Source organism: Dermacentor variabilis, chromosome 11 (assembly GCF_050947875.1).
Source record: "Dermacentor variabilis isolate Ectoservices chromosome 11, ASM5094787v1, whole genome shotgun sequence".
Taxonomy (NCBI): Eukaryota; Metazoa; Arthropoda; class Arachnida; order Ixodida; family Ixodidae; genus Dermacentor; species Dermacentor variabilis.
The window spans coordinates 43558054-43619280 of NC_134578.1; the positions used below are offsets into that span (position 1 = coordinate 43558054).

Sequence of the window (61227 nt, forward strand, 5' to 3'; positions counted from 1 at the left end):
AAAATATCATTTTTCCGACGAAAAATAAAGCACCTCGAGGGCGCTGGTTCTCGGCATGTATGAGTCCCAGGGCATGCGCATTCGCGGTTTAACGCGATAAATAAACGATTAGGCAAAGAATAATTTTTCCCCAAAAATCGAAAAAACACTAAGCCTATAGCCCATGAAAATATCATTTTTCCGACGAAAAATAAAGCGCCTCGAGGGCGCTGGTTCTCGGCATGTATGAGTCCCAGGGCATGCGCAGACGCGGTTTAACGCGATAAATAAACGATTAGGCAAAGAATAATTTTTCCCAAGAAATCGAAAAAACACTAAGCCTATAGCCCATGAAAATATCATTTTTCCGACTAAAAATAAAGCGCCTCGAGGGCGCTGGTTCTCAGCATGTATGAGTCCCAGGGCATGCGCAGACGCCGTTTAACTCGATAAATAAACGATTAGGCAAAGAATAATTTTTCCCCAAAAATCGAAAAAACAGTAAGCCTATAGCCCATGAAAATATTTTTCCGGCGAAAAATAAAGCGCCTCGAGGGCGCTGGTTCTCGGCATGTATGAGTCCCAGGGCATGCGCAGACGCGGTTTAACGCGATAAATAAACGATTAGGCAAAGAATAATTTTTCCCAAAAAATCGAAAAAACACTAAGCCTATAGCCCATGAAAATATCATTTTTCCGACGAAAAATAAAGCGCCTCGAGGGCGCTGGTTCTCGGCATGTATGAGTCCCAGGGCATGCGCAGACGCGGTTTAACGCGATAAATAAACGATTAGGCAAAGAATAATTTTTCCCCAAAAATCGAAAAAACACTAAGCCTATAGCCCATGAAAATATCATTTTTCCGACGAAAAGTAAAGCGCCTCGAGGGCGCTGGTTCTCGGCATGTATGAGTCCCAGGGCATGCGCAGACGCGGTTTAACGCAATAAATAAACGATTAGGCAAAGAATAATTTTTCCCAAAAAATCGAAAAAACACTAAGCCTATAGCCCATGAAAATATCATTTTTCCGACTAAAAATAAAGCGCTTCGAGGGCGCTGGTTCTCGGCATGTATGAGTCCCAGGGCATGCGCAGACGCGGTTTAACGCGATAAATAAACGATTAGGCAAAGAATAATTTTTCCCAAAAAATCGAAAAAACACTAAGCCTATAGCCCATGAAAATATCATTTTTCCGACGAAAAATAAAGCGCCTCGAGGGCGCTGGTTCTCGGCATGTATGAGTCCCAGGGCATGCGCAGACGCGGTTTAACGCGATAAATAAACGATTAGGCGAAGAATAATTTTTCCCCAAAAATCGAAAAAACACTAAGCCTATAGCCCATGAAAATATCATTTTTCCGACGAAAAATAAAGCGCCTCGAGGGCGCTGGTTCTCGGCATGTATGAGTCCAAGGGCATGCGCAGACGCCGTTTAACTCGATAAATAAGCGATTAGGCAAAGAATAATTTTTCCCCAAAAATCGAAAAAAACACTAAGCCTATAGCCCATGAAAATATCATTTTTCCGACGAAAAGTAAAGCGCCTCGAGGGCGCTGGTTCTCGGCATGTATGAGTCCCAGGGCATGCGCAGACGCGGTTTAACGCGATAAATAAACGATTAGGCAAAGAATAACTTTTCCCCGAAAATCGAAAAAACAGTAAGCCTATAGCCCATGAAAATAACATTTTTCCGTCGAAAAATAAAGTGCCTCGACGGCGCTGGTTCTCGGCTTGTATCAGTCCCAGGCCATGCGTAGACGCGGTTTAACGCGTTAAATAAACGATTAGGCAAAGAATAATTTTTCCCCAAAAATTGCAAAAACAGTAAGCCTATAGCCCATGAAAATATCATTTTTCCGACGAAAAAATAAAGTGCCTCGAGGGCGCTGGTTCTCGGCATGTATCAGCCCCCGGCCATGCGCAGACGCGGTTTAACGCGATAAATAAACGATTAGGAAAAGAATATTTTTTCCCCAAAAATCAAAAAAACACTAAGCCTATAGCCCATGAAAATATCATTTTTCCGACTAAAAATAAAGCGCCTCGAGGGCGCTGGTTCTCAGCATGTATGAGTCCCAGGGGATGCGCAGACGCCGTTTAACTCGATAAATAAACGATTAGGCAAAGAATAATTTTTCCCCAAAAATGGAAAAAACAGTAAGCCTATAGCCAATGAAAATATCATTTTTCCGACGAAAAATAAAGCGCCTCGAGGGCGCTGGTTCTCAGCATGTATGAGTCCCAGGGGATGCGCAGACGCCGTTTAACTCGATAAATAAACGATTAGGCAAAGAATAATTTTTCCCCAAAAATGGAAAAAACAGTAAGCCTATAGCCCATGAAAATATCATTTTTCCGACTAAAAATAAAGCGCCTCGAGGGCGCTGGTTCTCGGCACGTATGAGTCCCAGGGCATGCGCAGACGCGGTTTAATGCGATAAATAAACGATTAGGCAAAGAATAATTTTTACCCAAAAATCGAAAAAAACACTAAGCCTATAGCCCATGAAAATATCATTTTTCCGACTAAAAATAAAGCGCCTCGAGGGCGCTGGTTCTCGGCATGTATGAGTCCCAGGGCATGCGCATTCGCGGTTTAACGCGATAAATAAACGATTAGGCAAAGAATAATTTTTCCCCAAAAATCGAAAAAACACTAAGCCTATAGCCCATGAAAATATCATTTTTCCGACTAAAAATAAAGCGCCTCGAGGGCGCTGGTTCTCGGCATGTATGAGTCCCAGGGCATGCGCGTTCGCGGTTTAACGCGATAAATAAACGATTAGGCAAAGAATAATTTTTCCCCAAAAATCGAAAAAACACTAAGCCTATAGCCCATGAAAATATCATTTTTCCGACTAAAAATAAAGCGCCTCGAGGGCGCTGGTTCTCGGCACGTATGAGTCCCAGGGCATGCGCAGACGCGGTTTAACGCGATAAATAAACGATTAGGCAAAGAATAATTTTTCCCCAAAAATCGAAAAAACAGTAAGCCTATAGCCCATGAAAATATCATTTCTACGACGAAAAATAAAGCGCCTCGAGGGCGCTGGTTCTCGGCATGTATGAGTCCCAGGGCATGCGCAGACGCGGTTTAACGCGATAAATAAACGATTAGGCGAAGAATAATTTTTCCCCAAAAATCGAAAAAACACTAAGCCTATAGCCCATGAAAATATCATTTTTCCGACTAAAAATAAAGCGCCTCGAGGGCGCTGGTTCTCGGCACGTATGAGTCCCAGGGCATGCGCAGACGCGGTTTAACGCGATAAATAAACGATTAGGCAAAGAATAATTTTTCCCCAAAAATCGAAAAAACACTAAGCCTATAGCCCATGAAAATATCATTTTTCCGACGAAAAATAAAGCGCCTCGAGGGCGCTGGTTCTCGGCATGTATGAGTCCCAGGGCATGCGCATTCGTGGTTTAACGCGATAAATAAACGATTAGGCAAAGAATAATTTTTCCCCACAAATCGAAAAAACACTAAGCCTATAGCCCATGAAAATATCATTTTTCCGACGAAAAATAAAGCGCCTCGAGGGCGCTGGTTCTCGGCGTGTATGAGTCCCAGGGCATGCGCATTCGTGGTTTAACGCGATAAATAAACGATTAGGCAAAGAATAATTTTTCCCCACAAATCGAAAAAACACTAAGCCTATAGCCCATGAAAATATCATTTTTCCGACGAAAAATAAAGCGCCTCGAGGGCGCTGGTTCTCGGCATGTATGAGTCCCAGGGCATGCGCATTCGCGGTTTAACGCGATAAATAAACGATTAGGCAAAGAATAATTTTTCCCCACAAATCGAAAAAACACTAAGCCTATAGCCCATGAAAATATCATTTTTCCGACGAAAAATAAAGCGCCTCGAGGGCGCTGGTTCTCGGCATGTATGAGTCCCAGGGCATGCGCAGACGCGGTTTAACGCGATAAATAAACGATTAGGCAAAGAATAATTTTTCCCCAAAAATCGAAAAAACACTAAGCCTATAGCCCATGAAAATATCATTTTTCCGACGAAAAATAAAGCTCCTCGAGGGCGCTGGTTCTCGGCATGTATGAGTCCCAGGGCATGCGCAGACGCGGTTTAACGCGATAAATAAACGATTAGGCAAAGAATAATTTTTCCCCAAAAATCGAAAAAACACTAAGCCTATAGCCCATGAAAATATCATTTTTCCGACGAAAAATAAAGCGCCTCGAGGGCGCTGGTTCTCGGCATGTATGAGTCCCAGGACATGCGCAGACCCCGTTTAACTCGATAAATAAACGATTAGGCAAAGAATAATTTTTCCCCAAAAATCGAAAAAAACACTAAGCCTATAGCCCATGAAAATATCATTTTTCCGACGAAAAGTAAAGCGCCTCGAGGGCGCTGGTTCTCGGCATGTATGAGTCCCAGGGCATGCGCAGACGCGGTTTAACGCGATAAATAAACGATTAGGCAAAGAATAACTTTTCCCAAAAAATCGAAAAAACACTAAGCCTATAGCCCATGAAAATATCATTTTTCCGACGAAAAATAAAGCTCCTCGAGGGCGCTGGTTCTCGGCATGTATGAGTCCCAGGGCATGCGCAGACGCGGTTTAACGGGATAAATAAACGATTAGGCAAAGAATAATTTTTCCCAAAAAATCGAAAAAACACTAAGCCTATAGCCCATGAAAATATCATTTTTCCGACGAAAAATAAAGCGCCTCGAGGGCGCTGGTTCTCGGCATGTATGAGTACCAGGGCATGCACAGACGCGGTTTAACGCGATAAATAAACGATTAGGCGAAGAATAATTTTTCCCCAAAAATCGAAAAAACACTAAGCCTATAGCCCATGAAAATATCATTTTTCCGACGAAAAATAAAGCGCCTCGAGGGCGCTGGTTCTCGGCATGTATGAGTCCCAGGGCATGCGCAGACGTCGTTTAACTCGATAAATAAGCGATTAGGCAAAGAATTATTTTTCCCCAAAAATCGAAAAAACACTAAGCCTATAGCCCATGAAAATATCATTTTTCCGACGAAAAGTAAAGCGCCTCGAGGGCGCTGGTTCTCGGCATGTATGAGTCCCAGGGCATGCGCAGACGCGGTTTAACGCGATAAATAAACGATTAGGCAAAGAATAACTTTTCCCCGAAAATCGAAAAAACAGTAAGCCTAAGCCATGAAAATAACATTTTTCCGACGAAAAATAAAGTGCCTCGACGGCGCTGGTTTTCGGCTTGTATCAGTCCCAGGCCATGCGTAGACGCCGTTTAACGTGTTAAATAAACGATTAGGCAAAGAATAATTTTTCCCCAAAAATTGCTAAAACAGTAAGCCAATGAAAATATCATTTTTCCGACGAAAAATAAAGCTCCTCGAGGGCGCTGGTTCTCGGCATGTATGAGTCCCAGGGCATGCGCAGACGCGGTTTAACGCGATAAATAAACGATTAGCCAAAGAATAATTTTTCCCCGAAAATCGAAAAAACACTAAGCCTATAGCCCATGAAAATATCGTTTTTCCGACTAAAAATTAAGCGCCTCGAGGGCGCTGGTTCTCGGCATGTATGAGTCCCAGGGCATGCGCAGACGCGGTTTAACGCGATAAATAAACGATTAGGGAAATAATATTTTTTCCCCAAAAATCAAAAAAACACTAAGCCTATAGCCCATGAAAATATCATTTTTCCGACTAAAAATAAAGCGCCTCGAGGGCGCTGGTTCTCAGCATGTATGAGTCCCAGGAGATGCGCAGACGCCGTTTAACTCGATAAATAAACGATTAGGCAAAGAATAATTTTTCCCCAAAAATCGAAAAAACAGTAAGCCTATAGCCCATGAAAATATCATTTTTCCGACGAAAAATAAAGCGCCTCGAGGGCGCTGGTTCTCGGCATGTATGAGTCCCAGGGCATGCGCAGACGCGGTTTAACGCGATAAATAAACGATTAGGCAAAGAATAATTTTTCCCCAGAAATCGAAAAACACTGAGCCTATAATAGCCCATGAAAATATCATTTTTCCGACTAAAAATAAAGCGCCTCGACGGCGCTGGTTCTCGGCACGTATGAGTCCCAGGGCATGCGCAGACGCGGTTTAATGCGATAAATAAACGATTAGGCAAAGAATAATTTTTCCCCAATAATCGAAAAAACACTAAGCCTATAGCCCATGAAAATATCATTTTTCCAACGAAAAATAAAGCGCCTCGAGGGCGCTGGTTCTCGGCATGTATGAGTCCCAGGGCATGCGAATTCGCGGTTTAACGCGATAAATAAACGATTAGGCAAAGAATAATTTTTCCCCAAAAATCGAAAAAACACTAAGCCTATAGCCCATGAAAATATCATTTTTCCGACTAAAAATAAAGCGCCTCGAGGGCGCTTGTTCTCGGCATGTATGAGTCCCAGGGCATGCGCGTTCGCGGTTTAACGCGATAAATAAACGATTAGGCAAAGAATAATTTTTCCCCAAAAATCGAAAAAACACTAAGCCTATAGCCCATGAAAATATCATTTTTCCGACGAAAAATAAAGCGCCTCGAGGGCGCTGGTTCTCAGCATGTATGAGTCCCAGGGGATGCGCAGACGCCGTTTAACTCGATAAATAAACGATTAGGCAAAGAATAATTTTTCCCCAAAAATCGAAAAAACAGTAAGCCTATAGCCCATGAAAATATCATTTTTCCGACGAAAAATAAAGCGCCTCGAGGGCGCTGGTTCTCGGCATGTATGAGTCCCAGGGCATGCGCAGACGCGGTTTAACGCGATAAATAAACGATTAGGCAAAGAATAATTTTTCCCCAAAAATCGAAAAAACACTGAGCCTATAATAGCCCATGAAAATATCATTTTTCCGACTAAAAATAAAGCGCCTCGAGGGCGCTGGTTCTCGGCACGTATGAGTCCCAGGGCATGCGCAGACGCGGTTTAACGCGATAAATAAACGATTAGGCAAAGAATAATTTTTCCCCAAAAATCGAAAAAAACACTAAGCCTATAGCCCATGAAAATATCATTTTTCCGACGAAAAATAAAGCTCCTCGAGGGCGCTTGTTCTCGGCATGTATGAGTCCCAGGGCATGCGCGTTCGCGGTTTAATGCGATAAATAAACGATTAGGCAAAGAATAATTTTTCCCCAAAAATCGAAAAAACACTAAGCCTATAGCCCATGAAAATATCATTTTTCCGACTAAAAATAAAGCGCCTCGAGGGCGCTTGTTCTCGGCATATATGAGTCCCAGGGCATGCGCGTTCGCGGTTTAATGCGATAAATAAACGATTAGGCAAAGAATAATTTTTCCCCAAAAATCGAAAAAACACTAAGCCTATAGCCCATGAAACTATCATTTTTCCGACGAAAAATAAAGCGCCTCGAGGGCGCTGGTTCTCGGCATGTATGAGTGCCAGGGCATGCGAATTCGCGGTTTAACGCGATAAATAAACGATTAGGCAAAGAATAATTTTTCCCCAAAAATCGAAAAAACACTAAACCTATAGCCCATGAAAATATCATTTTTCCGACTAAAAATAAAGCGCCTCGAGGGCGCTTGTTCTCGGCATGTATGAGTCCCGGGGCATGCGCGTTCGCGGTTTAACGCGATAAATAAACGATTAGGCAAAGAATAATTTTTCCCCAAAAATCGAAAAAACACTAAGCCTATAGCCCATGAAAATATCATTTTTCCGACTAAAAATAAAGCGCCTCGAGGGCGCTGGTTCTCGGCACGTATGAGTCCCAGGGCATGCGCATTCGCGGTTTAACGCGATAAATAAACGATTAGGCAAAGAATAATTTTTCCCCAAAAATCGAAAAAACACTAAGCCTATAGCCCATGAAAATATCATTTTTCCGACGAAAAATAAAGCGCCTCGAGGGCGCTGGTTCTCGGCATGTATGAGTCCCAGGGCATGCGCAGACGCCGTTTAACTCGATAAATAAACGATTAGGCAAAGAATAATTTTTCCCCAAAAATCGAAAAAAAACACTAAGCCTATAGCCCATGAAAATATCATTTTTCCGACGAAAAATAAAGCTCCTCGAGGGCGCTGGTTCTCGGCATGTATGAGTCCCAGGGCATGCGCAGACGCGGTTTAACGCGATAAATAAACGATTAGGCAAAGAATAATTTTTCCCAAAAAATCGAAAAAACACTAAGTATATAGCCCATGAAAATATCATTTTTCCGACGAAAAATAAAGCTCCTCGAGGGCGCTGGTTCTCGGCATGTATGAGTCCCAGGGCATGCGCAGACGCGGTTTAACGCGATAAATAAACGATTAGGCAAAGAATAATTTTTCCCAAAAAATCGAAAAAACACTAAGCCTATAGCCCATGAAAATATCATTTTTCCGACTAAAAATAAAGCGCCTCGAGGGCGCTGGTTCTCAGCATGTATGAGTCCCAGGGCATGCGCAGACGCCGTTTAACTCGATAAATAAACGATTAGGCAAAGAATACTTTTCCCCCAAAAATCGAAAAAACAGTAAGCCTATAGCCCATGAAAATATCATTTTTCCGGCGAAAAATAAAGCGCCTCGAGGGCGCTGGTTCTCGGCATGCATGAGTCCCAGGGCATGCGCAGACGCGGTTTAACGCGATAAATAAACGATTAGGCAAAGAATAATTTTTCCCCAAAAATCGAAAAAACACTAAGCCTATAGCCCATGAAAATATCATTTTTCCGACTAAAAATAAAGCGCCTCGAGGGCGCTGGTTCTCAGCATGTATGAGTCCCAGGGCATGCGCAGACGCCGTTTAACTCGATAAATAAACGATTAGGCAAAGAATACTTTTCCCCCAAAAATCGAAAAAACACTAAGCCTATAGCCCATGAAAATATCATTTTTCCGGCGAAAAATAAAGCGCCTCGAGGGCGCTGGTTCTCGGCATGTATGAGTCCCAGGGCATGCGCAGACGCGGTTTAACGCGATAAATAAACGATTAGGCAAAGAATAATTTTTCCCCAAAAATCGAAAAAACACTAAGCCTATAGCCCATGAAAATATCATTTTTCCGACTAAAAATAAAGCGCCTCGAGGGCGCTGGTTCTCAGCATGTATGAGTCCCAGGGCATGCGCAGACGCCGTTTAACTCGATAAATAAACCATTTGGCAAAGAATAATTTTTCCCCCAAAATCGAAAAAACAGTAAGCCTATAGCCCATGAAAATATCATTTTTCCGGCGAAAAATAAAGCGCCTCGAGGGCGCTGGTTCTCGGCATGTATGAGTCCCAGGGCATGCGCAGACGCGGTTTAACGCGATAAATAAACGATTAGGCAAAGAATAATTTTTCCCCAAAAATCGAAAAAACACTAAGCCTATAGCCCATGAAAATATCATTTTTCCGACGAAAAATAAAGCGCCTCGAGGGCGCTGGTTCTCGGCATGTATGAGTCCCTGGGCATGCGCACACGCCGTTTAACTCGATAAATAAACGATTAGGCAAAGAATAATTTTTCCCCAAAAATCGAAAAAAACACTAAGCCTATAGCCCATGAAAATATCATTTTTCCGACTAAAAATAAAGCGCCTCGAGGGCGCTGGTTCTCAGCATGTATGAGTCCCAGGGCATGCGCAGACGCCGTTTAACTCGATAAATAAACGATTAGGCAAAGAATACTTTTCCCCCAAAAATCGAAAAAACAGTAAGCCTATAGCCCATGAAAATATCATTTTTCCGGCGAAAAATAAAGCGCCTCGAGGGCGCTGGTTCTCGGCATGCATGAGTCCCAGGGCATGCGCAGACGCGGTTTAACGCGATAAATAAACGATTAGGCAAAGAATAATTTTTCCCCAAAAATCGAAAAAACACTAAGCCTATAGCCCATGAAAATATCATTTTTCCGACTAAAAATAAAGCGCCTCGAGGGCGCTTGTTCTCGGCATGTATGAGTCCCAGGGCATGCGCGTTCGCGGTTTAATGCGATAAATAAACGATTAGGCAAAGAATAATTTTTCCCCAAAAATCGGAAAAACACTAAGCCTATAGCCCATGAAACTATCATTTTTCCGACGAAAAATAAAGCGCCTCGAGGGCGCTGGTTCTCGGCATGTATGAGTGCCAGGGCATGCGAATTCGCGGTTTAACGCGATAAATAAACGATTAGGCAAAGAATAATTTTTCCCCAAAAATCGAAAAAACACTAAGCCTATAGCCCATGAAAATATCATTTTTCCGACTAAAAATAAAGCGCCTCGAGGGCGCTTGTTCTCGGCATGTATGAGTCCCGGGGCATGCGCGTTCGCGGTTTAACGCGATAAATAAACGATTAGGCAAAGAATAATTTTTCCCCAAAAATCGAAAAAACACTAAGCCTATAGCCCATGAAAATATCATTTTTCCGACTAAAAATAAAGCGCCTCGAGGGCGCTGGTTCTCGGCACGTATGAGTCCCAGGGCATGCGCATTCGCGGTTTAACGCGATAAATAAACGATTAGGCAAAGAATAATTTTTCCCCAAAAATCGAAAAAACACTAAGCCTATAGCCCATGAAAATATCATTTTTCCGGCGAAAAATAAAGCGCCTCGAGGGCGCTGGTTCTCGGCATGTATGAGTCCCAGGGCATGCGCAGACGCGGTTTAACGCGATAAATAAACGATTAGGCAAAGAATAATTTTTCCCCAAAAATCGAAAAAACACTAAGCCTATAGCCCATGAAAATATCATTTTTCCGACGAAAAATAAAGCGCCTCGAGGGCGCTGGTTCTCGGCATGTATGAGTCCCAGGGCATGCGCAGACGCGGTTTAACGCGATAAATAAACGATTAGGCAAAGAATAATTTTTCCCCAAAAATCGAAAAAACACTAAGCCTATAGCCCATGAAAATATCATTTTTCCGACGAAAAGTAAAGCGCCTCGAGGGCGCTGGTTCTCGGCATGTATGAGTCCCAGGGCATGCGCAGACGCGGTTTACCGCGATAAATAAACGATTAGGCAAAGAATAACTTTTCCCCGAAAATCGAAAAAACAGTAAGCCTATAGCCCATGAAAATAACATTTTTCCGACGAAAAATAAAGTGCCTCGAGGGCGCTGGTTCTCGGCATGTATCAGCCCCCGGCCATGCGCAGACGCCGTTTAACGCGATAAATAAACGATTAGGCAAAGAATAATTTTTCCCCGAAAATCGAAAAAACAGTAAGCCTATAGCCCATGAAAATATCATTTTTCCGACGAAAAAATAAGGTGCCTCGAGGGCGCTGGTTCTCGGCATGTATCAGCCCCCGGCCATGCGCAGACGCAAAGATTAGGCAAAGAATAATTTTTCCCCAGAAAATGAAAAAACAGTAAGCCTATAAGCCCATGAAAATATCATTTTCCCGACGAAAAATAAAGCGCTTCGAGGGCGCTGGTTCTCGGCATGTATTAGTCCCAGAGCATGCGGAGACGCCGTTTAACTAGATAAATAAACGATTAGGCAAATAATAATTTTTCCCCAGAAATCGAAAAAACAGTAAGCCTATAGCCCATGAAAATATCATTTTTCCTACGAAAAATAAAGTGCCTCGATGGCGCTGGTTCTCGGCATGTATGAGTCCCGGGGCATGCGCAGACGCGGTTTAACGCGATAAATAAACGATTAGGCAAAGAATAATTTTTCCCCAAAAATCGAAAAAACACTAAGCCTATAGCCCATGAAAATATCATTTTTCCGACGAAAAATAAAGCGCCTCGAGGGCGCTGGTTCTCGGCATGTATGAGTCCCAGGGCATGCGCAGACGCCGTTTAACTCGATAAATAAACGATTAGGCAAAGAATAATTTTTCCCCAAAAATCGAAAAAAACACTAAGCCTATAGCCCATGAAAATATCATTTTTCCGACGAAAAATAAAGCTCCTCGAGGGCGCTGGTTCTCGGCATGTATGAGTCCCAGGGCATGCGCAGACGCGGTTTAACGCGATAAATAAACGATTAGGCAAAGAATAATTTTTCCCAAAAAATCGAAAAAACACTAAGCCTATAGCCCATGAAAATATCATTTTTCCGACGAAAAATAAAGCTCCTCGAGGGCGCTGGTTCTCGGCATGTATGAGTCCCAGGGCATGCGCAGACGCGGTTTAACGCGATAAATAAACGATTAGGCAAAGAATAATTTTTCCCAAAAAATCGAAAAAACACTAAGCCTATAGCCCATGAAAATATCATTTTTCCGACTAAAAATAAAGCGCCTCGAGGGCGCTGGTTCTCAGCATGTATGAGTCCCAGGGCATGCGCAGACGCCGTTTAACTCGATAAATAAACGATTAGGCAAAGAATACTTTTCCCCCAAAAATCGAAAAAACAGTAAGCCTATAGCCCATGAAAATATCATTTTTCCGGCGAAAAATAAAGCGCCTCGAGGGCGCTGGTTCTCTGCATGTATGAGTCCCAGGGCATGCGCAGACGCGGTTTAACGCGATAAATAAACGATTAGGCAAAGAATAATTTTTCCCCAAAAATCGAAAAAACACTAAGCCTATAGCCCATGAAAATATCATTTTTCCGACGAAAAATAAAGCGCCTCGAGGGCGCTGGTTCTCGGCATGTATGAGTCCCAGGGCATGCGCAGACGCGGTTTAACGCGATAAATAAACGATTAGGCAAAGAATAATTTTTCCCCAAAAATCGAAAAAACACTAAGCCTATAGCCCATGAAAATATCATTTTTCCGACGAAAAGTAAAGCGCCTCGAGGGCGCTGGTTCTCGGCATGTATGAGTCCCAGGGCATGCGCAGACGCGGTTTAACGCGATAAATAAACGATTAGGCAAAGAATAACTTTTCCCCGAAAATCGAAAAAACAGTAAGCCTATAGCCCATGAAAATAACATTTTTCCGACGAAAAATAAAGTGCCTCGAGGGCGCTGGTTCTCGGCATGTATCAGCCCCCGGCCATGCGCAGACGCCGTTTAACGCGATAAATAAACGATTAGGCAAAGAATAATTTTTCCCCGAAAATCGAAAAAACAGTAAGCCTATAGCCCATGAAAATATCATTTTTCCGACGAAAAAATAAGGTGCCTCGAGGGCGCTGGTTCTCGGCATTTATCAGCCCCCGGCCATGCGCAGACGCAAAGATTAGGCAAAGAATAATTTTTCCCCAGAAAATGAAAAAACAGTAAGGCTATAAGCCCATGAAAATATCATTTTCCCGACGAAAAATAAAGCGCTTCGAGGGCGCTGGTTCTCGGCATGTATTAGTCCCAGAGCATGCGGAGACGCCGTTTAACGCTTTAAATAAACGATTAGGCAAAGAATAATTTTTCCCCAGAAATCGAAAAAACACTAAGCCTATAGCCCATGAAAATATCATTTTTCCGACGAAAAATAAAGCGCCTCGAGGGCGCTGGTTCTCGGCATGTATGAGTCTCAGGGCATGCGCAGACGCGGTTTAACGCGATAAATAAACGATTAGGCAAAGAATAATTTTTCCCCAAAAATCGAAAAAACACTAAGCCTATAGCCCATGAAAATATCATTTTTCCGACGAAAAATAAAGCTCCTCGAGGGCGCTGGTTCTCGGCATGTATGAGTCCCAGGGCATGCGCAGACGCGGTTTAACGCGATAAATAAACGATTAGGCAAAGAATAATTTTTCCCAAAAAATCGAAAAAACACTAAGTCTATAGCCCATGAAAATATCATTTTTCCGACTAAAAATAAAGCGCCTCGAGGGCGCTGGTTCTCAGCATGTATGAGTCCCAGGGCATGCGCAGACGCCGTTTAACTCGATAAATAAACGATTTGGCAAAGAATAATTTTTCCCCCAAAATCGAAAAAACAGTAAGCCTATAGCCCATGAAAATATCATTTTTCCGGCGAAAAATAAAGCGCCTCGAGGGCGCTGGTTCTCGGCATGTATGAGTCCCAGGGCATGCGCAGACGCGGTTTAACGCGATAAATAAACGATTAGGCAAAGAATAATTTTTCCCCAAAAATCGAAAAAACACTAAGCCTATAGCCCATGAAAATATCATTTTTCCGACGAAAAATAAAGCGCCTCGAGGGCGCTGGTTCTCGGCATGTATGAGTCCCTGGGCATGCGCACACGCCGTTTAACTCGATAAATAAACGATTAGGCAAAGAATAATTTTTCCCCAAAAATCGAAAAAAACACTAAGCCTATAGCCCATGAAAATATCATTTTTCCGACTAAAAATAAAGCGCCTCGAGGGCGCTGGTTCTCAGCATGTATGAGTCCCAGGGCATGCGCAGACGCCGTTTAACTCGATAAATAAACGATTAGGCAAAGAATAATTTTTCCCCAAAAATCGAAAAAACAGTAAGCCTATAGCCCATGAAAATATCATTTTTCCGGCGAAAAATAAAGCGCCTCGAGGGCGCTGGTTCTCGGCATGTATGAGTCCCAGGGCATGCGCAGACGCGGTTTAACGCGATAAATAAACGATTAGGCAAAGAATAATTTTTCCCCAAAAATCGAAAAAACACTAAGCCTATAGCCCATGAAAATATCATTTTTCCGACGAAAAATAAAGCGCCTCGAGGGCGCTGGTTCTCGGCATGTATGAGTCCCAGGGCATGCGCAGACGCGGTTTAACGCGATAAATAAACGATTAGGCAAAGAATAATTTTTCCCCAAAAATCGAAAAAACACTAAGCCTATAGCCCATGAAAATATCATTTTTCCTACGAAAAATAAAGTGCCTCGATGGCGCTGGTTCTCGGCATGTATGAGTCCCGGGGCATGCGCAGACGCCGTTTAACGCTTTAAATAAACGATTAGGCAAAGAATAATTTTTCCCCAGAAATCGAAAAAACACTAAGCCTATAGCCCATGAAAATATCATTTTTCCGACGAAAAATAAAGCGCCTCGAGGGCGCTGGTTCTCGGCATGTATGAGTCTCAGGGCATGCGCAGACGCGGTTTAACGCGATAAATAAACGATTAGGCAAAGAATAATTTTTCCCCAAAAATCGAAAAAACACTAAGCCTATAGCCCATGAAAATATCATTTTTCCTACGAAAAATAAAGCGCCTCGAGGGCGCTGGTTCTCGGCATGTATGAGTCCCAGGGCATGCGCAGACGCGGTTTAACGCGATAAATAAACGATTAGGCAAAGAATAACTTTTCCCCGAAAATCGAAAAAACAGTAAGCCTATAGCCCATGAAAATAACATTTTTCCGACGAAAAATAAAGTGCCTCGAGGGCGCTGGTTCTCGGCATGTATCAGCCCCCGGCCATGCGCAGACGCCGTTTAACGCGATAAATAAACGATTAGGCAAAGAATAATTTTTCCCCGAAAATCGAAAAAACAGTAAGCCTATAGCCCATGAAAATATCATTTTTCCGACGAAAAAATAAGGTGCCTCGAGGGCGCTGGTTCTCGGCATGTATCAGCCCCCGGCCATGCGCAGACGCAAAGATTAGGCAAAGAATAATTTTTCCCCAGAAGATGAAAAAACAGTAAGGCTATAAGCCCATGAAAATATCATTTTCCCGACGAAAAATAAAGCGCTTCGAGGGCGCTGGTTCTCGGCATGTATTAGTCCCAGAGCATGCGGAGACGCCGTTTAACTAGATAAATAAACGATTAGGCAAATAATAATTTTTCCCCAGAAATCGAAAAAACAGTAAGCCTATAGCCCATGAAAATATCATTTTTCCTACGAAAAATAAAGTGCCTCGATGGCGCTGGTTCTCGGCATGTATGAGTCCCGGGGCATGCGCAGACGCGGTTTAACGCGATAAATAAACGATTAGGCAAAGAATAATCTTTCCCCAAAAATCGAAAAAACACTAAGCCTATAGCCCATGAAAATATCATTTTTCCGACGAAAAATAAAGCTCCTCGAGGGCGCTGGTTCTCGGCATGTATGAGTCCCAGGGCATGCGCAGACGCGGTTTAACGCGATAAATAAACGATTAGGCAAAGAATAATTTTTCCCAAAAAATCGAAAAAACACTAAGTCTATAGCCCATGAAAATATCATTTTTCCGACTAAAAATAAAGCGCCTCGAGGGCGCTGGTTCTCAGCATGTATGAGTCCCAGGGCATGCGCAGACGCCGTTTAACTCGATAAATAAACGATTTGGCAAAGAATAATTTTTCCCCCAAAATCGAAAAAACAGTAAGCCTATAGCCCATGAAAATATCATTTTTCCGGCGAAAAATAAAGCGCCTCGAGGGCGCTGGTTCTCGGCATGTATGAGTCCCAGGGCATGCGCAGACGCGGTTTAACGCGATAAATAAACGATTAGGCAAAGAATAATTTTTCCCCAAAAATCGAAAAAACACTAAGCCTATAGCCCATGAAAATATCATTTTTCCGACGAAAAATAAAGCGCCTCGAGGGCGCTGGTTCTCGGCATGTATGAGTCCCTGGGCATGCGCAGACGCCGTTTAACTCGATAAATAAACGATTAGGCAAAGAATAATTTTTCCCCAAAAATCGAAAAAAACACTAAGCCTATAGCCCATGAAAATATCATTTTTCCGACTAAAAATAAAGCGCCTCGAGGGCGCTGGTTCTCAGCATGTATGAGTCCCAGGGCATGCGCAGACGCCGTTTAACTCGATAAATAAACGATTAGGCAAAGAATAATTTTTCCCCAAAAATCGAAAAAACAGTAAGCCTATAGCCCATGAAAATATCATTTTTCCGGCGAAAAATAAAGCGCCTCGAGGGCGCTGGTTCTCGGCATGTATGAGTCCCAGGGCATGCGCAGACGCGGTTTAACGCGATAAATAAACGATTAGGCAAAGAATAATTTTTCCCCAAAAATCGAAAAAACACTAAGCCTATAGCCCATGAAAATATCATTTTTCCGACGAAAAATAAAGCGCCTCGAGGGCGCTGGTTCTCGGCATGTATGAGTCCCAGGGCATGCGCAGACGCGGTTTAACGCGATAAATAAACGATTAGGCAAAGAATAATTTTTCCCCAAAAATCGAAAAAACACTAAGCCTATAGCCCATGAAAATATCATTTTTCCTACGAAAAATAAAGTGCCTCGATGGCGCTGGTTCTCGGCATGTATGAGTCCCGGGGCATGCGCAGACGCCGTTTAACGCTTTAAATAAACGATTAGGCAAAGAATAATTTTTCCCCAGAAATCGAAAAAACAGTAAGCCTTATAGCCCATGAAAATATCATTTTTCCGACGAAAAATAAAGTGCTTCGAGGGCGCTGGTTCTCCGCATGTATCAGTCCCAGGCCATGCGCGGACGCCGTTTAACGCGTTAAATAAACGATTAGGCAAAGAATAATTTTTCCCCGAAAATCGAAAAAACAGTAAGCATAGTCCATGAAAATATCATTTTTCCGACAAAAAATAAAGTGCCTCGACGGCGCTGGTTCTCGTCATGTATCAGTCCCAGGCCATGCGCGGACGCCGTTTAACACGTTAAATAAACGATTAGGCAAAGAATAATTTTTCCCCGAAAATCGAAAAAACAGTAAGCCCATGAAATAGCCCATGAAAATATCATTTTTCCGACGAAAAATAAAGTGCCTCGACGGCGCTGATTCTCTGTATGTATCAGTCCCAGGCCATGCGTGGACGGCGTTTAAAGCGTTAAATAAACGATTAGGCAAAGAATAATTTTTCCCCGAAAATCGAAAAAACAGTAAGCCTATAGCCCATGAAAATATCATTTTTTCGACGAAAAATAAAGTGCCTCGACGGCACTGGTTCTCGGCATGTATCAGTCCCAGGGCATGCGCAGACGCCGTTTAACGCGATAAATAAGCGATTAGCCAAAGAATAATTTTTCTCTCATTATCGAAAAAACAGTAGCCTAAGCCCATAAGAATATCGTCTGAGCCAAGAAAAATAAATTCTCTACAAAGCAACGCTTCATCGCGTACATCACTCCCCACGAATGCGAAGACGCCAATTTACGCGATATATGAACGAATAGGAACAGCTTAATTTTCTCGGAAATATAAGAAAACGGGAAGGCTATAGCCCAAGGAAATGTCGTCCCGTTCACGAAAAATAAATTTTCTAGAAAGTGGGTTCGTACAGTCAAAAGAAAGAACAATTGTCTAAAGTGGGATTCGAACCGTCGCCCACAATACCTGACTGCGACCTCAACGCAGCGCCCTGCACCGCTCGGCCAACCTGTCAGGACGTATCAAGAGCGGAAGATGGAACAGAGCGAACCGTATTTTAGCGATGTGTTTTCAATAAAGAGGAAAATGAAAGACATCATGCGCCACCTACTGTTTTCTATTAACATGAGACGAGAGGTAAAGAAACGAACAATTGTCAAAAGTGGTATTCGAACCATCGCCCTGAATACCAGACTGCGACCTGAACGCAGCGACCTAGACCACTCGGCCGCCCTGACAGGACGTATGAAGAGCGGAAGATGGAACAGAGCCAACCGTATTTGAGCGTTGTGATTTCAAGAAAAGGGGGAAATCAAAGACATGAAGCGCCACCTACTCTTTTCTATTACCATGAGACGAGAAGTAAAGAAGGAACAATTGTCGGAAGGTGGATTCGAACCCACACCCGGAAGACCGCAACTGCGACCTGAATGAGGCACCCCTGGACCGCGCGGCCATCCTGAAGGCACGTATCAGGCGAGGAAAATAGGACAGAGCCGACTGTATTTTATGGTTGTTTTCAATAATAATAATAATTATATTTGGGGTTTTACGTGCCAAAACCACTTTCTGATTATGAGGCACGCCGTAGTGGAGGACTCCGGAAATTTTGACCACCTGGGGTTCTTTAACGTGCACCTAAATCTAAGCACACGGGTGTTTTCGCATTTCGCCACCATCGAAATGCGGCCGCCGTGTTGTTTTCAAGAAAAGAGGGAAAGGAAAGACATGAAACGCCACCTACTCTTTTCTATTAACATGAGACGAGAGGTGAAAAAAAAAGAACAATTGTCATATGTGGGATTCGAACCCAAGCCCGGAAGACCATACTGCGACCTGAATGCAGCTCCCAGGACCGCTCGGCCATCCTGAAGGGACGTATCAAGAGAGGAAGATAGAACAGAGCCAACCGTATTTTAGCGTCATATTTTTAAGAAAAGAGGGAAATGAAAGACATGAAGCGCCACCTACTGTTTTCTGTTAACATGAGAAGAGAGGCGAAAAAAAATTATCATAAGTGGGATTCGAACCCAAGCCCGGAAGACCATACTGCGAGCTGCACGCAGCGCCTTGGACCGCTCGGCCATCCTGACGGTACGCATGAAGCGCGGAAGATGGAACAGAGCCAACCGTATTTTAGCGTTGTGATTTCAAGACAAGTAGAAAATGAAAGACATGAAGCGCCACCTACTCTTTTCTATTACCATGAGACGAGAGGTAAAGAGAGAACAATTGTCGGAAGTGGGATTCGAACCCACACCCGGAAGACCAAACTGCGACCTGAATACAGCGGCCTGGACCGCTTCGCCATCCGGAAAGGGCGTATCAAGAGAGGAAGATAGAACAGAGCCAACCGTATTTTAGCGTTACGTTTTCAAGAAAAGAGGAAAATTAAAGACATGAAGCGCCACTTACTGTTTTCTATTAACATGAGAAGAAAGGGGAAAAAACAAAAATTGTCATAAGTGGGATTCGAAGCCAAGTCCGGAAGACCATACTGCTAGCTGTACGCAGCGCCTTCGACCGCTCGGCCATCCTGACGGGACACATGAAGAGCGGAAGATGGAACAGAGCCAACCGTATTTTAGCGTTGTGCTGTCAAGAAAACAGGAAAATGAAAGACATGAAGCGCCACCTACTCTTTTTTATTAACATGAGACGAGAGGTAAAAAAAAGAACAATTGTCAGAAGTGGCATTCGAACCCACGCCCCAAAAGACCCGACTACGGCCTGAACGCAGCGCCTTGGACCGCTCGGCCAAGCTGACGGGACGCATCAAGAGCGGAAGGAGCAGAAGAGCAACCCATACTTTAGCATTTAGTTTTCAAGAAAAGAGCAAACGGAAAGACATGAAGCGCCACCTACTCGTTTCTATTTACATGAGACGAGAGGTGAGTGAGCGAAACAACTTTATTTGGTCCACTATAGACGTAAGAAAATTCAACGTCACCTGGCTAGGCCCACTCGGGGACCATCAGGTGAAACCTGACGGCCCTCTCGCGAGCACTGTGGACTGCCAGGAATTCAGAGGTCTGATCCTTGGCCATAATTACCTTCATCATTTCCTCTTCGGTGAAATGAGGACCGGCAGAGGCGCAGCCCCACAGGACATGTTCGAAGTCTGCATTATCACCACACACAGGGCCCTCCGGGCTTGGGAATCGTTCGGGGTGCACTGTGTGCAGCGCCGCGGGGCTCGGGTAAGTGCTTCTTTGCAGAAGTCTGAGAGTGACTGCCTGGGCCCTGCAAAGCGAGGGGTGCGGCAAAGGCAGGAGCCTTCTTGACAGATAATTATGTTTGCAAATTTCGTTTTGCGAGCATGAAACGACAGGTAAAAAAAAGAAGAATTTTCAGAAGTGGGATTCGAACCCACGCCCGGAAGACCGGAATGCGACCTGAAGGCAGTGCCTTGGACCGCTCGGCCATGCTGATTTTTTTATTTGTTGCCGACTTCGACGTTCCAAATCGAAGTTTACAAAGGGTAAAACGTGTGAGCCACACTTTGGCCAACACGGTACTAAAAGCTTTTGAACAACGCTAATTCACCAAATATAGAAATCCATTGCTGTGGATCAGGCAGCGATTTCAAAGCGTCTCTCACACACACGACACTCTCAATGAAATTTTCCCGAACCGGTCGAACAACAATGTCTCTGTTTTGGAATTGCAGTCCAGTTTTCCACATTGCGTGGAGGCTCAGGACCATAATAAGGTCATACGGCACATCCTCGGTGTTATCAATCGGTAAGAAGCGTATTCCATATGGGGGTATGGGTAAGTGTTTTTTCAATGTTCTCTGCAGAACATCCCAGTGAAAGATGGCGTCCCAGCAGTCTAGGAATGCATGTTCTATTGTTTCCGGTTTTTTAAATAATAAGAAGTCGGTGCTCCAGGGGATGAATATACCCTTTTCATGAAGCCAGGCCTTAACGGGAAGTGTGTTTGTGTGTAATTTGAAGAACAAAGATTTAGCTGAAGGCCGTATTGGCAATTTTTTCACTCTCTTTAGAACATCTTGTCCTGGGCCTCCACGGTGTGGAAGACGCTACAAAGGTGCAGGGAACATTGTGTCCACAAGATCGCTGTATAGTTTTTTCTTTGTAACGGTGGACAGCTATTGCTGTGAGAAACGTACATTCAACATGCTATATGAACATACCCCTTCACGCAGGTATCCAGTCACGGCTCCTGGCATATTGTGAACCATGGAAACAATGATTACTGGAATTTGTCTACATAGCCGTACCTGTATCACCGTTCGGGAAGAGGATCGTTTCGATTCCGTAAAACACAAAACGTGACACGACTTGTCGCAGAAACAAATGAGCTAGACCAAGCCCACCTTTCTTGACGGGGAGGAACAAGTTCGTACGACTCATCCTCTCCCAGGTAGAGGCCCAAAAGAAAATAGCGAAAACTCGGTGAACTTTTTGTACGCTTACCCTCGCAGCACACAACACATTCATAAAGTACCATATGTTAGAAACTAAAAAAAGATTGCAAACAGTGGCTCTGGAAAACATTGATAATTGCTTTCTTCTCCACCCTTCAGCCTTTTCCTTTGCTTTCGAAACTTGATCGAGCCAGTTCGATTCAGGTTCACGGTAACTTCCCAGAGGCTCACCCAAGTACTGCGTTGGTAACGACAACCACTTCGTTCGATAAAGGGTCTCCGGCGTGTCCTTCCAGCTACCATTCCAGAAGCCGTAACGCTTATCCCAATTTATGTGGGCTCCAATTGAATAACAAATCACAATCACACGACAGTCGTGGCCTCCTGAATGCTCGCTTTGTTTGTGCAGAAAATCGCGTTATCGTCGGCATATGCCAAAATTTTAAAGTGCGCTGCCTGCCGATAGCCCGCTATGCGCTCGTTATTTTCAATCGCCAAACAGAATGGTTCCAGATACGTAGCAAATAGAAGGGGCGACAGCGGGTATTCTTGCCGCACTGATGAGAGCACGCGAAAGCTATCGATGAGCTCCCCATTAACAATGATGCGCGTTAAGCATTCTCTGTACGCCATCATGACGCGTTCCGTTATGACGTTGCCAACGGTCGCATGTCTTAGTATGCAGAACAAAGCCTTGTGCAAGACGAGTTCGAAGGCTTTTGCCAAATCGATCTGCGTCATCGCGACGTGTTCGCCAATAGCATCGCAACACTCAAGCACACTTCGAGCCACGCGTACCTTTGTTGTGATACTGCGGCCTTTAATTACATAAGTCTGGTGCGGCGCTACCAATGTTTTAATTACACTTTGGAGTCGTTTGGCCAAAACTTTCGTGAATATTTTATCGTCGACGTTGGCTAGAGTTATCGGGCGATATGACCCTGGCAACAAAAGTTTTTCCTCGTCACCACTCTTCGAAATTAGCACGACATACGAAGTTGTGAAAGACAAGGGCAAATTGTTGCGCTCATACGCTTCGCTGATAAATTCGTGAAGAACACGAGCCAATGCAGACTTGAAGGTTTTATAGAAAGTGGCTCCCAAGCCATCAGGCCCTGGTGCTTTACCGATGGACAACTCGTCTATTGCGCACTCTATCTCACTCAGGCTTTTTGGTAATTCCAGCCGTGTCCAAACTTCTTCATCGAGCTTTGGCATCAATGAGAGAAATTATTTTTGTAGCTATCTTTAAGGTACCGCGGATGACCTAAAATTGCTTTAAAGTGATCGGCGATCCCTTGCTTGATGTTATTTTTGTCGGACGTAATGTGACTGCCTTTAGCTAGCTGGCGGATTTTCATCCGACATGCGTACCTTTTCTCGTCTGATAAGGCTCGTTTCGTTGGAATTTCTCCCGCCCACAACTTCTCAGACCTCGATCTCACAAGTGCTGCTTTGTATTTTTCTGTGTCCATCCTTACCACTTCAGTTTTCACTTTCTTTAATTCGCTAACGTACACACCAGGCTTGACACTTTCCATGCTATTAAAAATTTCCAGTTGCTTGCGAAGATTTGTTTCTGCTTGTTTAAGCTTTTGTCTAATGTCACTACTTCTTTCAACGGCCAATGTTTTGACTTTGTTGAAGTTCTTCCCATTGAACGGCTAAGCTTATTGGCTTGGCTGAAGTCTGGTTTTCTAGTTCCTTCCCTACAGCATCGACAAAAACATCGTCATGCAACAACTGCGCATTCATTTTCCAAAGATCCCTGTTAAAGGTCTGTTTACTTTGTCTTTTTTCGAACGTGGCAGTTACCAAGCAGTGATCGCTGCATGCTACAGCTTGCACATCATATTCACAACATAACGGCACTAATTCGGCTGACACGTATAATCTATCTCATCGAGCGTGGCTATCACACTGGAAGTGGGTAAATCGCGGGCGAGACCCACTGGCAAAAACACTGCCCACACATTCCAGGTCGTAATTGTGCACCACACCGTTCAGATAGTCAGCACTCTTATCGCGAACGCGTGAACATTTTGCTAGATCTTCAGCTTTGCATACACACTTAAAATCCCCCAGCAGTATTACCATCTTGGAACAGTTTACGTAGACTTCAAGACGCTCAAAAAAAGATCGCCGGTCCGTTTCAATATTCGGCGCATAGATACAAATAGCACGGTAATCCACATCACGAAAACAAAAGTCAGCCACTAGGAGACGCCCAGTTTCACACGAAAACACTGACTGCACACAAATGCCAAAATTATTTTGTAGGAACATAGCGGAGCCACCTGATCCACCAACCACGTGACAAACGCACACGTCAAAGTGAGTATGAAAATTGGACACCATTATGTCGGTCAGCTCATGGCTCTCAATTTTCGCTTCTTGGATTCCTACTATATGTAAGTCATTACCCATGAAGAGACGACTTAGCTGACATTGCCGCCTTCTTGCACTGAGCCCTCGTACATTTAATGTAGCTACACGTAGCGCTCCTTTGATATTAACCACCATGGTAGAGTCGTGCTCATCACAGTTACACAAGGATGAGCGCTCATAAAGGTGTGCCGATTACCACGTTGAATGCCTATAAAGGAGACGCAGCTAGACCTTCCGGAAAGGGCACTCAAGTGGAACTTCGGCCCCGCTTCCTGGCAAGGTTCTAAGAAATTATCGCTCAGGATGACGGCCGTTGCATTCACCAATCCCCAACACCACTCAAGCTAGACAGTACGGAATTACGGAGGCGGTTTACCCGCCTGCCGTGTATCGATCGTAATGTTCAGCCGCGGCTTCAAGGTCGACCTTCTTATACCTGACGCTTTAGGCGGTGGCTCGTCTCCGCCGCTGCCGTACCGTCTCGCCATCCGGCTAACGGTCTGGTTGTGGGGCCGTTTCCCCATCGGTTGGCTAGTTGGGCCTGTTAGGATGTCCATGCCTTCAGGTTCAACGAGGCAGGAGTTCGCCTCCGTCTCAGGTGGGGTTTTCACTTCACCATTCGGCATGGCCGCAATGCCCTCTGCAGTCGCTTATAGGTGTCCTTTGGCGACAGCCTGAGCGATTTGTTTCTCCTCCTGTTCAAGCCATACCGCCGACTTTGCCACGACGTCAGCTGTTTCACTCTCCGCGGACGGCGTGTCTTCTATGTCCGCCTCGTCCATGAGTAGGGCAGAGTTGTCCTCGTTGCCCAAGGGTGCGGTCAGGCTAGCGTACGTCCGCTCGCACTGACTGTCGTCATGACCGAAGCGTCGGCAGACACCACACCGTGAAATACGGCACTCGCGACGAATGTGGCCCGTGCCGCGGCAGCGTAGGCAGAGAGGAGCCCTGCCCAGCACAACCACAAGAGCCAGTTCCCCGGCGACGCTAACCTGATGCGGCAGGTCATCGAGCTTTACGCCAGGCTTAAACTTCAGCGTAACTGGCCTTGTTGTTGAGTCCTTATCAGCCACGCTGTGAACCCGCAAGCGCTCGCGGACGACGTCCGTGACATTTCCAAATGGCGCGAAGGCAAGACGTACGTCCTCGTCAGGAACGCTGGGCAGCAGCCAATGCACTTTCAGGCGTACGTCCTGGTTGGCGGGGTCAATGACGAGACACCGGCCCTTTTTGACCTGCAGCTCTCCAACGCTGACGATCTTTTTCACCGCGTCGCTGTCCTTGAAGGTCACGGCCCACACATGGCTCATACGGTAGGCCCCGAGAGCAGCCACTTCCGGTAGGAGCGATAGCTGAACGAGCGCATCGCGAAAATCTTCCACCCGGCATGGTCGGGCCCTGATATCACAGTGTAGGAAAACCGTATTGAAATCAAAACGCACTGTTGGCATACTAGGCAAAACAACTTGATACTCGTTGTCCGAGGCAGAAATCCCGTTACCGCGGCCCATCTGGGCCGCTGAAGCCGCTCCTACGGAGCCCATGAAATACACATCCGTCACGCTGGGTGGCCGGAAGTGGAATCCTCGGCCATCCTGACTGGACGCATCAAGAGCGGAAGGTGCAACTGAGCCACCTGTACTTTAGCATTCCGTTTTCAAGAAAATAGGAAAAGGAAAGACATGAAGCCATACCTCCTCTTTTCTATTAAAGTGAGACAAGAGGTAAAAAAAAGAATTGTCAGAAGTGGGATTCGCACCTACGCCCAGAAGACCGGACTGCGACCTGAACAAAAGCCCTGTTGGCAGACTAGGCAAAACCACTTGATACTCGTGGTCCGAGGCAGAAATCCTGTTACCTGTTTATGTGTTCCCGGCCTAGGACCGCTCGGCCATCCTGACCTTTTTCTTTATTGCCTGTTTGCAGCAAACACCATGAACACATTCAAATGCTAAAAGATGTCAACCACACTTTGGCTAACATTATATATTAAAATCGCTTCAGCTTGATCAGATCACCGAGAATAGCCACCCACTCCGGAGGCTCACTTTGGGCACGATATATTTCCGGAATATACGCGACACTTTCGGTGGGGTTTAGTCTTGCCGGACAGGTATCGACATCCGGGTGTCGCACTGCCATTCTCGTTTTCCACAGACTGTGGAGGCCAAGGAGCACGAACATATCGTACGGAACTCCTCCTCCTTATCGGTTGGCAAATATCGAAAACCAAGAGGTGTTATCGGTAATTATTTTTTAAGTGTACGTTGTAAGACATCCCAATTAAATACTGGATTCCAGCAATCGATTAAAACCTGTTTGATGGTGTCTGGCTTTTTACAAAGTAAGCAGTTTACTGTCCATGGCACATATATTCATTTTTCGTCTAATCATGTTTTTACGGGTAGCGTGTTTGTGTGTAGCTTAAAAAAACGTTATTTGAGATGGTCTACTTGGCATTTTTTCACCTGTTTCAGTACATCATCTCTTGGCCTCCCCAGTTTAGAGACCTGTACAATGGTATTGGCCACATTGTGTCAACTAACTCTTTATAGAATGTTTTTCTGGTCACAGAGAACAGATATTCCATGGAAAACCGCGCACGCAACATATGAAGTGACTCAACCACTTCGCGCAAAATTCCCCTAATACTTCCTCCCTTCACATCACTGGTCGTTGCAACATATTGCTGTAGTGCGTTTCCCAAACGGACTTGAATTACTGTGCGCAAAAAATCATTTGTCTGATCACGAAAAAAAGAAAACGCGACACAATTTCTCTGATAAACAAATGCGACAGGCCTAGCCGAGCACTGCGGGCTGAACGAAACAAGTTCGTGCTGCCTACCCTCTCCCAACTATAAGCCCATATGAATACGGCAAGAACATGATGCATTTCTTGCACGATGAACGTCACATTGATGAGACTTGCCTAATATACCACACTTTCACTACTAAATAAAAGGATGCACAGACAAGCGCGTACAAACATTGACAAATCTCGGCCAAGCGAAGCCTATGGTTTTTCACTCATTTTATCAGCTTCTTCGGACTAATACTCTGCGGTATCATTATAGTGCTCGAGCGGTACACCCAAGTACTTAGTTGGCGTTGTTGACCACCGGATGTTTGCAAAGCGGGCTGGTATAATGTCCCAATGACCGTGCGATATACCGATGTTCTTTTCCCAATTGATCTAGGATCCAGATGGTTCACAGTATTTCTTTACAAGACGTACACCTTCAAGAACGCTCACACGATCCTCGCAGAAGATTGCGATGTGATCAGCGCTTGCCAGTACCTTGACTTCAGAAAGGTGTAGCTGAAATCCTCGGACGTTGTCATTGCGTATCACTGCTAAACAGAAAGGCTCGAGGTACAATGCAAAAAGCAATGTATACTTAGTGGACACCCTTGTCTAAGGGAAGAACTTAGTGAAAGCTTTTCGCTGAAGGTCTGATTAATTATAATCTGTGTCGTGCTTTGGTCGTAGGCCATTTTGATGCCATCTAAAATTACTTTCTCTACGTTAACATATTCCAAAACAAGAAGAGCATCGTGGGACACACGGACGAAGGCTTTCGCCAGATCGAGTGCCAACAATGCAATGGGTCTAGCGAAAACGTTGCATCACTCTAGAACGCTTCGCGCTACGTGGCTGTTTGTAGTAACAGTGCAGCCTTTTATGCCGCGAGTTTGATGCGGACTGACAAGATTTGTAATGACTGTTTGAAGTCTCTTTGCCAATACCTTCATGAGTATTTTATAATCGGTATTTGTAAGGCTAGTGGGCCTGTATGCACCAACCGATAAAAGCGCCCTGTGGGTCATCTGTTTTCGGTATTAAAACCATGTGTGCACTTCTGAAAGAAAGTGGCAGTCGCTTACTTTTATGGGCCTCAGTGTATACATGCTGCAACACTTGAGCAAGCCCAGGTGCAAATGCCTTATAAAAGGCGGCTCCTAAGCCATTGGGACCCGGTGATTTGCCGGCAGGACGTTCTTCGACCGCGTGTTCTATTTCTCGCACGCTTATCGGTTCCTCGAGACTGGCTTTTACCTCATCATCAATGCGCGGCATAAAATTCACGAAACTTGCTTCAAACTCAGCTCCCACGTGCATTGGGACGCCGAACAGCTTGCGGTAATGCTCGGTAAAGGCCTGTTCAATCATATTCGAGACGGAAGTAACCTCATTCTGATAATTAATCTGTCCTATTTCATTTTTCCTTGCGTACCTCTTTTCATCGGCAATAGCGCGTTTGTTCGGCGTTCCATGAAGTCGCAGTATTTCCGTCTGTTCCCGAATAAACATTGCTTTATATTTTTCCGTGTCGATAGCTTCCATCGCACTTTTAACTGTTCTAATTCCTTCACTAAATTTTCCAGGTTCCGCACTGTTCATGAAAATCAGAAAATAGAGTTCCTTCTGGAGCTCATTTTCTTTCATTTTTTTCATTGTATTGTCTAACAGTTCCTACTTCAATTGCAACCATTTTCACGCGAACCTTAAAGTCTTCCAATACTTCTGCCCAAGGTACACTCTCATTACTCAACATGTTTTTAATTTCGCACTTTACATCGTTTATAAATTTGTCATCACTTAGGTGTTTTTCGTTAGATTTCTAATGTGCCCAATCGAACTGCGGCTTTTTTGAAAGGCACCGAGTGCAAAACGCACTATACTGTGATCGCTAAAGGACACCGACTGCACAACATAGTTATCGCATAGAGGCACAAGATCTAACGACATGTAAGCTCTGTCAAGTCGTGCTTGGCTATCTCGTTGATGGTGTGTGAATTGCGGCTGCAAAGTACTGGCCTAAAGGTGACCAACGTCTTCTAGGTTGTAATTGCTTACTAAAGTGTTCAAAAACACTGCACTCTTGTCCCGCGGAAATTTACCTTTAGCGCGATCTCCTGCATGACACACACAATTAAAGTCACCAAGATGATATACTTGTCCCCAACGAAGGTACGCTTCGAGATTAAAAAAAACGACATCTTTCATTGATATCATTTGGCGCATATACACATATAATCCTCCATTGTGATCCATTAAAAGAAAATTCAAGAACAATAAATCGCCCACTTTTGCTCTCTGTAACCATACCTTTATTTATACCAATACCCCTTCGAATCAAGACAGCGCATCCCCTAGACGTGCCGACAGCGTGACATGTGCATATGCTATAATATGTTCTAAGAGGTGTTACTATTTTGTTCGTTTGCTCCTCGCTTTCAACTTTCGTCTCTAGCATAGCTATAATATCGAGTTCATTTTCAACCCATAGTCGGCTGATCTGGTACTGCCTCCGCCTTGCAGGGAGGCCGCGTACGTTAAGAGTAGCAACCCGTATTCCCCTCTTCAAATCCATTGTTAATAAGCGGGAAACGTAGTCACAAGAAAACGTATATAATCACACGTAGCACTTATAGGTCTAGTTATAGTTTCGTCTACAAGTGCTACCGGACAGAGCAGTTCTTTCGCGACACATTGAAGTGCAGTCCACAAAAATACCTTGCTTGAGCAGCAGCTGACCTCCCCGACCCTTCGGTAGCGATGGGCCCTCGCAAGCTCGCGTCTGAGTGCCTTTGCAGGCACAAGTCCCTACGGCTTAGGCGTCGGCGCCGCCGGTCTTTTGTCCGGCCGGATATTCGGCGTCGGCCGTATTGACGGCCGTCGCATTACCACCGACTTTGGCGGCGGTTCCTCGCTGTTTGGTGGGCCAGTTTTCCCGCCGTCGCTTGTTGACTCTTCGTGTGTTCGCTTCCCGACCACCACACTAGCATTGGTAACGTCCATCGCTTCGTCGTCAGCTGATGTCGTAGTCGAGACGGCCGGCGTTTCTTTGGTCGCGGTGTCTTGCTTATGAACATCGAGGGCCGAGCCCTTGCTCACAGGTCGCGTAGGCGATCCTGCCACACCCACCGCCCCGGCAGTCGTTTTCCCCTGCGGTTTTGTTGGTTGTGTCGCTGTGACCTTCGAGTCATTGGCGCTCCCGGCAGAGGCTTCCTCGGCATCCATTTCAACCATAAGAAGTTCAGCGCCTTCATACACAACCGTTGGCCCCGTCACGTTTGCGTATGTCCTCACGCACTGCGACTCGTCATGGCCCTGACGACGACAACGTGCGCAGCGCGGGACGCGGCAGTCGCGCCGGATGTGTCCTGTGCTGCGGCAACGAAGGCAGAGTGGTGCTCTTCCAGGAATCACCACGACAGCTTCCTCACCGGCTATCCGTAACAGATGAGGCACGTCGTCCGCCCCCAAGCACTTCCTCGGCATCAGGTTGATCAGGCGCGTTGAAGAACCTTTATCCTGAAGGCCATGCCCCCGCCACCGCTCTCTGGCCACATCCGTGACTCGACCATAAGGAGCCAGGGCTTCACCAATATCCTCGTCCAGCCCGTTCTGCAGCATCCACTGTAGCTTGAGGTGCATTTCTTGATTTTCAGGGTCGACGACGATGCATAGTCTGTCCTTCACCTTCAAGTCATTTGCCCGTAGCAGTTCTTCCACTCCGTCACTACTTTTGAAAGTCACGGCCCACGCATGGCTCATTCAATACGCCCCTGGGGTGACAAGGTCAGAAAGCAACTTCATGCTTGACAGCATGTCACGGAAGTTTTCCGCCCGGTATGGCCTTGCACGCATATCAGCATGCAAAAATAAAGTATTCGTAACAAGTCGCCCTGTTGGTAGTTGAGGCAGTAGCAACTGATAATCAGAATCCTCGTTGACAAAAAACCTAGACCACGGCCCATCTGGGCCACTGAAGCCGCTCCGACGGAGCTCCTGACAGCCATGTCCGTACATTACAGTGGCCGGAAGTGAAATCCCGGCCATCCTGACGGGACGCATCTAGAGCGGAAGGTGCAACAGAGCTACCCGTACTTTAGCGTTGCTTTTTTAAGAAAAGAGGAAAAGGAAAGACATGAAGCGACACCTACTCTTTTCTATTAACATGAGACGAAAGGTAAAAGAAAGGAGAATTGTCAGAAGTGGGATTCGAACCCACGCCCGGAAGACCGGACTGCGACCTGAACGCAGCGCCTTGGACCGCTCGGCCATGCTGACTGCACGAGTCTAGAGCGGAAGGTGCAACAGAGCCAGCCATATTTTAGCGTTGCGCTTTCCAGAAAAGGGGAAAATGAAAGACATGACGCGCTGCATATTTTCTATTTACATGAGGCGACAGTGAAAAAGAAGAAGCTTTGTCAGAAGTAGGATTTCACCCCACGTCTGGAAGACCGGACTGTGACCTGAACGCAGCGCCTTGGACCGCTTGTCCATCCTGTCAGGATGCTACTAGACTGGACGATGAAACAGAGTCAATCGTACTTTAGGGTTGCGTATTCACAAAAGAGGAAGAGGAAATAGCTTAAGCGCTACCTACTATATTCTTTTTCCATGTGGCGACGATGAAAAAAAAGAATATTGATCTTTATTTGGATTGGAACGCACGCCTGGAAGACCGGTCTGCGACCTTAGCGTAGCGCCATGGACTGCTCGGCTGCCCTTACTCGACCAGACAAGAGCGGAAGGTGGAACAGAGTGAACCGTAGTTAAGCGAGTAGCTTAACCAAGAGCAGCACTATTGCTGTTCTTGGTGATTTGTCACCCAAAACTCCACGTATTCATTGCCGAAATTGTCGTTAGCCTTTTGCATGTCGTGTATACGCCGCGTGTAGACGAATGCAAAAGGTTCAGTGTCACTGCCAACATTGAAATTTCTCTCCGCAGAGTCTCTGAGCCATCTCCTCTCCTCTTCCTGTGTTTTATCATTGCTCTACTCTGATGATTGTTTGAAAGTTTTGCCTGCACGAACGTTTTCCAATGATACAATATTTTTGGGAACATATTCTTGGATGCAATATGCATTTTTGCGAGTGGTGAATGTGGCTTGCTATGTTCACCGGGCTCGGACATATAGATCGCGGCCCAAGTCATTTTGTCTCCATGCCACTGATGTTTCCGCCACCTTGGCTATAAGTTCAGTTATAATGGGAGCACACTGAATTTTATGTTTATATGCTACCTTACGCTAAGCGAAATGTTCCGCATGCGCTACATAAGCCGGTATTTGCGTACTTGCGAAAAGTGAAGACTAACTTTCTGTAAGTCAATCGGGATCACCGGTATGCCAGGTTTCTGCCCGTAAATCAAGAAACAGTACTGTGAGCAAGCGTCCCTATTGAAATCATACAGCTGCATCCGAAAATGAACAGTTTGGGCTTTCGGCAAAACTTGTAATTTCCAATGTTTGTTCCCTGTTGTACTTCTGTCTTGGACCCCTTGCTATAGATTTTCGCTAAGGGCGCAAACAGTTGTTGTAATTACACTGTACGCTTTATGTCAAATAAAATTTGTAATATCGTTACCTAAATATTGCTACGAAGATTTTCGAGGTGTTTTAAACCACCAGCGGGTTTGGGGGAGGTTGCAGCTCAGGAGCTCAAATCTATATTCATTCAACCAATGAACTTTTGCTTCGCTTAAACCAGCACATCGTCCTTTAAGCGGTTTGTAAAATTTTAATGTGAACCGTAAAATCTTGTAACTGAAGGTGCATATTGTCAGTTTATTCTATGAATGCCGAAGAAAAATTCCCCACTATTAAAAAAAAGATATACTTAGGTAGCAATTTGTTTTAATTTATTTTAATTGTATTTCCGGTGCACTACAAGCCAGAGGATGGTGTGGCTCAAGGCATAAAAGACTACCTCGCAATGGCCCTTCCACCCATGGACTGTTTAGCAGTAGCGTGAACAAAAATTTAACAGCAGGTTGCAGAAGCATAGTACGGGCAAATAAACTTGGTACAGCAAAATTAGTGACAAATATTGTGACGCACAAGAAGAAGAACGTAAAATTTGTTCTCAAATCAATGAGGTCCGAGTTCGGCGTCCTTTTGATGGGTCTCGGCACCCGCCGTGGCCTCGGCTCCGAGACCTTGTCTCGAAGCGGCTTCCTCGGCTCGCTGGACGGCTCAGAGTTGTGCTGTCAGGTTCAAGCTGAGCAGTGCGCTCTTCCAGCGCGGGCGAAGGCTGGCGGTGGCAGAGACGGAGGGGTCGGCACTGCTCGACTTGTTAAGTCCTGGCACTCCCATAACATGCAATTAAGTGTGGTAATATAGCCACACGATGTACATCTGTTTGTGGCGTACATGTCTGGATACATGGTGTGCACTAGTCTAGGGCTTCTGTAACATCCGTTTGTATTTGTCTGTAGTGTACTGCTTGCGTCCTGTTTTACCTAGCGTGAGAGAATGTGTATACGTGTCTTTGTAACTGATAGTGTGTCGTGATGTCGTGGAACCTGGTCATACGATCCTCCAAGCCCAGATGTTTGCAGCACCCCGCGATAGCTCTTCCGCCGATGATGCTCGGTGAGCGAGGCCTCGAGCAGCGCGGTGAGCCGCTTTGTTGGCGGTGCCCAATCCAGTGTGTGCCGGGATCCATAGCAAATGCCTTCGGTTAACGAAGCCGGCCTCTCCCTGGTGTATGTCACACACGAGAGAGAGAGAGAGAGAAATAACTTTTATTTATATAGCCGGCAGATTGGCGGGAGGGCCAACCCCGCCTAGATGGCAGCCAGAAGCCCTTGAGCTCTAGCGGCATCCTCGGCCTGCTGGACAGCCAAAAGTTGGTCTTCGGGGGCCGAGCTGAGCAACACGGTCTCCCACTGCTTCCGATCCTGAATTTTCTGGCCCTGTCGGGGCGCCCGACGGCAGGCCCAGATAATGACATCCAGGTCCGCGCTTTCTTGACAAAATTTACAATTGGCCGAATATTGGTCTGGGTAATAATGATTATAAGTCACCGGATTTGGATATGTATTTGTTTGAAGGAGGCGCCATGCCACCGCCAGCTGCTTAATAAGTGATGGGTGTGCGGGATGAAAACGCCCCCTTCCCGATCTGTAATGGTTAGTTATCTCCCCGTAGCCAACCATCCGGTGCTCTGTCAGCCCTAGCCGCGGCGCGCCGGTGGTTCGGCTTGTGAGTCCTCGAGCCACGGTGTCGGCCGCCTCATTGCCGGTGAGGGAGGAGTGCGCAGGCGCCCAGATGATATAGACAACCTTCTCACCAAGGAAGTTTGCCAGGATACGTTGCGATTCTGGCGAAATGCGCCCCTTTGCGTAATTTAAGATGGCGGTTTTAGAATCACTGACTATTATCGTGGCCAGTGTGGAAGCCACAGTGTCACACATGAAAAATATTTTTTTACATACATCATACACTGCATGGTGCTAGAGGTCATACGCATTTGGTGGCGGTGTAGAGGACAACACAGATTTCACAACACTTTTTGAACGCGACGTTGACATACAATCTTTCCTATTACAACTTCCGGGTTTGATTTTGAGAAAAAGAAAGGTGTTAGCTGCTTGGGCTGTTTAGTTCCATAGTTGGTTATACAGAATGGAACATGAAAGTGGCTATATCTTTGTTGTCATTGCTTGATATTAGCTAATTATGTGTCAACAAATGCAGCGTCATTTTTTTAGAACTCTTTGGTGTGATCGAGCCATCCGAAGTTTTCTATGTGGCGGACAGCTTGTTTTTGAGAGAATGTTAGCCCACCTCAACCTGTTTTGCTCATGGTGTCCCAAACCAATAAGCAGTAGTATTGATTAGAATGGATGAGTGAGTAATACAACTGACGTTATAACCAAGTAGGAACCACATGTCGGAGTTTAGAAAACATGCGGTTAGACCTGAAGATGCTAGAGTGTGCTTGATTTATGTGATGAGACCAATTCAAATTTTCTCCGAGAAGGACTGCTAGAAATTTAAATACAAGTACCCGTTCAATTGCGTGTGGAGCAAAACAAAGATAAATATCAGTGATAACAGGATTGTTCCTAGGCTTAAACACAATAAACTTAGTTTTAGAAACATTTACTTAAACTTTATTGAGATGACTAAATTTGATACTCATGTAACCAATCATTTGCCACTGTTTGGAATTCCTCTAAAGTACGACCGAAAAAGAATTAACTGCTATCAGAGACGCTGGGGACCAATTTAGGTGTAAGCGGTATATTTACAAAATCATTGATTAAAATCATCAAAGATATGGGACCAAAAATGGGCCCCTGTGTTACACCGCACTTCCTATCACTTTTGTGGCGTACAAATGGAAGTCTATCCGAAAAGAAAACTGCGAATAAGATTTAAAATAACAGCTGTGATTTCATATAAAGGAAACGTTTGAAACCTGATGTGATGCCTAATAGAATAATAAGCTTTTCTGAAGTCAAGAATACCTCTGATAGTGCTTTCATTATTTTCAAAATTAAGTATTACTGCCTTATCCGAAAGTAGTGACTATTCTGTTGACATATTCTTCCGAAAATCCTACTGATTTTCGACAAGTACCTGTTTTGATCCAGAAATACGGTTAACCTGATTTTCAAAATTAGTTCTAAAACTTTGAAGTAAGAGGTAGCACAGATTTGTTCCTGTAATTATTGAGTTCGTTTAAGAATTCACTTTTATGCAGAACTACTATTCTGGCTATTTTCATACTACAAGGAAAAATCTCTGTAACCAGCACGTTGTCGAATATATGACCTAGCGGGGCACACAAAATACCAGCAGCGCCACTCATTGGTTCTGCTTTGATTTCTTAATATCCCGTAACACAGTCTATTTCCATTGACTTAAGTAAATTAAAGACTAACTTCACTGCGCGGGGAAAGAAACCTGGTTGGTAGTGTCAATTGATGCTTAAGCATTTAGATCTTTTGTGGAATAATACGTGCGAATCTCATTTGTAACCCCACCTTGGAAAAACTGACCATTTAATTTGTTTACTAGTGAAATGTCAGTATATTCTCTATTTTCGAAAATAAATGTGCTAGGGATCAAACAGATTTTGTTGACTTTGAGTCTCCGAATTGATGTCCATACTTTTTAGGCTGCTTTTGTACAGACACAAACATATCAGTGGTATCACTTTGGTATGTCAAGTTGTACCAAGTTGTGGAAACGTCGAAGTCTTATTTTGTCTGTGAAGTGCAACAAATTGAATTGAAGAGAGTCTGGCGGTTCTCTCGTGTTGCATTTCATCATTTTCCAGGTTTCTAAATTGTGACATTGGAATCACCCCTTCGCTGAAAGCTTCTGTTATTACACGCTTCGCATTGTGTGCATTTTTAAGGAAGAAGTGTTTAGGCAGTAATGCAATCCTGAACCATATACAGCCACAGCCGTCCTGTTCGTTCGAATGCTGTAATACATCAGCTGGAGCAACTCAGGTAACTAAACATTGCAATTTTGGCTGCACATGTGAAATTTAGTATATGAGAACCCTGACCCTGCAAGTACCACGGCAAACACAATAAGCATGGACTTTACAACAACAATCGAGGCACCATCATTCCAACCACGGAGAAGGAAAAAATAAAAGAACAAATAAAAATTTTTGATGCTAACGTCGACTCCATTTCGAGCGCCACGACAAAGAAACATTCAGAGCCCATGCAAATAAAATTCGCACTCCTAAGAGGTACACGTGACGGTGTGGTCACAAATAATTGAACAACGAAGCGAAACTTTAAGGGAAAAGATCGAATATACGTTAGCGTTAGTAGCTTTCTGAAAACCCGGACAACTTAAAACTGCAGAGGTAAGTACGAAAAACACCATGAATCTAGCAAGGCACAAAATCGTAAATTCAGACCAAATGTCGAGGTAGTACGTGCATTTCGACGCCACAAAGGTATATAACCAGTGAACAATGCGTGAATACGGAATGTCCAACAGCGGCTGGATCGCCTCGACGTTCATTCCAAAGTTTGTGAATGGGCGATGAAAATACAACTGTTCACGCAGCATCTTAATGGCACTTTAACAGCTCATTTTTTTCTTGTTTGTGTACGAATCATATGCGTTTCAGAGTTAATTAAAGGGGACAGTTATCGTTCACAAAATCCTCTCGCAATGTGCAGCCGAACAGCGCGGCGAACTCCGGCTTGGCGTGCAGCGGCAAAAGGCAACCAGCTCGAGGGGACAGCGGATTGGGCTTCTGGTCACTGTCACAAGACAGGAGACAGAAGCGCATGAAGAACGTCTTCTGCGCCTCGGGCCACAGCATGCGGGACTCGTCGGTCAGGGACTTTGGTCCGAAGCTCGCAAGCAGGCCCTCGTAGGCCAGCCGCAAGCTGAAGGCCTGGAGATACATGGCGTGACGCTGTACTTCGCCGCTGCCGACGATGTGGCGCTGCAGACCAAGTCGGTTGTGCAGCCGTTGCAGACACTGGGTGCTCGCGTTGTACTTGCTCGCGGCTGCTTCTTGTCGTGGCCCAGGGCCGATGAGCTGCAATGCGGTGTCCTGTTGAATGATGAAGGGCGGAAACAAAAACGTTACTGAAAGGCAGGAAGTGTCTCAGGTTGGTTAATCATTTGATTATGGCAATTGCAGGGTCTCCCCGCGAGACAATGCAAAAAGAGACAAATTCCTCCCTACTCCGGAGGCTCATGAACATTCCGTCGGGATGACTGACAGGACAATGATTCCGAAACCGAATTATTTTACACTAATAGCCTTATATGTACCAATCATCAACTTAACGCTAATATCCCCTCTCACCTCTTTACATTTTCACACCGAAAGACGGAGCTCACGACCACTTAAGACAAAAGCAATAAACCTGTAAAGTACAAAAGGGAAATAACTATTCTTTTTATTGAAATGTATATAAAACTTGGAAAAGGGAAATTCAAGTAGAGGAAGAGACACGTTACCGATGGTTAGGACAGGATTAACCTGCCTTACCCTCCCAAGGCTACATGTAAAACGCGAGCACAAATGCCCCAAAATTTCGTACAGAGGCGTGGTCGCTGCGGTAGCTCAATAGTAGAGCATAGTATTTGTAATGGGAAAGATGTCCGTTGGGCGTCAACCAAGGGCAAAATCGTATCTTTATACAATGTGAAGTCATTTTGTCAATAATTTACAGATGCCAGTTGCGTGAACGACTAATTTCTCTATGCTGTTCATGGCTTCATTATGCTAGCGTCTCTCGCATTTAAAAATAAGAAGTATCGAGACCATTCGTTACCCTCATTCTTGCTCAACTCCACATGGAAGAGCACTCAACTTGTGAATTTTCGATTTCAAGATGACGCTCTTTCAAACCGGCCACTTTTCAGTCTTTCTTTTGGGGGAACAGCCCCAAGAAATACAGTGATGCTGGTGGCGTCAGATTCTTGGGGCATGGTACATTGGGCGAAAAATTGCTAATATTCAACATTTCTGCCGGCTTAGGAAATATTCTCTCGACTAGAAATGTATCAGTGAAAACAAATCGCATCTTTTGGTGTGAACTATATTTATCTGTCAGCAGGACGTGGGGACCTTCGAATCACACGAGCAGACATTACAGGCGCACAATAAAAAAATGTGAGTTTTACGCGAAGGGCGAAACAGCGAGAGAGACATTTATCGTGGTGTTTGAAATCAATGAGTCTATATCCTAGAGGCGACGCAGCAGGTAAGAAAACTGCTGTAGAGCCGAAGAAAGAGAGACCCGGACGCTACCATACATGTCTTGCAACCCTTACGTGATGGAGAGCTTCGTCAGTAGTTTTGAAACTGTAGCGTCATACATGTACTCGAGAGGGAATTGTGACGCTAGTGTCTAAAAAAGTTGAAAGCAGGGCAGTCCAGCCAACGTGGCACTGATGTGGTATTACATCGATTTGCCTAAGTTTCATCCTTCTGGTTTGAAATTATAAGGTGCCTTTGTAGAGCAATACTTTTTGAAAAATACGGCGTCTAAGATATTTGAATGAACATCGTTAAATTGTCCGACGCCAGGATTTCAACTCAGGAACTCAAGCACAGTATCCCGATATTGAAACCAATTACACCACGGACGCTTTTTTTCTTTATTGCCGATATGGCAACAAACAAAACTAGAGATTTTCACAATACTGGAATGTAACGGTAAAAATACCTGCCATTGGTAGGCTGACACGGGGGCTAAAAGCGCTTGAAGTTCGCAAGTTCATTCATCACACTGAGCCATGCTTCTTTATGCACATTATACATTCACCTTATATAACAAATGGTTCTGCTGAATTACTCTCTAACAGGCCGGGTGTTTATTCCAGCATGTCGCACGGCTATTCTAGTTTTCCATAAGCTATGCAAGGATAACAACATGAACATGTCATACAAGTACACTGTCTTCATTTAGATTAGGCTAGAAACGAATACCCTATGGCGTAATCGGTAAATCTTTCTTAAGGGTTCTCTGTGAGATATGCCAATGAAATACGGCATTCCAGAAGTAAAGAAATATGTGTTCCAATGTTTCGGATTTTCGGCATAGTAAGCAGTTGACGCTCCAAGACACAAGAAGTCCTTTTTCCTCTAGCCATCGTTTGACAGGTGAAGTATTGGTGCGGAGCGGGAAAAAGAAGGACCTTACTCACGGGCATACTCGCATTCGTTTTACTCTTTTTAGAACGTTCTTTTCAAGTCCCAAGCAGAACATCGAGTGATACAATGGTACCGGCAACATTGCGTCTATCAGGTCCATATATAAGCGCTTTCGTGCTACCCGACTTAAGTATTCCATGGATAGTCGAACCTTCAAAAGCTGAAAAGCCTAGACTACTTGTTTTAGGAAACCACGCATTCTGCCTTGACTGCACCGACGAGTCAATACAATGTATTTGGGTATAGCTTCGCTCGGCCTTACTTGAAACATGGTTAAACAAAACGAGTTTTTTTGGTTCCGTAGGCAAACAAATCTCCATACAATTTGCCTTATGAACAAATCGCACGGACAAAGAGAACCACTGCAATTAGCAGCGATCGTGCTTGCTTGCAGAGTGTTATTTCCGACTTCACTAGTAATGTATGAATTACTAAGAAATGTAGTTCAATTCAGGTCCTGATACAGCGTATAAACGAAGTCGTAAAATCGTGTCGAGCCCCATGGACGGAGATCAGACAAATACATGCACTAGCCTTGATTTCCATGGTGGCTGAAGGATCGCAGCACCAAAGTTCCCCTCTATACTTGCCGGACACCCTGGTGTTTTAAGGCGTCGCACATAGATGGTGCAAGAGATTATCATTTCAGAGAAGTAAGAACCCTTTTCGCGTGCAGTACGTCGCAGTAGAAGGTCATTAGTCAAAGAGCACGTAACGGGAGAGTGCTCTGTCCTGTCACCCTCTTCCGTGCTTCAGCGTTTTGCTCACTAAAGCGGGCTTTTCTTTGACGGAAGTAATGTTTCATAAACCAGCCTATGCAGCCACCCTTCTGCTGTAGATGAGATTGATGAGAAACCATCTTCGTTCATCAGCACCCAGTGAAATATAAGGTTATATAACATGGTATTTCCTGCCCATTCCTTTCAGAGCAGTACATGTATACACACAGCAACTCTGCAGGGACGCCATTGTCCATGCCGTGCGCGTGGGCGCAAGGCTCAGGCTCACAGGCCGATACACTTGCTCCGCCACCGTGCCGATTGAGTGATGCGCTGATCGTTTGTCATTCCTGCTTCGTCACTTTAGCAGCCAAGCAGTGGAAATTTGCTTCGAGCGTCCGTATAATTGCTATCACTATAATGCCGGGACATGGCCGTAGTCTGTTGTTCGCGTTTTTTGCAGGAGACGGGCTCACAAAAAACGCTGCGGTAGCTACCAGTGATATAATGATGGTTGCATGTGTCGCTTGTTGTACAAAAAATTGCTAACGTGTTGCTAAAAAACATGCTGGCTCTCCTGTAATCTAGAATAGATGTGATCATGGAATGGCTACCAGCAAAGCAAATCGGTTGGAGATGAACCAGCCACAACCTTAAAAGGGGTATAGTGCATGTTCCTAACCGCACGCATCCCCACACCACACGGCGCCAAACCGCACCACACCGCACCACGCTATTCTCTGGTCCATATTGACGCAATTGTTTCCTGTAACAGACACTGACAGGAGCCAGTTGCGTCCCTATGTCATCATTTGCTGCCTAAGGTGCCGCTGCCTTCAACCGCTTTTCTTCATACATCAGTGCGGCGCGCTCAGCGTCTGTCGCTACTTCTTTTTCCTTTGTCGCGACGAAGTGGTCGCCTGCAAATGTGCGGCCTTAGGTGGGTGGCCACGCTCGATGGTGGTGTTGTCACATTCGTGAACGACTGCATAATCGTGGCGTTTTCGGCACAGTCGAGCAGTCTTCTGCTCTGGCGTATAACTAGCTGAGCGATCGGTTTCCGGAAAACGCTTCCTACCCCTCCTTTCACACAGATGCATTGCTCGGCTTAAGCATTTGTGACGGCGACCTCATTGAAATGAAGAATGATGCAGAAGCGCATGCGGCCACGACGCGACGCAGGCCTGTAAGCTTACTGAGGCGAAATGAAACTGGTTTGAACAGGACCTCGTTGCACATCTCGTCTCGGCCAAACTATGGCGCGCCGGACGCTTCCAGCTTGGTCCCGCAGTGTGGCGCCATCTCGTGAGGGGACGCGGAACAAGCGCCGCAGAACGCACGAAACGCTGGCATCGAAAAGAGCGCAGGCCACACTGCACCACTGCCAAAAGAGGACAATCAAGTGCACGGTGCCTTGTACCTGCTTTTTCAACGTCTCTATTGGAAATCACAAATTAATATTTCAGCGTCCTAGAAGTTACAGTTTGAGTGGTATTATGAACAGACATAAGGAAGAACTCGGAAGCAACGGTTTTTTTAACTTGTTTGGACAATATTTAGAGTGCGAAAATCGGTCATCTACAAAGTGTTGGGGGCCAGAGACGGTATTTTCATGAGTTTAGACTGGTGGCCCGGGTGATCTAGTTTTGTTCCCGCAACGATGCCTAGATGTTTTCGTTTCGCTCCTGCTCCGCTGTCGTCTTGAGTTCCAGAATAACGACTCCGAATTTAACCTCGAAGTCTCTTAAAGGTCATCGACAACGGGAGCTAAAATCATTACACGCCCAAAAAATAATGAAATACTGTACGCGTGGCACATCGTCATTGAAGTATGGGCGGCTTCGCTACCGAGTGGAAGTGCTAACTATACAAGAGGTAGCCAGAGGTTTTCGTACGCATGTGTCATTGTCTCTGGTCCGCTGGACTAATAGAAAGCTAAACAAGGTTTATGTTACAGAAAGGCGGGTATGCAAAACACGGACACGAGAAGTACGACAGTTGAATATGCTGTCCTCCTCCTTCTTTCGGGAATATGTTTAGAGCCTGCCTTTCCTATACTATTGTTCAGCTGCTGAAGTAAGCAGTGAGGAGCCGTGTTTACCGCCGGTCCCGTAGGCAGCGCAGCAGGTGTGACGATCTCGGCGGTTCGCGCCGACAGCAGTGCCCCGATGGTGGCGTAATTGTAGTGGGGCGGCACGCCCGTCGCGTAGAGGTACGACGCCCTCTGGTACACCGTCGGAACCACAACAGAGTGCAGCACCGGCGACGCTCGAAGCGCGAGACGTACATTTGCGCCAGCACAGGAGGCGGCCGGGCCCGCCTCTGGTGTCCATACGCCATGACTTTCAGGTACATATCGATGAACTCGACGCTCTGTTTTTCGATGTAGGCGAGAAGTGGAGCGTAGTTGTCCTCGACGTCGCCCTCGCCTTTTAGAATGTCGCCCTGCAATGTGGACCATAATGCTTCGGACATCAGATGATTTAGCGTGCGCATGATGGCGAGCCTCCGTGTGCCTTGAGGTCGTTGTTGTTGCAACGTCAGCCCGGTCGACGCGATAACGTTTACGAGCCAGGTTTATGAGAGCTTTAGTCGTATCCACATCATTTCTGACATTCATAAAGCAAAATTGCTTTTTTTCTTTTATTATATACTCCAGGATGCGTCAAAGCAGTACTTATACGGAAGGTTACGAAAATAGGAGAGCTATGTATACGTAAGCATAACGGGTAAACCCTTCGAGCATTGACACTTGAAATTCTGGAAAATGCATGTTTCTTGCAAGCAATTTAGTAGTGCGCCTAATCTGTTATATGATCCTTATGGCAGAGTAACATAGTAGTAAGCGTCGCCTACGGCAATGCGGCACAGACAATTAAGCATTTTGAGCGAGCAGAACCGTGGTGCCGTCTAAAGGTATAACTTAGACTCAAGGAACGTACCATGACTGGTTCGTAAGGTGCGGTTCCGCCCACAAATGACGTAGGGTTCCAGCAATCCGTTCCCGCAACTTCCCCAGTATCAACTTGGTTTCGGCTTGGGCTGCAGGTACTAGGGATTTTATCCCCACACGCAACTAACAATTAATGCGCACAAATGTGATAATGAAGTTCATCCACCATAAGATGCTACCTCTATCGCCAATGTGAGCGCAAACGAACCAGTGCTTGAGCAGGAAGAGCCGTTTATACATGACATCTGTATCTACCTGACACACTGCATTTTTTTTCAACGTCTTGGTCACAGTGGAAAGTTTTGGTTGTACGAAGATTAGGCCTAGCGTCTGTACGAGTGCACGTACTACGGTTGCTTCCTGGATCATATTTTTCCTTGTTCAACGCAGACCATCTTTCACACCGCGTGGGTTGAAAAACGTCGCGAAGCGCTATTTATTGCCACGCCAACAGCCACTATTCGCATAATCGTTAATAGACTGATAGATTTCGAAGCATTTCCAAGTGAGGAATGCGTAAGGTTTCCGAGGAACGCTTCTTTTTAGATGGGTTTATATGACGTGCAGAACAACCGGTGGCTACTAATTTGAATCTGATAAGAAAGCCTGATCAACCAGTAAACAAGACGGCTGGAGCAGCCGGTGGCGATTGATAACGAAATAAGTTGCAATCTGCCGCACAGCGAATAGCGTTTGCGGTTGAATTGTTACACTACGAATGTTTGAATGTTACTGTACTACTACGGATGAGTTGTTACGCTATGCGCCTCCTATGCGCGTGGATCTCTACACGGCTGAGCGCATACGTGGCTCACGAGCTCTATGTTCGATCTAATCTGCGGAAAGCGCAAAGTGGGGCAACCCGAGATGGCTGGTGGCTTCACGTGCTCCGTCTTTCCACACGCGTAGCATGGGATGTCGCGTAATTCTAAATTTCGAAGACGCATTGAAGCGAAAGGCAGCGCGAAGCGTTCGGCCCTGCGGCCGGCACACTTCATCACGCCAGCGATGTGAAGGGAGTGATCGCGTTGATCCAGTCTGATATGTTCATACCAGGCTGTGTACGCGTTACCTCATGATTTGCGGTTTAATTGGTGGACTAATTTTTATGATAATATATAAGACATACCTAACTATAAACATTACTTCAAAATAATTTAATTGTGAGACTTTATACGTGCCAAAACCATGCTATGATTATGAGGCACGCCGTAAGAGGGGACTCCGGAATATTTTTGACAACTTGGTATTTGTTAGGTGGACCCAACGCAGGGTACACGGGTGTTGTTGTAGAACCTCACTATGTGCGGTTATCTATTAAATTGCTAGAGCTATCAATGCTCCGCCTTTCAGAAAAAACTGCTACTGTTCCATGTCTCGGTCCTTCACTTCTTCTCAAACTTCTCCGTTAACTTCGAAGTTATTGCCACATATGTCAGTAGCGGTGAGGTGGGCTGGTTGTCGATTTATGTTTTCAATGATAGCAGCAGGCTGCCGGTCGTCACTTTATGCTACATAAACGTACCCTTACACTAATTTCAGGGACTGTCTTCCGATCACGCACTCGCTTTCTCGTGGAAGGCTGTTGAACATTACCTCAATCTTTTGCATATTAGACTTCAAAACAACACTGAATCTTCGTCGGCCAAGGTTCCCCATAATTTCTTGCAACTTGTATTCATCATTGGTGAAAAGTTCAATGTGAATTGCAAATTGGATGTTGCTAAGGTGCTCCCCACTGATCCTCACTCTTTCCCAGTGTAACAACATGGATACTTCACATCTAAGCAACCAACGAATAGCATTGGAGGGATTGTGTCGCCTTGGCTGACTTTTTTTCTTCGGCAATTTAGCGCTTTTTCTGTCATGATTTAAGGTCGCTGCAAAAACTCTGGACCTATGTGCTCAGATATTTGCATCTACTCTTGGGCTACTGAATGCCTTCATGACTCTTGGTATCTCTACTGAATGAAAGATCTTTCCGTAATTTATGAAAGTTGAATCATTAGATTGGGTGTACTCCGCAGATTTCTCAATTACCTGATTGATGACATGGATGGATACATTCTTGGATACCCTTTCCTGAAGCGAGCCTGTTCTGCGGTATGACTCTGACGGCCTGTTCTCTGGCTTCTTCCCAACTTTAGCACAGAAGTCGCCCTTGGCTGCAGTATAGTGAGTTCTGACCTTTCCAACTGCTAATTCAATATCATCATAGAACAACTCAACCGCTTGACGTTGATGACGTTGTGCGAGGCTTGTAGTAGCTTCAGTTTATATTTTGTATTTGGTCTTATTGCGATGACTGCTATCATTTATTTCTAGCTGTGCAATACATCACTGTTCTCAGCTTTGTCCTTATTAATGAGGAATGCTACTTTGTATTCAATGGTGTGTAGAGCAGTTCTGTAGCACAGGACGCGGTCAATTATTCGGCACACTATAAGCGTCACAAGTAACCTTATCCTCACCATACTTAACCAAACAGACCATAAGTGGAAACTCAACTTCGCTGTGTTCAACTCGCAAACCCTCTTGAGTTACGCTAGCTTAGCAAGACTGACAAAATATCGCACGCTGCCTAATATATATTTAGGCTGATGAAGCAAGAATAATTATTTTGACTGCAATCTCGCACTCACTAAAACACTGTCGGACACCACAATAAGGGACGTCATATAAACCTTTCTCCCTAAATTACTTCGCATTGTCTCTGGAAGCCACGTGAGCAGGTCATTGGAATCATGTGATGCCTGCGCCAGATCCTGGTACATGACTTCTATGAGATTCGCACTGTCTCTGACGTCCATAAGTTTCGCGACCATCAGCGGCCACGAGTCCGTGAGACACCTCTGGAGAAGCGCGACGCAGAAGCGAGCGATCGTTGGAGGCTCCACCTACATCCACTCTCTGGGCAATTCCAAAGACAGGATCTCAGCGTCCAGGTGCGATGCCACGTGCAACGATGTCGTCGTGACACCGTTCATGTCGGGCAAGTTACGAAACGCCTTCCCAAAATACTGTGCTCCTGTGACAAGAGCGGCATCAGCTAAAGCGACACGCCTGCCACCGGAATTCAGGACTTCCTTGAGCGCGTCCACCCAGTCCTGTACGGTCACGTTGGGAAAGATACCATCTAGAACGTCTTTCAGAGTTGTGGCCACTTGCGGTTCTTCTTTAGCTTCGGCGGAACGCTTACCGTCCATGTCGGTGTCGACGACTGGGTCGACTTTGACTATCTCGGAAAGGTTGCTCTTTAGAACACGCTGTAGGACCCCCTCCAAATCCTCCCGGTTTCCCGTCGTGGTTAGCTTGCGCAGGAGAGAGCGGCCGCGGGAGAGCCTGAGCACCAGGCGATCGTGGTCGCTGAACGCCTCCATGGTCATTACCGTTTGGCACCCCGAGAGGATCGAAGCGCGCGAGAGATGTGCGACGAGCTCCCTGTAGCTTCGGGCATTGCGAACCTCACTCCAGTTCAACTGATTCCGCGCTGACTCCAGCGTTGTCTCGAAGGACGGCGCCGTCGACTGATTCGACACGTAACGGTGGCAACTCCCGTAGACGTGGCGCATGACGTGGATGCCGCCTGTTTCCTCAGCGTTTTGTCCTGCGTTTCCATTGGAACATGGCGAAACAAGACAGGTGCGCAACCTGACAGGGAGCGAGAGCAAAATTACGTCTCAGCAAGTTAAGTCATATCGTATACGCATAATCGACTCCTGTGTACTGTGCTAATGAAGAGGCAGGAAGGTCAGAGAGTGGAAGAAGCCGACGAAACAGAAAGGAGGGGCCGGAAGTTTGCAGTGTCTGTTTCTCGCCCTATTGTGTCACGTCTATGGCTGTTCTTCGCAATATAGCAAGTAGCAACCAGCCTAAGTGAAAACATTAGAACTTGTAAGCCAACTTTCACAAAACACTTTGAACAATAAATAGTTTGCACCCAAGAAGCGCCGGAACGTTTTCATGGTGAGCTTACTCGCTAAAACGCCAGCCAAGTTGAAAAGATTTCTTGCAAAAAAACCGAAAAAGCTTCACCGTATTCTCAAAACACGTCACATGCCCTAGTTGGTGGCTTCTGGCGTTTCTAGTGATACAGAAACTGTCAAGTGGTTCAAAGGGTGATTCAGTTCGGTCTACACAGACGGCGTCCATCAACCAACACTTAAATAATGTTTAGAAGTGATCAGTTGTTTATGTTGTTATTCGCTAACAAATGCTTATGAATAGGCTTGTTTGCGGCTTGGTGCAAATTTCGCGGTGAATGTTTCATGACATCAATCCCCTTGTAATTTATTGATTAAAGCCAGCTTTATCCGTTTTTATTTTCAGCAAAAGTATGCTTTACAGCCTTCGCTTTCTTATTTAATTTAATTTCTTATTTAAGTCGAAAATGAAACACGCACGTTCATAGAATTTGAATTCATTTTTTGAACAGTTGCAGTAGGGAAAGCCGGTGAACTCAATTATAGAGCATTTTTCATCATGTAAACGTTTTTCTATGTACGGTAGGCCTGAATATTGACCGTATCAGCAGATATGTGACATTAAGTATTTGTTAGTTTCGTTCCTCGTTCGAGTACGTTAGCTACGGATATTTCCACTAGCGTGCATAGTACAGAATTTTTTATTGTGGAGTGTGCGAGCAGATGTGTTTCAAATTCAGATTGCCATATCATACTTTCCTAAATATTCCACACCCTTCTGGCTGAATGACTAGAGTTATTGTCTTAGCGAAATAGAGGGAGTCGAGGATGCCATAGGCACTACCGACAATAAGGAAGCAGGCGCAGGGAGACTATATTTACTATTTCAAACAGTAATTTTTCTACAGGATTACAGTATGCCCTACATAAATAGATATGCTAAATTATACACTGAAGCTCTCTGTCAAGCTCTGCCTGTGAAGCTCTGAACCAAGACGTAAGTTTTCCACTAAAACACCCGAAAATGGCACACAGCCATGTACACAGACTCGTGGGTTATATTGAACATCCGACTGTGTGTTCCTGGGAACAATGTCTTATCCCGTGGTGTTGAACATAACGAGAAATGACGGGAAAAAATGTTTCTTTACGAAAACGGAAATGTGCGCAAGCGGTGGGCAAGAATGAAAACGCGGACGAGCAAGGCGTCCTCGGCTCCAAGATCAGAGCCCTTCAAATGCCGCCGGTCTGTTTCTTTGTTTCTACACTAGATGGCAGAGCTTGTCCAGTGGCCTGTCGCCTCATCGATTTTGTTTCAGTTCGCCGAGTCTGCAAGGTGCCTAGAGGATTTGTGCCCAATTTATTGAGCAATATTCCGGAAAACGAAAAAAGAAAAGAAAGCGCCTCAAGCTGCAAGAAGACAGGACGATTACGATGCTCGTTGTAGCTGTAATCCTGAAGTTTCCGCTTAACTTTTTTTAAAATATTTGTTATCTCCATATTGCGCACATGTTAAAGGTTCGCAAGGCACACCAACAACGGAAGTAGGATGACCTGGTAGCATATCAGTGGAGCGCTAGTCGTAAACTTCACTTAGGATCACAGCGTGCCAGAGTGTGTACGAAATTACAGTGGATCTTAGTGCTGTTAGATTTAAATGCTCTATAGGTGGCACGTTCGCTCGTTGAGGAATTAGGTTATGTATTAGCAAAGCAGTACGTGACAATTGGGTCCATGGTGTCGCTTCGACATGTGGAAACGGATAAAATTAATAATATTCTTATTTCGCTTGTTGTTAGCCAACAAAACACAATACTTCAAAGATACTTCGTAAACTTACTTTAAAGGCGTGTAGACCCCCCCCCCATCTTGGTATATTATGAAATGAATAAACATTTGTGGCAAAAAGTTATCCCAAACATTTTCAACACTTTCGCCCCGAAGATCGCATTTACCGTTCTTGTTTTTAACCGTTAATATATCCTCTTGGACTGCATTTCTTATATTCTAAAATTTGAAAAAAAAGAAAGCTTAAGAAGGCTAACTTGGTTTCTAAACTAACACCAGATTACTTTCGAGCACGAGATCTTGAAGTCTCCACCGAGAAGTACCCTCTGGTCGCTTCCACGCGCTAATGAACGAGACCGTATGTCGTGAGTCTTAATGCTCAGTCGAGCACCTACGAGAAGATGCACCCCTTTCTAGGAGTAATAATAGGGCGGTCTTCTTCTGGAGCCTTCATGTCTCCTACTTGGAAAAGAAGCTAACCATGATCAGTCATGACCTCCGAATTCGTTTGGTAAATTCACGGCCAGCGGTGTGCGTCTATGAAAGCGATGCTCAAAGTAAATAAAGCACTGTTCCTCGATCCTCTACGCTATAACTTGCCTGCACGAACTGCGACCGGCAGGACCGAGCTCCCTGTCCCCAAGTATGTGCAAGCCCAAGGTCTGCGGCTATGTCCTGGCCTTCCGAAGTGAGGATCCATGAGAGCAACAATAGCCATCGCGAATGACAACGCCATCTATATATAGGTACATTCAAGTTGACGCTTCAGGGATGAACATCAGCCACTTCGCCCAACTTCCACCGCATTATCTCGTTTGCCTTCTTGCCGCGAGACCTCGTTCAACGTTCAGTGGAATTATCGCTGCCAACCGCGGAATTTTTACAGTCGAATTTCACGCCTGCAGCATTACTCCCTGTACCGCTGTGGTGCCTACGCCAGTCACTAGCCTTTCGCTTCATTCCAGGTATCAAAATTAGAGCCGTCATCTATCACTCTCAAACAAATCGCACGCTTATTTTTGCATGAGAAGCATGTGTCTATGTTTACAAGTGTATGCGGCCAATAAAACCATTATCCTTAATTCGTATAGCTGTCCACTAATTCGCTATTGCAATATGTCTTTCTGCTTTCGGGCGAAACTGACTTTTATTATCTTTAGACTCTACAGTATATGGAAGACGCGTATCCAACTGAGGCATCCCGATCTCGACAACAGCGTGCGGTCTGTGCGCGAGAAGTATATATATATATATATATATATATATATATATATATATATATATATATGCGAGGGTACAGTCTGAATGTTCTAAGTAGAATACTGTATTTGACTGGATGATTTATACAAATTTTCGTGGCAATTCGTATGCAGCTTCAGTGCAATTGTGCAGTTGTCACCCTTAATATTTTTTATCTATTTGTTCCTCTATCGTGCCAGGCAAGGCGAAGAAAAAATACTCACATGGTCTAGTGGCTAAGACATCTGACTCGGGAATGAGAAGTTGTAGGTTCTGATCCTGCGTTAGTGGGTTTTTTCTTCCCATCCAGCCTTGTTTTAATGGTCGTATAGATGGCTATTGTAGTAACTTCTGATATAAATTATTTGCGCTCGATGTGAAATTTTTGAGGCGACAGCCTTAAGTGGATCATACGTCGGAATATCTGTTGTCCGGCGTTATCAAAAAATTGGCTCTCTGCCGTTTATCCAACATTCAATGGCAGCAAAATTGGTTGTGCCACCCACAGGCCATTGTTGGCACTCAAACAAACGACCATTGGTGGGAGTGGGACCCATGACCATTGGTGTTAATTAAGGCGGAGTGAATACAGGTACTGCTAATTGAAATAAGGTTAATCAAGACATTTGAACCCACGACCTTTGGTGGTAGAAAACAAGTAATAGGAAGTAACAACGAATTGAAATGAGAATCTCAAGAAATTTAGTAAATGTTTCGTGAGCGCGCTGGCTTTCTCCCTCATCCTCTTTAGCATATTTGCAATTAGAAAGAAACGGTATAATTTTCAAAAAAAAAAATTCAATAACATTTCGACTTCTAAGAACGAGGCGTAAGCCCAGGTATAGGTGGTTTTCAAGAAGTGTGCATCCAAATAAAGTTTAAACCGATATTTCCTCTAGGCCTTTTAATTATTCGTTAGAGAAGTATTTTAGATGTTCTTTAGCCCTTTCTGTGTTTCGTGGAAACCCAGCTGAATGAATTACACTTTGCCGAGAATTTTCATTCTGAAAGCACTTTATACTTAAGGCCGCATTATGTCAACAAGCATAAAATAGCTATTTTACATATCGCATTAGTCTGAGCTAAGGGCATTTTCCTTAAAGAAACAAAATTATAAACTATGTTGGTTTGTTCTCAATAATGTTATAACATTTTCTGACATGAAAGGAACCGGTTCCACCGAGCCATTTAGGGGCAGCACACAAAATTGGCCAGAATAATCACACTGGCAAACTGCTAACGACATGTGCACTATTCCATCCCGCTTGGTTGACAGTGCGACATACTGAGAACGCGGGTCTGAAAGCGTACTAGAATGTATGCTAGTGGTACGTTGCGCCATCCTCATATCAATCATAAAGTGTTATTTGGCATAAACAAGTTCCACATTCCAGCGACCACTATGCTAAACAAAACGTCAGCACATGACGCCTAGTTAAGTCAATGTGGGGTTGTAGAATTGTTGGTGAGAGAGCACAATTGCGTCAAAGACATTCAAAGAGGTTCGGCTTGCATATGAGGACACGAGAATCAGCTGTAACAGTGTACGAAGGATAAAACACTTTGAAGATGCCCCGAAAGGCATTGAACATCAGCCCCGGAGTGATCGCTTTCACAGAGATGGTTGATGCAGTCTTCAAGGACAGCCGAGTAGTCAGAGACTGAATAACGAGAATGCTTAAGATAGGGCAGAGTGACGTTGTACTGATCACTGAAAACTTAGGTAACTAAAAAAAATGAATGGTGCCCTGTACGTTCAAACGTGGCAGAAGCTCCGTCCCGCATTCCGCGTTAAGAAACTGCACGAAATGCAATATTACGGTACTACCTAGCATGACCTCAGTCTATTTCGCTTAACCTTGATGACAATTGGCAGAACGAGGCTAGGATTGCTTCCGCAGCCACCTTATATGCGTACACATACGAGTCCAGGGAGGCGAGACAAGAGGGGTGATCCGTGTAGCAGTACGTGACTATCTCTAGAAGGCACTAACGGAGTTGCTATCGGAGTGGTATAATCGAGCTACCCTATAAGTAAGAAAAACGCATGCGGAAAAATTGAAACTAGCTTTGGAGCTCTTGGTGGTTACTCGCATCGAAGAAATATGGGAAAAAGAAGTGTGAAAATAAAATGACGAAATTCGGCTTTTAGTAATGCAGCGTAATAATCGATGAAAAGCTGTCGCTCAACACTTTATTTACTGAATATCCGTAACAGAAAAGTTATGACTTGTTATAACACTCCGATTAACTTTTGCTTACAATATCAAACTAACTTTTGCAGTTTTGGTGCCTACCCTTGCAGTGTGCAGATAGCAAGTGCGTGGGCATCAGAAAAATGAAAAAAAAAACGTCGTGCTTACAAATTTTTTATGAATTCATGCCTTTCAGAAGTTTTCATTGTTGCTCTAACGAAATCGAAATTCTGAAGATATTTTCAGAATTTGATACACTGGTGGTTGAAATATCAACTTCACTTTTACTATACCCATTTTGTCATACGTTCCGCTTATTTGGCTCCTTTCATTAACCTAGTATTTTGTTTCAAGTTCCATCTTATAACATATCTACACGCACGCACGCAGGCGGTGATATTCTCAAGTGATTTCTTTATTGCCAAGGTCTGAGCTCTGCATATCCGATGTCCCTCACTAAACCTACATAAGTTCAGAGACATGCTCGAGCACGTACTCATTAACGCATCTGGTGAGGCTTACGTTTAGGGCTGTAATCCCGCGAAATACATCTTGCGGCTATTTGACTTTTCACCCAAGCTAGGTTAGGGCAGGAGCTGGTCACCACCTTAGAAACAGTGATAGCATTCTAAATTACGTCATTGTTTTTTGCTCATTTCAAAGGAAGGCCCGCCTAACGCTCCCAACTTCGGTGCAGCATCTCATCCTACTCAGCTGTTCGGTGACGATGCAGCGTGTTTTGTTTTTGAAGTATTCATACAGTGTTGTGACACACTGACAAAGCAAGGGCCGTCCAGCAAGGTTAAGAAAACAAATGCCACATATAATAACGGCGGGGATCACACCATAACAGATGCTTGTGAAGGGAAGGGAAAGTCTACGCCATTCACTCCCCCTCGACTAGGTGGACGTGGCAGCGATAACTACAGATTTAGTCAGATAGGGCAGCCGGGACCCGTCATTAAGTACCATGCTATTATTTCTACTTCATCCTGATAATGAAAGCTTGCAGGTATGTGAGGTATGTTGGACTCGTAGATCCAAACCGCTTGTGTGCTATTGAGAAAAATACAAAACGAGTGTAATGCTGGATTAACGACGTGAAGATTGCTTGAGTTAGCGAGGTGGCAGCAGTAGCGAATGTCACGTGCATCGTCTCCTGTATCTGTCAGCTGTCTGTGTCTCAGCCACGAAGGCGACATATGACGCTTGTTGAAAGAAGAACGTTGGAAGGTTAAGCACGGAGACGTGTCAACACACATCTGACTTCATTGAATTCTTCTATACCGCTTGTATCACAGTGGCACACGCGATGATGCACGTTTCCACTTGCTCAAATTGTCTATTCGGCGAGAAGCGTTAACGTCACACAAAAGGCATCGGTATAAAATGTTAAAAGGAGCACCGTACGCCTGTTTCTGCCCATCATGTGTGCGGTATGACATGCACGTCACCTAAGCGCAGAAGTGCTTTCCGTTTCTATGAATACTAACCTCTCCAGCTGACGTTGCGCAGAAGAGTCTCGTTGGTCTTGGCCAGCCACGCGGCGATGTTGTCCCAGTGAAAGCTCCCGCCGTCCTTTCGTCGCTCCAGCCACGAATCGTAGACGTAGCCGTAAAAGTCGCTGCAAGCGTCCCTGCTCGTGTTGATCATACGGCGTAAGTACCCGCGCGCCTCGATGCACTCGGGCGTCAGGCACGCCAGTGGCGACGGGGACGGCTTGGCGTAGAAGAACAGCACCAGGCCCAAAGAAAAAATGGCCAAGATTGTGACACAGGCGATGATCAAGCTCGCGTACAGGATAAGCTGCTCTCGGCTGTTCAGCTCTGTCATGAACGACACGTTCAATGCTGCGCACGTCGAGAGTTGGCGAATGGTTGGTGTGGATAAGAATGAAGAGCAAGGACAACTGGAAAGAGAGGCAGCTTAAAAAAATCCTGAAGCACTTTCTTTGTTTTAATATTCTAGTTGAGAAATATTTTGCCGCAAGAAGTACTTCAATGCTGTGTAAGCGTGCACCTTTGGACTAGTTGGTGTGACTTTTGAGGCTTTGAAAGGTGAATTACCAATGAAAAGAACACAGATGGAGACAGCAATGGCGTTCACTTGCAACACTATATCTGTTATTTGGCCGCCTTTGTTTTCTTCATCAGCAATTCAATGCTTCGTTACCTTCATACTCCAATCCGTTCAGCAAAGGACGAGTCATTGGGAATAAATGACCGTCCGCGATCCCCTCTGCGCTGCTCCCGGTCCTGCGAAGGCTACGCGCTCGGGGGGATTCACACAACGGTCGGCACGCATTTCAAACTCGATTTTCGGTGTTCATATATACGCCACTACTTCCGATTTTGGCGCCAACGAGGCGCCAAACCCAAGCACTATCCCTCAGCTTAGGCTTGAGTGCACGGCGCCTCATCCCTTTGCTGCACTACACTGTACTCGATAGCCACGCGCTGCAATTCTCGCACCGAGTCACGTCAGCAGAACAATTCGTTTCGCGTTTGTCTCTACGGCAATCACAAGTTCCGAGAGTGCAACAAACTTTCTTACGTTCTGTCGTACGAGTACATCGGCAACGAGCACATCGGCTAAGCGATAGATACCGCAATCCGGACTCGCGTTTAAATGATTCCTAACGTAGGAAGCTTCGACCATCTTGATGACAGACATCAAGGGTGCGTTACTTGGGAACCATACATGTTCGTGAGATGTTGGCGCTCAGGCTTTGAGTCACGCCACCCACATATGCCAATCACAGCGCGCAGTTGTCCTCAACAAGTCACCGCGAGCTCAGCGAGCTAAAAAACCTGAAGCTTCGTAAAGTAGTGACACTCTCCTCCTCTGCCTTCGCTCCTGCTCCTTTATCCTTTCTTTCGCGCTCAATCCTCGACAGTGGCGCCGCCTACAATGGTTGAGCGTACCAGACGACCTTTCGCCGAGTGAATGCACGGATTGCAAGGTGGTTCATTTAAAGCGTTGACGTTGGCTTTCTAGCTCTGAGTAACTTCGTGCACAATATAGAATTTCAATACTGAAGGTTATACAATTGAGTGACTGAAGGTTTTTTTTCTCCTGCTTTGATAACTATAATTCTAAAAGTTTGGAAGACGCTTAAGGTTCTCCTTTAAGATTGGAATGCTATAGCATTCAAAGATCCCTACGCTGCCCGGCAACTGCAGCTTATGTAGCCGTAATGTTTTAATGGAAATGCTGGCGACGAACGCTATGCTCGCAGGCGAGCTTCCTAGTTCTTATAATAGTATTGCAAGGAACGGAGCGGGCCGCAACTTCTACAAAGACAGACTTAAAATGGCAGCTGGAAAGCGCGGTCGCATTAAAAGAGCTTTGTGTTTCAGTTTCTGCGCAACCGAATTATGTTTCTCGTATATTCAAACTACAATCCGACGCTATAATGTTTGTAGGTTGTGTGTAAGTCGTACTTTGCGAGTTTTCTGACGCATTTTACTTTGAGAAATTTTGTACAGTTACGCCACCCTGAGGGCCTGCGTAAATCGGGATGCGTGGTTCGAGATGATTTTCTTGGCCGGAGACGTCGTCACCGACACCGACAACGGATTTTCTGCGACAAAGACCCCTTAACCCTATCGCATTAAAATTTGGAGAACGCCTAAGCTTCGCCTGTAAGAGTGGAACGCCGATAGCCATTAAAAGCTCCCCGACTGCTTCACACGCTTCCCTGCAGCTGCGACTTATGTAACCGTAATGTTTTCCTCGAAACGCTGGCGGCGAACGCTATGCGCGAAGGCGAACCTTCTGGGGCACGCTGCTCCTACTAACACAGACCTCAAGCGCCGAGCATCAGAATTATGTTTTCTCGTATATTCAAATTACAATCTGGCGCTATCTTGTCTGGAGGTTGTGTGTAAGTCCTAACTGACGAATTTTGATTTGAGAAATCGGGATGCATGGCTCGAGGTCATTTTTATCATACGGACCCAACACGGAAGAGCAACGGCGCAAACATGGGCTCCTCGCCAGTCGGTACACGCTTGTCAACCATAAATGACGGTGCAGCGCGACTGTAAACAAAAGACGCCTGTGCGAAGGCCTACGTGATGCCAGTAGGCCAATAGCGACGCGGCGTCAGCCTCGGCACGGCCGGGCGAAGAGGAGCTGCCATTCTTCATAGCGTATCGGTATTTTACGCAATATCAGGGTACTGAGAGCGCGTTCGTCGCGCGGCGGCCGCGGTATCTACGTAACGCTGCAGACGCAGCTACAAGCAACTATATATTCCTAACTGTGCACGACTTGGTTGGAGTGCGCATTCGCGCTCGTGTTATCCAGTGTGGCCGCGCTTACGTTGCACAGACCAGCTTTGTCCTGCACCAGCTTGACCAACAGATAGTGGCGACATTCAAATTGCGCATTGTACGCAATAGCTCAATACGAACCGAAGCCCATCAATGCATCTAGCTAGCAGCGGCTAGCAAGCGTGCGTCATTTCTGAACTTAAGTCTCACGTGGTTCGACGCTAGTTGTGTGTCCAAACATTTAGAAATTAGCGACACACGACGTTACGAGAGTGATAAGTAGTGTGGCTAAAGTTTCATTGCTGCTCAGGGTAGGAGGGGGGGGTAGCAGCTGAGCACTAGCAGACCATGGTCGGTGATACTAGGGCAGTGCACTTCCGGAAGTACGTAATTCCTATCGAATTTCGAAACGTAGATTTTCGCTTACTTCAGCCTGGTTATTAAAGTGCGTCAGTGTTGGGCTGCTGAGCACGAGGTCGCCGGATTGAATCCCGCCCACGGCGGCCACATTTCGATGGAGGCGAATTGAGAAAACAACCGTGTACTTAGTTTTAGGTGCACGTTAAAGAAACCCAGGTGGTGGAAATTTCCGGAGTCCTCCTCAACGGCGTGCCTCAGAATCAGAAAGTGGTTTTGGCACGTAAAACCCCATAATTTAAAGTGCGTCAATAAATGTACACAGTAGCGGTAGCAAGAAGCGCACTGATCCACACACACTTCTTGGTTGACGTCAGCTCTTGGCCAATAGCAGGCGCCTCTGGTAATCTGCTATATGACGAAATATAGCAGCCCGAGAAGAGTGAGTAGTATGTTTCTCTTTAAAGAGAGTGTTAAGGTACGTCCTCACTTGCGCAAATAAGCGAGGGCTAGGCAGCGCGCTTAAAAACGCGCACCGCAAAGGCGCTTTCGCGGCAAGAATTCTCTGCCGCGCGAGGATACGAGACGGTCATTTGAGGCATCGCCAGTAGTTTGTGCGCAGGCGCGAGTAAGAGCGGGCGCGAGAAAGAAAATACGATGGTGGCTTTTGCTCTTTGAATATATGACTCTGCCTAGGCACTTAAGGAGGAGGTTTCTTAGCGTGTGTTGTAGGCGTTTTTCCCCTGAACACACCGGCATTGCAGAGTGCGGTCGAGTTTGTTTACGCTCCGCCGCTGGCTGCCCGCGCGGTGAGGCAGGGCACGGACGCGCCATTTGGTGATCGCTATGTCTCAAGGGGCAATGCTCTGACTGGTTTTGTATAAATCGCGGGTCGCTTTTTCGTCGCGACGATAGCTTTGACTTCTACAAGCACTGCTCCAGGAGGGCACATGTAACCGGCAAACGGAGGCCTCAGGAGAGCACTTGAGGTTATACTAAAGCAGGCGGCGCCGGATCTCCAGGGCACCCAAGGGGTAGCAAGGCGATCAAAGCTGGAAGCATGGCGGCCCGTGGGTTGAGGCGGCGGAGGCCGAAGCGTGTCAGGGGGTGTTCACATAAAAAATTGCCTGTCCGCGATGGACAGCCAATCTTATACACCCCTGGCACGCGCAGGCGTCGGCGGCGTCCTGGAAACGTCGTTTGGTGTCCCGGAGGTGTCGGCAATAATGCGAAACAATGACACGTTGTTACAATTAGTAAAAAAAAACACAATTCAATACGTATGAATACGTCCAGCTGCCAACTTGTGATGCTAACTTCAGCACCACCGTGCCCAGCGAATTCTGCAACTCCAGCCAGAACTTTGCCTCTGAAGGTACGTCGGAAAGACTTTCTCGCGCCTGGCGGCGCTGGTGCTGGGTCAGTCATCGTCACCGGGGGTCTTTCAACAACTTGCGTTCAACCGCGGTTGCTAAGGTCCTCTGCTCGGCCTTCTATATTTTCAATATATGCGGCCCAGGCTCTACTGCAGTCGCGACTGCTACCACAGAATAATCTGTGATATTATTTAAAAGGTACATTGCCGTAAGGCGCGAGGAAGTTACGATCCGCCACGACTGACTTAGCCCGCTGCTTCACCTACTGTACCGCGCCAGCCCAGCGTCCGAGCGTACTCGATCCCACTCCGCAATGCTGGCATGCCTAGGGACAAAAGCCTACAACACGTGCTAAGAAGCCTCCTCCATAGTGCCTAAGCAGAGTCATATATTCAAGGAGCAAACGCCCCCAGATTTGCTGTCTCGCGCCCTCTCTTACTCGCGTCTGCACACAGATGACTGGCGATCCCTCCAATGAACGTCTCGTTCCGAGGATGGGTCGCGAACCCATTTTTTTCGTGGCGCCGCGTTTTCGCAACCCGAGCGAGCCAATCACAAGCGCCGAACTCGTCACGTGGACGATGAGGTCAATGCTCTCGCCGGCAAGCCCGACCTTTGCGCGCGCCGGGCCCAGCAGCCGGGATGGAACAACGACTGAAACACGCGGGAATTCTCGCGGATTCCCGAGGCATCTCAAGAGAGGGCGAGAACTCTCGCCTACCCGCCGCCCTCCGCGACCGCAACGCGCAGTGGTGGGGCCTTCGGAACGCGGTACGTGTTTTTAAGCGCGCCGCCTTGCGCGCGCTTATTTCTGCTAATGAGGACGTACCTTTAGAAAAAAAGGTAATTTCGCTCTCCGTTTGCGAGCTCCACGCATCGCGCCCGAACGTAAAACTTGGCTGAGATTTAGTTAGTGTTGTTACGTCTCAAAACGGCAATCGGTATTCGTCGTGTTCTTCTCACCAAGCCACCATTTAACCAGCACCCGCCTAGACGACGATGCGGAGTGGCGACGAGTATTGATGGGTCAACGGAAAAGAAAAAAGCTCCCTCCGGGGTGACTGCAATCCAGGCATACTGCGGAGGCGGTAAGAACCGTCAAGGCCAGGCTTCTAAAATTTCTGTAAGGTGACCTCGTGAAGTGTCCGCTAATTGATGCAAGGGAGTCAATGACGAGGACTTCCGTGTGATCAGCATCGACTTGCAAAGGCGAATTGCCTTGTGCTTGTGTCGTATGCCGATGCGATTGCGCAACATCGGAGGCGAAGTCCGGAGAAATGGTGCTACATCATGGCGGTGATTTTTCAGACAGTTCGAACATTATTACGAATGGCACAGATACGGGGCACTGATTCACTCTTCGGTTTATCTAGAGAAAGCGACTGTTTGAAAAATGAGTCTTCGGTGTGGTGCGCGTGTGCGCTCCGACATGTGGTGTGTTGAGATGTTCGTGTGATCAGTTATGTCATGTGCTCCAACATTCAGAGAGCTCCCATATCGATGGAGCGATGCGAGTTGTCAATATGAAAAATAAAACAGTGTGTTTTCATCAATCCCCCCAGGCGACGGTCCGCTTAGTCGCCTTAGTGCGACGCCCCGGTATATACTGCAGGCCAAGTGCCATAGTTTAGGTGTTCCGATGCCGTAAGGAAGTAACATCCTGTGTGATGCCCGAGTTTGATCTACGAACCAAGAGCTGGATCACAATAGTGCGCAGTTTCGTATTTGAAACTTCGGACATTCGCCCACACCTATGAATTAGCCTTTATAAAATGAAAATAAGGCCGGTTTTTTGTCTCCGCACTATACTGACTTCATCATTTTTCTTTGCATTGCTCGCTTGTTCAATAATTATTAGTCACCTTCCTAAATAAGATTTTTTTATTAATTTAACTGGCAGTAATTATATATTAAAGCACTGACACAGGCGTATGCGAAGCACAATGGGGGTTATTAGTAGGCACATACGGGATCGCATTACGGCACTAAATGCGCCAAAGAGCTGGCTACATCGAGGCGCACATTTACCAATAACAAAATATTCGAAATCAGCGCGAATATTTCTACTGCCCGATCACATGCGTGATAAAAATAATTAAAGAAATAATTTTCACTTTCATCTTAAGACCAAACGGGTAGCTCGTTGATCAGAACTTTCTAATGCAGAGTAAACCTTACTACTCCTCCATTTGAGAAGCGGCTGCCGTAGTCTTAAGGTGACAGGTGATGGGAAAGCTCTTCTCACTGAGGATTTAGGTGCGTGCTAATGAATCCCACTGAGAGTCAAATTAGCCTTCCAATGCAGTGTAATTTCCCTCGTTAGATTCTGTACTTGAAACGGGAAAATCCGCATCAATTGGCCTTTTCCCCGCGTGCATGTTGGACCACTTCGTTTTCCCACACATTCTGCTTTTGCCTTGTAAAAAATAACACTTGGCAGACGTAGACACCTCCTTAGCATGTCGACTGCAGCGTTCCCTAGAGAGAGGCTTCGTTGGCTTACGGTAGAATGACCAGGGAAACGTGGAACCAGTGCTTCTCTTGGGGCCCGTCTTCTCCCGTTTTGCGGTTACGCCACCGCCGCGGGAGACGCATCGATTCTGTCCCATGCCGCCATCGGGAGCACCCGCTCGGTCATCTGATGCCTTGGCGAGCTAGGAGGAGCGGGCATATCGTAACATATGTGTCCTCTCTACAGAACTTCCTTGAGCTTAAACTAGGAGTGTGCGAATAGTCAAAATATCTAATGCGAATGAAGAAAATTCTGGTAGGACCCGTCCATCACCATAAGAAGCAGTCTATTTTCGTCTACTGTAGGAGAAAGGCCTCTTGTAGCGATTTCTATTCAAATATGTCGTAAGACTCCCGGCGTCATCTACTGCCTGAAAATTTCGTAATTTTATCATACGACTTCGTCCTCCGCGTTTGTGCGTGCGAGTGTGTAAGTCTGCGCATGTATGTGTTTGTTCATACCACGCTTTAGTGCGTCTTTTGGCATTTTTGTGCTTTATTATAATAGATGATTGATTATCTTCGTTATCTCCGTACGCATTATTTCACGTCAAACTCTACTTTTTCCTCATAATTTCCACTCGAATATCAGCTGCACCCACTTATCCCATAATCTACACTGCT

The 61227-nt window shown here is 45.5% G+C and overlaps 1 protein-coding gene and 1 non-coding gene across 2 annotated transcripts; both read right to left on the reverse strand.

Moving 5' to 3' along the window:
- Positions 1-30803: 30803 nt before the first annotated feature.
- On the reverse strand, positions 30804-30887 carry TRNAL-CAG (transfer RNA leucine (anticodon CAG)). Its single transcript has one exon. It is a non-coding gene; the product is annotated as a tRNA-Leu (tRNA).
- A 2353-nt stretch (positions 30888-33240) lies between these two features.
- Positions 33241-60740, reverse strand: LOC142563818 (uncharacterized). Its single transcript, XM_075674459.1, has 3 exons — positions 60596-60740; positions 53576-53932; positions 33241-37150 (listed from the first exon to the last, which is right to left on the reverse strand). Exons 1-3 carry the CDS (start codon positions 60699-60701, stop codon positions 36855-36857), a joined length of 759 nt encoding a protein of 252 aa, XP_075530574.1. The 5' UTR covers positions 60702-60740; the 3' UTR covers positions 33241-36854.
- Between the last annotated feature and the right edge of the window lie 487 nt (positions 60741-61227).

What these genes read in the sequence shown, in the direction of transcription:
- LOC142563818 (XM_075674459.1), bottom strand. Translation starts at nt 60,701, where the DNA reads ATGGGACAGAATCGATGCGTCTCCCGCGGCGGTGGCGTAACCGCAAAA. An exon ending in GTTTCCCTGGTCATTCTACC is followed by an intron (nt 53,933 to 60,595) that starts GTAAGCCAACGA and finishes CGACGTGCGCAG; the next exon opens with CATTGAACGTGTCGTTCATG. An exon ending in GCGCAACGTCAGCTGGAGAG is followed by an intron (nt 37,151 to 53,575) that starts GTTAGTATTCAT and finishes ATCATTCAACAG; the next exon opens with GACACCGCATTGCAGCTCAT.